Here is a 72,089-nt window from a genome sequence, read left to right as displayed (position 1 = left end):
ACTCATTCCGCTACCCGGACTGAGGGACTTCCAGCAGATGTAGCTCTCCCTTCACACAAGGGGTCTCACAATGGACAGTCGATGCAACTATCAGTAGAGTCGCTCCCAACAGCCTCGTTCGCAGACTCAGCGATGCTGGTTTCCTCGATGGACTCGTACGTCTCATACACTCAAATCTCACCAACAGGAGCTTCAACACTGACGTTTAGGGCAAATAGTCAATACGACAGAGTATACGAGTTGGAGTACACCAAGGTAGCATCCTAGGCCTCTCTTGTTTAGCCTCTACATTAACTACACCCAAAATACACAAAACACGACGGTTGCCATATATCGAACATCAGCTCACTACTATAGACAGCACTCGGAACCGCCGAGCCTTGCTTGAGGGAAGCGGCGTGAAGTACAAAGCAGTTCTGCTCACCTGTTGAGCAAAACAACTCCACAAACACCAACACCGCAGAAAAATAACACTACACACACGCCCAATACGTTTCCGTGAGAAAGTGAGGTTCCTAGGTGCCTGGCTGGACCAGAAACTAACCTGGGGTCTCGAGGTCTAGTACATGACACTGATTAGACCTCTGATGGCATACGCAGCTTCAGTCTGGGGTTACGCAGCTCCAAAACGCCTGCGCCGCCTTCTGGTCATACAGAATAAGGTGCTACATATCATAAGCAGTGCTTCGCGACACACATGCACAGCGCACCTTCAAACTGAATACCACCTCGAAAGTCTTTCGGAGGTATTCAAAAAACTCGCCACACGACTGTACAACCTTTTCATCCTAAATTTGGCGAACTATGATCACAACCATAGATGGAAACATAATCGCCCAAAGACATTCTTTACTAGGGACGCTTAACCACCTGTGCCAGGTCGAAGGTATACAAACAACGCATATGTGGGTGAACCCCTGCAAAGTTGGCTGGAACTACAATCTGTACGAACACACTCGCCCAACCGGCAGCAGCAAGGAAGTCACTCTGCGCACTCAACACAGAGCCCATACAGCCTTCGTACTGTCCGATCGATTTATGACCAATCCACCACTCATATGACAACCATGGCATGTTACAGGAACGCAGTCGCTGCAGTTGGCCCAACGGACATCGTCGTTGCCCAGCTTCAACAGTATCTCTCATCGATTCGGATGACACACTTTATGACGAACTTAAGTTATGACATTGGTACAAAGCATTGCATCATAACCTCACCCTTGCATCATCTCCTGCAACGAGCAAGCAAATCTGCTACTGCTCTCACTGCCCGCCAAGACTCCCGCAGAGCTCTTTCCCCTCTGCAACTGCTTTGCACTTTTTCCCTCCGCCCTTAATGTCTGAAGTAGCCCTGGAGGGAACTAACGCCATGAATACTGCAGGGCTGCCCGTAAATTCGTAAGAGTACGAGGGGGTGGAGATCTCTTCAGAACAGCACGTTGCAAGGCATACCAGATATGCTCAGGAATCATCATGTCTGAGGAGTCTGGTGGCCAGCGGAAGCGTTTAAACTCATAAGCGTGTTCCTGGAGCCACTCTGTAGCAATTCTGGACGTGTGGAGTGTCGCATTGGTTCAAAAATGGCTCTGAGCACTATGCGACTTAACTTCTCAGGTCATCAGTCGCCTAGAACTTAGAACTAATTAAACCTAACTAACCTAAGGACATCACACACATCCATGCCCGAGGCAGGATTCGAGTGTCGCATTGTCCTGCTGCAATTGCGCAAGTCAGTTGGGATGCACAACGGACATGAATGGATGCAGGTGATCAGACAGGAGGCTAACTGTACTATGTCACCTGTCAGAGTCGTGTCTAGGCGTATCAGGGGCCTCATATCGCTCCAACTGCACATGCCCCACACCATTACTGAGCCTCCACCAGCTTGAACAGTCCCCTGCTGACATTCTGGGTCCATAGATTCATGAGGTTTCTCCATACCTGTACACGTCCGCCCCTCGATATAATTTGAAACGAGACTCGCCCCATCGGGAACCATGTTTCCAGTCATCAACAGTTCAATGTCGGTGTTGACGGCACCAGGCGAGGTGTAAAGGTTTTTATCGTGCAGTCATCAATGATACACGCATGGGCCTTCGGCTCCGAAAGCCCGTATCTATGATGTTTTGTTGAATGGCTCTCACTCCGATACCAGGTGATGGCCCAGCATTGAAATCTGCTGCAATTTGCGGAAGGGTTGCACTTTTGTCATGTTGAACGATTCTCTTCAGTTGTCGTTGATCCCGTTCTTGCAGGATCTTTTTTCCGGTCACAGCGCTGTCGGAGATTTAATGTTTAACCAGATTCCTGCTATTCACGACACACTCGAGAAATGGTCGTACGAGAAACCCCCACTTCATTGCTACCTCGGAGGTGCTGTGTCCCATCGCTCGGGCACCGACTATTCGTTCAAACTCACTTAAATCTAGATAGCCTGCCATTTTAGCAGCAGTAACCGATCTAACAACTGCGCCAGACACTTGTTGACTTATATAGATGTTGCCGACCGCAGTGCCATCTTCGCCCTGTTTGCATATCCTTGTATGTGAATACGCATGCCTACATCAGTTTCTTTGGTACTTCAGTATATATTTGATGAATACTACATCACAACCAGGTATCTGCAATAACTGGAGGTGACCTGACTTATGGTGCGGAATTTGGCGGACCCCAATTGGTTCAATTCAAAATCGTGCGTTTTCGAGCGACCTGGGCATCAGCCCGCTAAAGTCGCTCTTGGCCGCGACCTGATAGAGAAAGTATGTGCCCTAGGTGCCCCGTGGGATCGGATGTGTACAACTGAGGCTCAGTAAAAATTTCATTGAAGTGAGGTAGCACACATGGATGAGTATATAGAAGAGTTGGTCATATGTAAAATCGGTAAGCGGATCTAAATCCCCTATTCAGTCACTCGTTGACCACGATGGCACCGAAACAGAGGACGACCGAAGAAAGGCAGAAATACTGAATTCAGTGTTCCGAAACTGTTTCACTGCGGAAAATCGTAACACGGTCCCTGACTTCAGCCGTCGCACGGACGCCAAAATGGAAAATATTGAAATAAACGATATCGGAATTGAAAAACAACTGCTATCACGTAGTAGCGGAAAAGCATCCGGACCAGACGAGATACCCTTAAGATTCTACAGTGATTATGCTAAAGAACTTGCCCCCTTTCTATCAGCAATTTATCGTAGATCGCTGGAAGAACGTAAAGTACCTAGCGACTGGAAGAAAGCGCAGGTCGTTCCCATTTTCAAGAAGGGTCATAAATCAGATGCGAATAATTATAGGCCTATTTCGCTTACGTCGATCTGTTGTAGAATAATGGAACATGTTTTGTGTTCTCGTATTATGACGTTCTTAGATAATACAAATCTCCTTCATCATAACCAACATGGATTCCGCAAACAGAGATCATGTGAAACTCAGCTCGCCCTATTTGCCCAAGAAATTCACATTGCCGTAGACACTGGCGAGCAGATTGATGCCGTATTCCTGGACTTCAGGAAGGCATTTGATACGGTTCCGCACTTACGTTTAGTGAAAAAAATACGAGCTTACGGAATATCGGACCAGGTTTGTGATTGGATTCAGGATTTCCTAGAAGAAAGAACACAACATGTCATTCTTAACGGTTCAAAATCTGCAGATGTAGAGGTAATTTCGGGAGTACCGCAAGGAAGCGTGATAGGACCTTTATTGTTTACAATATACATAAATGACTTAGTTGACAACATCGGTAGCTCCGTGAGGCTATTTGCGGATGACACGGTTGTCTACAAGAAAGTAGCAACATCAGAAGACTCGTACGTACTCCAGGAAGACCTGCAGAGGATTAATGCATGGTGCGACAGCTGTCAGCTTTCCCTAAACGTAGATAAATGTAATATAATGCGCATACATAGGGGCAGAAATCCATTCCAGTACGATTATGCCATAGGTGGTAAATCATTGGAAGCGGTAACGACCGTAAAATACTTAGGAGTTACTATCCGGAGCGATCTGAAGTGGAATGATCACATAAAACAAATAGTGGGAAAAGCAGGCGCCAGGTTGAGATTCATAGGAAGAATTCTAAGAAAATGTGACTCATCGACGAAAGAAGTAGCTTACAAAACGCTTGTTCGTCCGATTCTTGAGTATTGCTCATCAGTATGGGACCCTTACCAGGTTGGATTAATAGAAGAGATAGACATGATCCAGCGAAAAGCAGCGCGATTCGTCATGGGGACATTTAGTCAGCGCGAGAGCGTTACGGAGATGCTGAACAAGCTCCAGTGGCGGACACTTCAAGAAAGGCGTTACGCAATACGGAGAGGTTTATTATCGAAATTACGAGAGAGCACATTCCGGGAAGAGATGGGCAACATATTACTACCGCCCACATATATCTCGCGTAATGATCACAACGAAAAGATCCGAGAAATTAGAGCAAATACGGAGACTTACAAGCAGTCGTTCTTCCCACGCACAATTCGTGAATGGAACAGGGAAGGGGGAATCAGATAGTGGTACAATAAGTACCCTCCGCCACACACCGTAAGGTGGCTCGCGGAGTATAGATGTAGATGTAGATGTAGATGTAGATGTAGGCAGCATACTGCTGTTTATTTACCTTGAAAAGTATCAGGCGATTCAACATTCTTTTTTCATTTAATTTTAGGATGATTCAGGATCTAGAGGGTGATAATAGGGTGGAACCCAAGAGCAATGTTGTTATTAACATATGTCGGATCACAGTGACTGTTCATACTGAGCTCTTTCTAGTTTCATTTCCTTCAACGTGATACTAGGCTTTCATGCTTTCTGATGATTTCTGTGTCTGTCGGAAGGCACAGCACACCGGATTTGGGATAGGCAGGGCTGTGAATGTTTCGAAAAGAGAGGTTTTATTTCCGTAAGCCCAGGCTGAAGACTCAAGTGTTAGTCTTGACTGAAGTCTGAATTCTGGTACCAGCTGAGGGGGATGGCTGACCACTGTGTTTTACGACCAGGCCTTGGCCATTGACTGAATTGAGGAAGGGAGGTGATTGCAGCAGCTGAAGAGCGAGGCTTTCTCATGTTGAGGAGAGAGCCTTGTGTAGACAAGCATTTTACGGTTTTCAAAAGAGAAGTTGCTGAGGGTAATGGCCCAGCTTCATGGACACATTCCAATTCCAGAGAACCTCTGGTACAAGACTAGCTGCTGGGTGTGAAGGCAGGCAGCTGGTAAATTTGTAAGTGACGTCACGGAGACAGAATTGCAGCAGTAGTTTTTTAGATGTAGAAGGGCGTTGTATAGCGATGCACTGTACAGACTGGCAGGAAGAAACAGCTGGACGTAAGTACTATGTGTTGGTGGTTAGACGTCATGGAGAGTTGATCAGCGTCCGTGGCCATATGCTCTAGTGAGCGCAACTATAAAGTTTGTTTGAAGGCAAGGAGCTGTGTGCATTTTGAGCATATCAGTCACGTACATTGGAGATGGACAGATGTATGCATCTTCGCAGTCGTGTGGGGCCCAGAGCCGCTGTGACAGCGACACGACTCTCGGCCTCCACAGCAGAACCATTCGCTCAACGGTGGCATCCTGCACGGCTGTCGGTGATTAATTAACGTGAGCATAAATAGGGGAACTGGCGTGATAGGCCATTTTCTTGCTCCACGCTTGCGTAAATAAACAAAATCAACTGTCTCAGGCTCAGCACTGCTGTGGTGAATGTATGAGTTTTTCAGTTACTGTCTGGTCAACACTCTCTGTTTTTCGTTTGGGGCTTACAAGATTTGAGAGTAAATTTCAGACTCCCATTAACATCATAAGGGTATTTTCTTGCTGGTTCAAGTAACACTGCAAAGCAACATATCCATTAAGATAGATTTTGTATAAAGAATTTGAGAAACATTTCACATTCCATTCACAAACTCTGCGGGTAATAATGTTTTTATTGAATAACTTACTATGTTAAGCAAGAGCTGTTTGTGTTCAGCACCTACCATTCGTATTAAATAATTCATACTTGCAAACTTCCACTGTAGGATCTCTAGCTAGGGCCTCAAATAATGCTCGTTATCCATTAAAATTGTGCACACCAATTTGTACCTTAGATATTAAAGGCGTGTCTGACTGTTAATTAGTTTTCTGGGTCAAGGTAAAGTTACACACACGCGGAGTTCAGAACCTCTCTTATTATCTGTGGGATATTTTTGTCAGTATGTGCTAATAAATTCATCTAAATTAAATGTACATGAATGTTTACTGTGCCTCATGTCGTCATAACTTGTATTTTAGTTCTGCCATTCGATAATATATGATTAGGGAACTTGCTTCATTGCTTTTGAAACATCCCCTTAGAAAAAATTTATAAATGACAGTGCTGGAAAACCTCTACGTTATTTGATTTTCAAACAGCTGAGCAGAACTGAACATACTCAGACATTTCTCTCTTTACTTATTCTGATCAACACTAAACTGACACGCAATATTTCTGGCGCAACGCAATCTGACTTTCAATAATCCCTACAAAAGAATGGCCCTGACTAACAATATACCTTTCATGAATCACTTACCTCACAAAAATCTTCGTTACTCGAACTACTGCAATACAGCGAGCGCCAATACTGCCAGCTAAATAAAAGATTATAACTACTGAAGGCGCTAACTACTGATAGGCATTGTTAGCAAATGAAAGATTTTGATAGAGAACAAACAATGTATTTGCTTTAATAGTGTTCAAAAGCCATTATATATATATATATATATATATATATATATATATATATATATATATATATATCAGTTCATGACATCCAGTCTTACAAATTTCGTTTTTCTGACGGACACACGTCCAGATCTTCCGCTCTCAAAACTCCGCCATCTCTCTTCCCACATCCATCACTGCTGGCGGCTGACCTCCAACTGCACGACGCTACACACTGTTCACATCCAACTGCCCCACATTACAATAGCAAATATTCCAACAATGCAAACCAGCCACAGACTGTACACAGCAAAGTCAGTGATTTTCATGCAGAGCGCTACGTGACGTTACCAACATAGAAACCTAAACAAGCCTACTTACACTTTGACGTAGACATGAACATCAGGTGTAAAGCATAGTAGGCATTGTATTATACAATACTTAATTTCTCTTTTCATATTCCAGGGGTACCACTTGAGTTGCAACAGGGCTTTACTTAAATTGTAATGTAAGAAGCTGTGAAACACTGTGGAAATGAAATGCAGGTGCTAACATAATGAAGTGGCTGGTACTGTCAACACCAATCTCTGACTGCGGAATCCATGTTGATTAATCTATAGGAGATTTTCGTTCTCAAAATAAAAAAAGTCACACATAAAGAAGAGAGAGACACACGTAATACTGAGATGCATAACGGGATGCGTGAGAGTAAACGACCGGAGCGATCTAAGGTAGGATGACTGCAAAAAAAAAAAAAAAAAAAAAAAAAAAAAAAAAAAAAAAAAAAAAAGTCCTTGTACATAAAGATGATTGAGAGCTGCCATTCATTGGAAACACCATAAGGAAATCAAATTCGTCCGAGAAGAAGTGGCGCATAAAACAGTCGAGCGACCGTTTATCGAGTACTACTGGTTAGTTCAAATGGCTCTGATCACTATGGGACTTAACATCTGAGGTCATCAGTCCCCTAGAACTTAGAACTACTTAAACCTAACTAACCTAAGGACATGACACACATCCATGCCCGAGGCAGGATTCGAACCTGCGACCGTAGGGGTCGCGCGGTTCCGGACTGAAGCGCCTAGAACCGCTTGGCCACCGCGGCCGGCTACTGGTTAGTCTGGGCCTTAAAGAAATAAGAACACAGAAGAGATACGATATAATCCATAATGAAGAGCGGCGCAAGTGCAAGAGAGTTGCGGATACGTTCAATAAACTGAATTCCAGATCCTATATGCTATACGTTGTGCATCAGGATAAATTTAATTTTATAATTCCCAGAGAGTACGCCATAAGAAACATCTGCCAACATATTACTTCCCCACAAATACGGAGAAATTAATCCTTACATGATCCTTACAGGCGCTCGATACAGTCCATGGACTGTGCGGCTGGTCCTGGCGGAGGTTCCAGTCCTTCCTCAGGCATGGGTGTGTGTGTTTGTCCTTAGAATAATTTTGGTTAAGTAGTGTGCAAGCTTAGGGACTGATAACTCTAGCAGTTAAGTCCCATAAGATTCCACACAGATCTGGAAATTTTGAACAATTGGAAATACTTATTTCGTGTTATCACAAAATGAGCCTTTGTAATGTGGTGATTAAACCAGGTGTCTTTATGTCCCAGAACGCGTCGCCCAAAACACTTGCCAACTGTTAAATAATTTGAAGGAGAAAGAAAGAAAAATAATTCGAAAAAATTTGGGTCAAAGGTATGGAAATGAGATTTGTAAATTGTGAAGCAACAAGGTGTGTGAAAGACTGAGAATATAATAAATACAATGAGAAAATGGAGGACTACACTTTATGGCCACTTAAGACGAGTGGATAACAAGAGGCCGACAAAAAATAATTCAACTTCTTTGACGAAAGTCCTTAAACCCAAATTTCATGATTTATAGAAGTGAAGGAAGATCTTTGGTAGTTGGAAATAACAGACGGACGTAGATATGAATTTAGAGAATAATAATAATAATAAATGTAACTGTTATATCCTAGCCAGTAATGCCACCCGAGCCCGCTGCCAAAAGGTTGGCAACATCAAAGTCCGGACGCCGTCCGCATAAGCAGCGCCAGCGAGACAGCAAATCGCCGCAAGTCTGCGCGCGCCACCGCTGGCTTCTGGCTTCTTAAGCGCTGGAGTCGCGAGCGCTAGGACAGTTCTGTATTCGCCGCTCAGTTGTATACTCGCCACCGAATTGTGTACTTGCTAGTCAGTTGTGTGTTCATCGCAGCAGAGTTGTTGTTTGTCGTCAGCCGACGCTGACCTAGCCGCTCCGACTCGAACTAGACAGATTCTGTAGACACGGAGTTCTCTACTGAGTATCTGTATCTTCGTAAATAAAGATAAGTACCGACTTTTATTTAATCAGAGTGTTTGGGTTTTCATCTTTCTGTTCACTGTTCCAGCGGACCGGTCGGCCCGCTATTAAAAGTGTGGCGGTGACTTCGTAAGCCGTTTCTACAGCGAATTGTTTGTCGCTACGAACACCGCCACAAAAGTAACATCATGGAAGCATATTCCATAGCGTCAAGCATCGCTACTACATCATCTTTTTTTTCCAGCCATGAATTTAAAAATGATTCGAATGGCTCTAAGCAGTATGGGACGTAACATGTGAGGTCATCAGTCCCCTAGACTTAGAACTACTTAAACCTAACTAACCCAACGACGTCACACACATCCATGCCCGAGGCAGGATTCGAACCTGCGACCGTAGCAGCAGCACGGTTCCGGAATTGAAGCGCCTAGAACCGCTCGGTCAAAACGGCCGGCGGTCATGAATTTATCTATCAAGGATAATACAAAAGCATTTCATCTGTCCGTGGATACATTTTCTGTTACCGCTTTCTGTGCGTGTATTTCTTAATAATAACACACAGTACGTCCAACTTATAAACAGCCTAACTTCGTCAGTGCGGGGTCTGTACCATGCACTCAACTCCGCTTTATGGAGTAGGAAGTCGATTCGTTGCCGAACTCTTCCGCCGGGCTTCCCTGCGCCCGCACTCTACGTGTTTGTCGGCGCCGGGAAGAGCAGTGGTAAACAAGGAGTGCAGGCGCAACGCCGCGGCGTCGGCGGCGGCAGTGTCAGGTCTCACAGCGGGGTGTCCTCCGTCGCTGACGCTGCTCGTGTGTCGTGACTGACGTAAGGCCGGTCGCTCGCATTCCTCGCCCTGATACTCGCCGCCGCTGATAAGATAGCGGCCTCGCCACTGCGAGCACGCCAGGCCCTAACTGCGCCATCGCTGCTACACAACTGCTGTCATCTGCTAGATTTTAGGACTGCTGCGGGTGTTTTTTCTTCTCATAAAGGGTGTTATACTAAAGCAGTTCCGTATTTTGAGAGGCGTTATTTGGGGCAAAACATGACAAAAATGCCTAGCAACTATGGGCTTTAAAAGGCATATCTAAAGAACTATGAGCACTCGTTCATCTTCGATAGCGTCAAACACATTTCTACTGCGAGCTCTTTGCTATTATGAACGACCTACGTAATGCAATAAACAAATGAGAAAATATCAATCTTGCACTGTAGAACAGAGGAGCAATCTGCTTGCTGCTACATGCGCCTCGCGGAGTGGCCGCGCGGTTTGAGGCGCCAGGTCACGGATTGCACGGCCCCTCCCGCCAGTGATTCGAGCCCTCCCTCGGGCATGGGTGTGTTTTTTGTTCTTAGCATAACTTAGTTTCAGTAGAATGTAAATCTAGGGACCGATGACCTCATCAGTTTGATCCTTGGAATAACACTACTACATACGACCTCCACATGTTGGCCATTGGTAAAGGAGGTGCTCAATATTGTCCTGTCCATTCGTAGCAAGGCATGCTTCTGTCCGACGTCTTAGGCAATCTGAAAACCCCAGGTCATGGATTAGCTGGCAGCCATTGATGACACGTTCCTGTAGTGTTTCTACACTACCGTGTACCACTTAAGGATGAAAGTAACTGTCGCATGATGTGTCAATGCCAGGTTACATAGCTCAATGAAACTTGGAACATACATAGAAGGAACTACTACAGTATAATACTGAAAGATATAAGGAACGATACGAACAGAAATGGGTCGGCCGCTATCGCCGAGTGGTTCTACGTGCTTCAGTCCTGAACCGCGCTGCTGCTACGGTCGCAGGTTCGAATCCTGCCTCGGGCAGGGATGTCTGTGATATCCTTAGGTTAGTTGCGTTTAAGTAGTTCTAGATCAAGGGGACTGATGACCTCAGATGTTAAGTCCCATAGTGCTCAGAGCCATTTCAACCATTTGAACAGAGACTACCCATGGTCTCCTGGACACTACAGAAGACGGAGCATGGTTCTTAACACAAGGGATGCTCTGCAGTGTGCTCACAAGCTGAGCACAAGGTTGGTAAACAGTTATTGTGGTAGGGCTTCCCATTTCTCCACCAGCGCGGTTGGGAGGTGGTCTTTAGAGCATGTCGACATGCTGAAATACGTCTCGCCAAAGCATCCCACACATGCTCGGTGGTATAAGTCGGGGGGAGGGGCAGGGTAGTCCTTTCGCCGAATATCCTCGCATTACACGAGTTCTTCCACCTCCGCACACTGATGCAGTCGTCCATAAAAATGAAGTTAGGCTCGAATGCGCCCCTGAAAAGAGCGCGTGGGGAAGGAGTACAGTGTTACAAATATCTTAAACGATGAGTGCGCCGCGGTCAAAGATTTGAAGGTCAGTACGCCCATGCAATGTAATTCCTCCCACCATAAGCCCTGGACCACCAACACGGTCATGATCGACAATGCTCGGCGCACTCTCATATCACGAAAGATGAGAACACTTAATTCACCCAGGATCGCGTGGCACACGTTAGAGAAACGTACTGCAGCATGTCCACATGCATCAATCACCATGCAGCAGTTCTCGGTTGCGCTGGTGAACAAATGGAGCGCTCTGCCACAAGGACTACTTACCAGGCTTGTAGCCAGCATGTGAGCACGCTTCAGAGATGCCTTGTCACCATACATCATCATACAACCTATTAAGAACCATGTCCAGCATGTTGTAATATCCAGGGGACCGTTGTAAATCGCAATGACTTCGGTGCAACTACACTACTGGCCATTAAAATTGCTACACCAAGAAGAAACGCAGATGTTAAACGGGTATTCATTGGACAAATATATTATACTAGAACTGACATGTGATTACATTTTCACGCAATTGGGTGCATAGATCCTGAGAAATCAGTACCCAGAACAACCACCTCTGGCCGTAATAACGGCCTTGATACGCCTGGGCATTGAGTGAAACAGAGCTTGGATGGCGTGTACAGGTACAGCTCCCCATGCAGCTTCAACACGATACCACAGTTCATCAAGAGTAGTGGCTGGCGTATTGTGCCGAGCCAGCTGCTCGGCCACCGTTGACCAGACGTTTTCAGGGCAGCAGTCGAACGTTTTCTGTATCCAGAAAGGCCCGTACAGGACCTGCAACATGCGGTCGTGCATTATCCTGCTGAAATGTAGGGTTTCGCAGGGATCAAATGAAGGGCAGAGCCACGGGTCGTAACACATCTGAAATGTAACGTCCACTGTTCAAAGTGCCGTCAATGCGAACAAGAGGTGACCGAGACGTGTAACAAATGGCACCCCGTACCATCACGCCGGGTGATACGCCAGTATGGCGATGACGAATACACGCTTCCAATGCGCGTTCACCGCGATGTCGCCAAATACGGATGCGACCATCAAGATGCTGTAAACAGAACCTGGATTCATCTGAAAAAATGACGTTTTGCCATTCGTGTACCCAGGTTCGTTGTTGAGTACACCATCGCATGCGCTCCTCTCTGTGATGCAGCGTCAAGGGTAACTGCAGCCATGGTCTCCGAGCTGATAGTCCATGCTGCTGCAAATGTCGTCGAACTGTTCGTGCTGGTGGTTGTTGTCTTGCAAACGTCCCCATCTGTTGACTCGGGGATCGAGACGTGGCTGCACGATCCGTTACAGCCATGCGGATAAGATGCCTGCCATCTCGACTGCTAGTGATACGGGGCTGTTGGGATCTAGCACGGCGCTCCGTATTACCCTCCTGAACCCACCGATTCCATGTTCTGGTAGCAGTCATTGGATCTCGACCAACGCGAGCAGCAATGTCGCGATACGATAAACCGCAATCGCGATAGGTTACAATCCGACCTTAATCAAAGTCGGAAACGTGTTGGTACGCATTTCTCCTCCTTACACGAGGCATCACAACAACGTTTCACGGGGCAACGACGGTCAGCTGCTCTTTGTGTATGAGAAATCGGTTGGAAACTTTCCTGATATCATCACGTATTAGCTGTCGCCACCGATGGCAACCTTGTGTGAATGCTCTGAAAAGCTGAACATTTGCATGTCGCAGCATCTTCTTCCTGTTGGTTAAATTGCGCCTCTGTAGCACGTCATCTTCGTCGTGTAGCAATTTTAATGGCCAGTAGTGTATTATCTTTGAATGAAAGTGTCATTTCTCTTCGTCTCATAACGAATGTAGTTCAGTTACTAGAAAAATTTGGAGTAGGAATTAAAGTTTACGCAACAGAAATAAAAACTTTGAGGTTTGTTGATGACATTGTAATTCCATCAGAGACGGTCAAGGACTGGGAAGAGCAGTTGAACGGGATGGACATTGTCTTGAAAGGAGGATATGAGATAAACAACAGCAAAAGCGAAACAACGGTAACGGAATGTAGTCGAATTAACTCAAGTGATGCCGAGGGAATTAGATTAGAAAATGCAACAAAGTAGTAGATGAGTTTTGCTACTTGGACACCAAAATGACTAATGATGGCCAAAGTAGAGAGGTTACAAAATGCAGACTGGCAATGGCAAGAAAAGCATTTCTGAAGAAGAGAAAATTATTAACATCGAATATAGATCCAAGTGTTATGAAGTTTTTTCTGAAAGAATTTGTACGCTGTAGCCATGTATGGACGTGAAAACAGTTTAGACAAAAAGAGAACAGGAGCTTTAAGAAATGTGGTGTTGCAGAAGAATGTTGAAGGTTAGATGTGTAGATCACGAAACTAATGATGATGGTGTTTGGTTTGTTGGGCGCTCAACTGCGCGTTTACCAACGCCAGTACAAATTCCCAACCTTTCGTCAGTCCAATCTCGCCACTTTCATGAATGATGATGAAATGATGAGGACAACACAAACATCCAGTTATCTCGAGACAGGTGAAAAATCCCTGACCTCGCCGGGAATCGAACCCGGGAAGCGAGAACACGACCGCGAGACCACGACGAATCTAACGAAGATGTACTGAATAGAAGTCGGGAGACAAGAAATTTGTGGTACAACTTGGCCAGAAGAAGCGATCATTTGACACGACACATTCTGAAACATCCATGGATCACCAGTTCAATACTGGAAGGAAGTTTCGGGGGATTAAAAACTGCAGAGGCAGGGCAAGGAATGAATACAGTAAAGCAGATTCAGAAGGATGTAAGTTGCAGTAGCTATTCAGAGTAGATGAGCCTTGCACAGGATAGAGTAGCGTGGAGACTTGTATCAAATCAGTCTTTAAAGACAGTGAAGATCACAACAACAACAACAACCTACTGTACTAGACTAAAAAATTTCGTTCTATATCTGTTCCAAGTTACATCGAGCCATGTTACTTGGCAGTGACACATCATCCGAAAGTAGTTTCGTCTTTAGGTTTTGCACTCGAGTGTTCATCGTTAGTGGGGCTTGCACATACCGAAGTTTTCTGATGCCCCCATAATCAAAAATCGAAAGGATTAAGATCGGGAGAACGAACTGGTCAAAGTACTGAACACTGTTAGCTGCAACAGGAAGAAGATGTGTTTTGTTGATGTTAAACATTTTAGCGATTTTGAGCGAGGTAAACTCACACTGCAGTGTTCTTCATCGGCACGCCGATGTAGAAGAGTGCACAGAATCAGATAAGCGAAAAATTCATGCAACACGAACGTTTGTTTATGTATAAAAGCCGACTCCGGTATTTTCGTTTGTGTGAGACCTCGTGTAGAAGATACATGTGCTGATTTGCAGTTCTAGATTTGCATATTTTACTGTTCACTTTGCTTTCATTGACTGGATACCCATCTGTGTTGGGATATATTGTGAAATTTAGAGCATTCACGAGTGTTGGGATAAACTATTACTGTTATCGTCAATTGTAGACTTAAACTCTTATAAAATTTTTAAGAACAGTAGGCCTATATCTACGTCCGAAAGAATCGTTCTCTAACTTGACTGTACAATTACGTGAAAAGTAAATTATTTTGAGAATTTGTAGACGCCTAAAAACTATATTTTCGCAAGTTATCAGTACGAGTGTTTTGGATACGTAACTTACTTCGTAGCAAATCTGCGTTTGTGGTTCCCAGTTATGCCAAATAACACATCACCCCGGAATTTCTTTGTATATCAACGCAAATAAACGTGTATTTTTGAGAATTTTCGCAAGCTATCACTGTCCTCTGACTAATTTATGTGCAATTTGTAAGAGACTGGCATTTATAATTTAGTTACTAACGTATTGTGTTACATCCAGTTTTCCCTTAAAGAGGGGTAGTCCTATTTATTGCCAACTCTGTTTCCGAGACTGCTAACAACAACAATTAACTTCAACTCGTTTTAGGAATATAGTAATTTTTACCATTGGTTTTTGTGTTGTCTTAATAGAAATCTCATTTTGGGTATTTGCTTCAATTCTTATAATGAATTAGCAACTTTTTCGATCAACAGATCAAAAGACAATCAGCGGTTTTAATTTAAAGTTATTTGTTCACTACCTCGTAATAAAAACATTGCTCCAGCCAAAACGTAGCCCAAATACGAATGCTGTTCTCGTACACGGGATGAGTTGGTTGACATTCGTAAGCAGCTGGAACTTCCCCTGACTACTGTCAAACGACTGGCAACTGCTGCAAATCCGTGTGTTGGAAGAGCTCCCGACAGTTGTGTACCTGTGATACCATACCAGAGGTACCTCAGGTACAGTATTCACCCGTGAATCCTGTCTCCTCTGCAGAAAGTGCAGGATCTGTCATTACTCGTCCACTTGACCGAAAGTGGCGTGTCAGTGGAAGATCTAGACGTTCTGTACACGGTGGTCAGGGACCATGGAGGTCTCAGGGTGTCGTACCGATCCCCCTAACCAACAAGTATGAAGTGCTGTCTTTCACTAAAACTGAAACTCTGCTAGTGGGTCGCACTTCGTCCGGTTTTTGGGATACCTGTTTTGCCTTATGTCAGGAAGGGGCAAGAGAGTAGGAGTCTGTTAATCGTCGGCAGTTCAAACGTATAGTGAGTGATGGAAGCACTTAGGGAAATGGCAGCAAGGTACAGGAAAGGGTGAAAGGTCTCTGTTAGATTCCTTTCATGTTAATTTCTTAAATCTGTTGTCATTTACGGCATAAATTCCTCTTCTACATTTACTGTGATGTTTCTGACTATCTTGGAGGAGACTGAGCAGTGGAACGTGTTACTTTTACACATAAACAAGAATGATCTGTCACACTACTACACTTTAAACACAGTTTATATGTAATTCATGTCACACAGTCTCATACGGAACCTACATCCGCTTTCTTTTATATACTGTATATGATAAGATACTGTCTGCTAGAGAACAGTAGGATCAACATCGGAACATGTAGCTGGGCTTTCTAAAACCAGAGAGGTTTCTATTCTTAGTATGGTCCCGTCCGTCCCTTGTCATGTTGGTACAGGAGGCTGCCTCTCTCGTCACTTCCGTTGGTATCTGTTAATCACCCCCGGTAGGGACCCAGGCAGTCGGTCGGCGGCGAGCGTCTGAAGTGGTAAGATCTCCGGCTAAGCGCGTCTCTGCTAAGTCCGTAGGACAATGGATTTCTTCAGTTCAGCCTAACTGAAAATTTAATCACCTTTATTTCAGGTTTAGATCTAAAATATCTTAAATTGCAACGCAGTGTAATTCGAGTGTGAAGTTCAGAATATCTTCCAGTAGTTGCTTTGTCACTACTTTGTGAGTAAAGTGGAACCACGTGTGGATGATCCGTAACTCTAAGATCATCAATCTTAAATGCGAATGTGCGTGAGATTATAACGTCTCGTCTTGACAATATTTTTTCAATATAGCAACTTTTCTTTGTGTTCAACCCACGTCGGGTGTACTTTGTGAGGCCAGTACCACGTGCTTATACAATTGTTTGACCCATCAGGTCAGAGAAGGCAGAGAAGGTTGAGAAGTGCACCCTTGTACAAGAAGTTTCAAGGAAGCTCACAATTTGCAGCATTGCCCCCAGAACTGATCGTGGCCATTTGGTTCTTAGTCGAGTGGAAAGACTGAACCAGAGACTTCGAAAGTTCTGAGACAAGCTAGGCTGCGACTTCCTGGACTTGTGCCTTAAGGCTGAGAACTGCAGGGTCTCTCTAAGTGGGTCAGGTGTGCATTACACATCGGAGGCTGCTACTTAGACAGTTCGAGGTTTTTCTTTTGTAAATTGCGTTTCGGTGTAATTTATTTTAATTATCAAAATTATTGTGGAGTTACACTTTTTGTGTAATCGAAGTTGACCACGTGAAGCATGTGGTGTAAGCATCAAAGTAGCCCTCAGCTATTCTTTTCGGGAAGATTTCACAGAGAGTTGGAATGAATTTAGTATACCAGTGTGTGGTAATTTCATGACGGACAGGATTGTGCTACGAACGTAACTTCTTTGGGTGAAAATTAAATCGGATGGTTGTGGTTAATTTCCTCTTGCATATGTTTCAACGTTCTTCGTGTGTTATTTTATGAATGCAGTGTTGTATGCAGTCTCCCAATCTTGGTTCCATATTTTCCGTAAGATTACAAACTCACATTTTCACAATCCTAAATAAGGCACCAGTATAGTTATGTATCAAGTTTAATATGCTGAAATTTTAACGGAACAATGATCAATGTTAAAATAAATGTCCAAATATAAACTGATTTATTTCTTTATATTTAAATTGTCTTATATATATATATATCACCAGTTATCGTAAGGTGAGTACTAAAAGATTATAATTAATGTTAGTCTGGTTGGGAATTTGGTACGCTAGACTGGATACCTGGTGAAACAGTTGCCCTGTAATGCAAGTTTAACTTCCCCTGATAGCTCACAGCTTTTAACTCGCTTTTATTGTCTTGAATATCAGCACCGCTTTCAGAACAAATTAATGCATCAACATTACAAGGGCACCAGGTGGACTCAGTGTGTATGCCAGGGGGCCTCATTCAGCATGTAGAAGTGGGTATTCCAGCAGCCATTGAGGGAACAGGGTGCAACCAACTGCAGATCGTGGTGCAAGTTCGAACAAATATGCCCGTCGTCTGGGCTCTGAGGTCATACTTGGGTCATTCCAGCAACTGGCAGAGAAGGTTGAGAAGTGCACCCTTGTACAAGAAGTTTCAAGGAAGCTCACAATTTGCAGCATTGCCCCCAGAACTGATCGTGGCCATTTGGTTCTTAGTCGAGTGGAAAGACTGAACCAGAGACTTCGAAAGTTCTGAGACAAGCTAGGCTGCGACTTCCTGGACTTGTGCCTTAAGGCTGAGAACTGCAGGGTCTCTCTAAGTGGGTCAGGTGTGCATTACACATCGGAGGCTGCTACTTAGACAGCTGAATTTGTGTTTTTTAGATTAGGCGACTCTCCATCCAATCCAGATAAAGACAGCTATAGGAAACACCTAAGTATCAGTGTAAGATCGAGAGAAATGCCTGCCATTGATGACGATGTTAAAATCCTGATGCTAAACTGTCGAAACATTCGCAATAAAGTGCCAGAATTTGAAGCTCTCATAAAAACATTGAAGTTAACATAATACTTGGCACAGAAGACTGGTTGAAACCTGAAATTGATAGAGGTAAGATTTTTGGACAAATCCAAGTCCTCCGTTTGCCCTTTCTAAACCGATTCCACGTGGTCGTTCCATTCCATATCGCTTATTAATAATGTAAAATACTTGTAAGATGTAACCTGCTCAGTTGTTCACACTAATCTCGTAATCGGAGGCTAATGGGTTTACTCTCTGTGTTATAGGGATTTTCTTGCATTCATTTCCATTTATAGAGAGCTGTCACTCATGACACCTGACTCATGACTCATGACGCATGGAATGATCATATAAAATTAGTTGTTGGTAAGGCGGGTGCCAGGTTGAGATTCCTTGGAAGAGTCCTTAGAAAATGCAGTCCATCAACAAAGGAGGTGGCTTACAAAACACTCGTTCAACATATACTTGAGTATTGCCCGTCAGTGTGGGATCCGTACCAGGTCGGGTTGACAGAGGAGATAGAGAAGATCCGTCACAGGGCGTTTCGTCACAGGGTTATTTGGTAAGCGTGATAGCGTTACGGAGATGTTTAGCAAACTCAAGTGGCAGACTCTGCAAGAGAGGGGCTCTGCAGCGCGGTGTAGCTTGCTGTCCAGATTTCGAGAGGGTGCGTTTCTGGATGAGGTATCGAATATATTGCTTCCCCCTACTTATACCTCCCGAGGAAATCACGAATGTAAAATTAGAGAGGTTCGAGCGTGCACGGAAGCTTTCCGGCAGTCGTTCTTCCCGCGAACCATACGCAACTGGAACAGAAAAGGGAGGCAATGACAGTGGCACGTAAAGTGCCCTCCGCCACACACCGTTGGGTGGCTTGCGGAGTATAAATGTAGATGTAGATGTCATTGCACTCGCCGTATGTACTATGTGGTGTGGAGTCACAAGCACCTTTATTTTCGGTCCTTTGTTCTTTGAAGAGAATACAGGCAGAGGGCCAGTAAGGCGTACCGCGACGTCTGCACATTGTCGAGACCTGCTTGTGCAGGACGTGATTCCTGTTCTGGAAGAGCGCAGCCGTGTGGAAACCAATATTTTCTTGCACGATGGGACAACACCTCACGTCGCTCGCGTAGTGAAAGATCTGCTTATGTAACCCTCCGCGAACACCCCCAGAGGTTTTCCAGATTCATGGTCTAAAAGATGACCTGGTTTGAATCCCTGTGACGTTTGGCTCTGAGTATGTCTAAAAGAATGGTCTAACTAGGGACACGTTCTGTCTTTAGCTGACCTGAAAACCAGTATACAGAAATACATTGACCACAAGAGAAACGCACCATCACACTCCCCTCAGATTTAGTAGCAGAATGGCCCCGTGGATAGGTTCTCAAAAACTGAACACAGATCAAGCACGAAAACAAGAAGGTGTGCTGAACTGTGAAAAAAGCAAAATAGAAAAAAGGAACGACCCAAACTTAAGATGTGCAGCACCGAGCGAATTGCAACACAAGCGGGGTCGTGGTTGTTAGGCTGCCAAGCGTGAGTCTGTGTTCAAACTTTCCTCGCGCCGCATTTTTTTTTTTTCTCCACAAACGTTTGTACTGTCCATCCACTCATTGACGTGTCTGCTCTCGTTCTGTAGTGTTGGCAACTATCATACTATACATTAGTTACAGAACATGAATCACATGATAAGAATACATTACCGTCGCAACTAAATTTGATGAATACTGAGAGAAGGCAAGATGCCGGATAGACCTGTCACAAAAATGAAAACAACAAATAAACATGTGTGATCTGTGTTACAACAAAGGAATTCGAGAGTCAAAACTTCCAAAACGGAAGGCAAAAGTCTTAACATGTGGTACAGGTGTTGGACAAATAGGAGGTACGTACGTCTGGAAGTCCCTTGGTTACACCTCGCTGTTGCAGACGGACGTTACACCACTACACAGACACAAATCTGAATACAACGAACAGACACTTCAATGACCGGACGAAAAGTTCATAATTTTGTTAAAAAAATATGGGGCAAGAGCGAGATTTGAACGCGAATCTTTCCCTTTGCATTTCAATATCGGAACCACTGAACCAAGACGCCGGAGATACTCAATTTCGGTCGATGTTGTACATTTTGAACTTAGACCGATCTCTGTTTCTATTTTGCTTCTTTTTTCGTGGTTCCATACACCTTCTTCCGGTTTTTATGCTTGACCTATGTTCAGTTTTTGACGGACTGTCACTGGGCCATCTTACCACTAAGTCTGGGGGGTATGCTAAGGTGAGTTTCCCTTGTCAGATTCCACAGGAACTGCTGCGAGCAACTTTTGATCACATCGTTTAATGGATACAGCATCTCGTCGACGTCTCCAGTACTCGTACTGAACAAATTGCGTAAGCGGCAGTAAATAACAAAATCCACATTATTCTTTACTCACTTGTTTGACCTTTTCTGCCTACTGCTCATTTATAATCCATTACATATGGAAACAGTACTACACGCCTTTCTTCCAATCACAGCGCTAGATTTGCACCTGGCAGCCAAAATTGGAACTAATTTTTTTCCAGTGTAAATAGCTTTTTCATTAACCCACTAGAATATCTACTAATTTTCGCTGCCGTATGTTAGTTACAGCTCACACAGGACCTCTGTGAGTGGATGCACTTTACATGTAGCCAGCCAGTACAATAGACAAGGAAAATCAACACGTATTAACATTAATACCCGAAATATTATTCTATGAGGGGAGAAGTTTCAGCTAAGCTGCTTGAAAACTTGGATGACTAAATAAAGGATGGGTGTTGTTTCCCATGTGTTTAAGTGAAACTGTGGACACAGGAAAGTACTTAACGGTTCCCAAGTTAAACACGACTGTGCTGTACCTTCCGGAAAGAAATGTAATGTCCTGTGAAGTGGAAAATCCCGTAACATACAATGACGCATCACAAGCATGCTAGTCAGTAACCATCTCATCTTATCACTGAACGAAGTCGCTTCAGTATGCTGATTTCATTATCACAGGACCAAGCTCCTATACGAAGCATATCGGCTCATCCTGATGATAGCAATCCAAAGAAGAGAATTCAGTCAAGAGCGCCTCTTTGCGGACATTGAGCCTTGCGAATTGATTCTGTTGCTAAGCTATTCTATTGGCCGACCCACGTCAGAGTTCAGACGACATGCTAACGCCCAAGGAGACAGATAAATGACAACAGTCTTTTTGAGACATGTGCCTGTTGACGCACTCGTGAATATCCGACGTGAAGGGCGCCTAGCAACACACGCCTTTCACTCTTAAAAGTCATTCGCGTTCTAGAGCTACGGAGCGCATTAATCAGCGTTGTTATCAGCCACTTGACATTCGCTGCTGGATACACCTTTCCGTGCACTTACGTCTTCTCGTAAACGCACGCATGATCACCTTTATGTTTTCTAAAGTGACCTACCCACCTGCCCTTATATCGCCATGTCGGTCGTATTTCTTGCAATCCACTGAACAACTTCCTTTCTCCAAGCGCCATCCATTCGCTTGGCTACACTTCTATTTCAGCTTCATTACAGACATAATAATCTTCCACTCTGCTTCGTTTCCTGATATGTTTGTTCTCATATTTCTCGTAGTCGACGCCTGCCTGTCGAATGTCATCGTCATCTTGAACAGTTTCCAGCCCCAGGCAGAGTCTAATTGGAATATTACTTCATCATCTAGTCATGTTTTCCCACTGCTTTTCTGTGTCTACTCTGCTCCAGTCCTCGGTCCTTTTTTCAACTCACTCCTCCACATCTTTCAGCCATCTACCCATTAGTCTTTCTCTTGGTCGTTTCCTTCGCATCTCCATTTCATGTATCTTCTTCGGAATCCTCTTGTTTTACATGTATTTTAACTGCTCATACCACCTTAGCCTTCGTGTTTCTATCCTATGAAAGATTGTCTTTCATCATTTCTCTTACTTACCCTTTAACTCCTCATCCTATCTCGCCTTTTACTCCTATCCTACTTCTGAGGAACTTATTTTCATGTACCTGTAATCTACCTACATCTCTTTTCTTCATTACCCAGGATTCAGATGGATAAGTCAGTATTGGGATGTTATGGCTTCTATATATTACTTCTTTGCTTTTTTGTTGGACATCTATGTTACTATCCAGGCTCCTAACACTTCGCAGGAATGCATGTGTCTCTCTGCCACGTTCACTGATCTTCTCATTTCTTCCTATTACCTCCACTTCTCAAGTACTTTACATTTCGCACCTTCTACAATTGATCACCACCGATTCACATTCCGCTCGGGGTTCTATCTTTCTTTCTAGTTGTAACCAGGATCTCACATTTATTTACATTAAATTTCATTCCATACTGTCTCACAGTTTCTTCCCAAGCACTCAGCTGTTCCTGAACCTCCTCCCCCTTGTTTCCCCAGATCATCTGCGAACACCATTGTTTTCGTCTTATCTTCTCCATTCTTTTCTGTCACCTTCGTCATTATCACATACAAGACTATAACCAAGAGAAGGGGAGGCAGGCAAGACCACAAAGCAGCGGATGGCCTGCAGCGGTAAAGTAAAGTGAGGACTTCGAGTATCCCCTGTAGGAATTCCGAAAAGTGGCTGCTAATGGGTTTCTGGTCAGCCTGTGATAGGCCTAGCTAGCTAACAGTGAAACAACAAACAGCGTCTAGCCAGTGAACTAGCCTCAGGAAGGATGGCTATAAAAGACTGTGTAGTGGTAATACACAGTGATTACACACCGTCTTTTCCGTACATATGGAAAGCTTAGTACGTAACATGCTAGTTATCAGTTGCATTCGAAAGCAAGGGTCATTTTGTTATCAAAGCCATTAATTAAAAAGTCGCTTTTCAAGTTACTCTCTATGCGGATTCTCACATTAGACTCGTATTCGTGAGGATGATGGTCCGGCCTTCCTAAATTAGGTTTTAAATCTTTTCAGGTAAGTACCAGGATGGTTCCATTGAAAGGGCACGGCCGACTTCCTTCCCCATCCTTCCCTAATCCAATGGACCGAAGAACTCGCTGTTTGGTTCCCTCCCCCAAACCAATAAACCAACAAACAAACAATCTACGCGGGTTCTCAGTCGCTAAGCTATTGCAAAAAGATTGCTAACGCTGTTTGTAGACTGTTAAGCATACTACAGTCTTTAGATGGAAAAGTGGAAGTATGTGTGCTGGCTTTAACTTCCCGCCCCATCTGAAATTGAAGTTAAATTGTTATGACTGAATAATATGTAGTTAGTTGAATGGAAACTTCTGGGCGAGAGAAGTGGCTTCCGCAATATCTTTACACAACTGTCTCCCACACTTCCAATAGAAATTTTGTTACTATTTTCAATTCTTATGTCTATAAAACAAAGTGACTAGAAGCTACTGTTCATAATCATACTCCGTCTGACTCTCGTCATCGAAGTTAGAACCTGGAATAATATCTCTCTGGCTCTGCAGAATTCCGGCGATCGTTGTTAGTTAAAAAACCAAGGAGTTGAACTACCTTTTCGATTCATGAAATTATATTTTCCCATTAATGCTTTTCCTAGCCGCATTCTAGTATACATCCTCCTCCTGTAGAAGATGAAATGTTATCACAATTAACCAAATTTCACTCCGAATTCAAGATGGAAGCTTACAGAAATGACGCTAATTACAGTTCTAGTGGGATCCTACTCTCCTCAATTGTTAATCCGAAGTGGTCAGACCATTGTACAAGTGATGTTCCACATTATATCCACTGAGTCTTTATATCACGAGTCAGAAATAATCTCTCTCTCGTATACATAAGTAGTTATAAATTACTTGCTCTGTTACGCATAAATATTTGTGTTACATGCTTAAACGTCAGAGAAAGTCTGATACTACAAAGCACCACTTTAGAGGCATGGTGAGCTGAAGAGTGGGAAGCTCACGTGGCAGCGTTGGGGTTAGCGTGCCATGCTCAAGGCTAGATATTTACATTCAACCTCTGTTTCCCGCTTCTCTGTGGACGACTTGGTGCTTCCTGCTTCTCGGCGGTGGTCGAAGCTGGCTTATGGGACTGTGTATTGAATGGAGGTTACTTTCCGGTGGACAGTCTCATGCTGAAAAACATGAAGATTGTATCAAGGCTCATGCAGTTCGGCGTAATACACAGTTTGCAAGTCTTTTAGGTTTATAGACGTACCTCCAGTCGTGTCCTAACTTAACTCCCGTCAATGAACGAGAGAAATCTTGTTTCATGCTCTCGAAACAGTACCGGTTTTCAGTTGCTCATCTGTGAGGTAATCAAACGGGATTCGTTTCATTTGTGCCGATTTAACATTACTTAAAACATTCTAGTATTCATGGAGTTTTCTTTTGTTCCGATTCTCCCTTATGTAAACCTTGTAAACCACATGGTTGGTCATTGGACAGGTGTCAATAAGTTGGTCGTCACTGCTTACTTAATTGCTTCTTGATAATCAGAAATTCTACCAAAGCATCTTTCCTCCTCCGCTCATTTATGATTTGAATATGAACAATTCAATGCATTCTGTTTTCAGTGGAATTATTTTTCAAAGCGAAAGCAACTGCCATCAGCAGAAATATTTGGAATTTTTTGCATGCGTGCCTGCAAGATAAGTAACCATCACTGGGACTTCAACACTTCATGCTGTTCCATATGTGCTGTTGTGGATTGATTTTAGGCTTTCAGTGTGATGTCATACCTTCTCATAGCACTTGACCTGCACTAAGGGAGATCACATTTAGACTTCTAAATAATACTAGGATACCAGGTGTAATCGCTTTTCTTTCCTTTTGCGCAGTGGAAGCATTCTGTGCTCTTCAATATTTCAACTAAACCGTAGCTAGATAGCTTTAGTAATTATAAAAAAGCACATTTCAAGGGCATTTTACTGAACTCACATAATTCATGCGCTCGTTTCAGTTCACCTCAAAGATAAGTGTAGAAGACTTTTAGTTAAATTGTGGCAGAATAAAGATGCACAAATGTGGTGCTATCCACTGACTGTTTACAAAAGTCAATGTGTTGATCAGTAATCGTTTGACTCTGGGTGAAAGTAAAATATTGGCTTGGAAAAATGATGCTCTAGTCAGTTGCGCCGGCCGGTGTGGCCGTGCGGTTTTAGGCGCTTCAGTCTGGAACCGCGTGACCGCTACGGTCGCAGTTTCGAATCCTGCCTCGGGCATGGATGTGTGTGATGTCCTTAGGTTAGTTAGGTTTAAGTAGTTCTAAGTTCTGGGGGACTGATGACCTCAGCAGTCAAGTCCCATAGTGCCCAGAACCATTTGAGCCTAGTCAGTTGCAAAGTGCGTGCTGTAAGTCGACGTTTGTGTGCGAAAGGATCTACAACTGCTCAGAATTATCGCGAGTTGTGCGAATTTTACGGGCCTCCAGTAAATGCTGAAGGAAAGTTAGAGACGGATGTCGAATAGGAATGTTGCAAATCGGATGTATTCATTAACAGTAACGAAGTGCTTCATTGGAAGACATGACAGCAACATGTCTTGCTATCATATCTTCGAATGAAGCGCTAGTGAAACGATTAAATCCACGACATCTGGGTATTTATGGCACTATATGACATTTTCGTTTGTTTGGAGAGATGTGTATGGGGCCTGAAGATGGCATCGTGAAATGCTGTAAATGGTAGCCTTCAAAATAAAATAACATATTAAGTTACACGTCTGTTGGAGAATTTCATTGACACTGACAATTAACAAGAACGTCCACAAAGGATTTTGCTTTGGTCATTAATAAAAACTGTTGCCATTGCTAGTTCCTTAATTTTATTACAACGTTTCGACTTTTTTGTAAGAAGGATGGTCTCCCTTAATCTCATTTTAATCGTCCTGGTGCGAAGATGCGAAGCTGACAGCTGTCTCGACACATGCCATTTTGGCGCTGACATGCAAACAAAAAACGACTACTCGTGACAGTCGAGACTCGTAGTACGGTGGTGATACGCCAGGGGCGCTGCAGCAAACCTATTCGCCACGAATAGTCAACTGAGACAGTGAACTGGCGACTGCACGGGGCCGAGCTGAGCCGCCAGCCGGGAGACGGGCGGTCGGTCCCGCCCACGCCGGCACGCGGCTGCTGGCGGCTGCCGTCCCCCTTCATTGCTCAGTCTGCCGGCTCCTCCTCCGTAAGGACAACGACACGCGCCGCCGCGCCGGAGGAAGCTGATAACTCGCTTCCTGCCTCCCTAATAGTGCCCGCTGCCCGCTGCACGCTGCCCGCCGCTGCACTCGTCTTTGCAGATCCAGTAGACCTCATCCACTAGCGTTGCACTTTCCATAACATACGGAGGCTGCCTACAATTCTGCAGCCTACTTTCTTTTTTAGAATTCCGTACATCAGTCAGTAAAAATGGAAACCCTTATAACTACTTGTTGTCGTCTAGCTGTTTGTCTATCTGCATGACTATTAGAAACTATTTTCTTTTTCTGGGACTGGAAGACTTATTAAGTTGAAATTTGTTAAATATTAAGATTCCTTTAAAGTCAGTACCGCCATTGGACTGTTTTTTATTTGCAGTGTTACATATACACGATCATTATTTCGGCTTTACATTATCAAGTGTTTTAATGTTATACAGTGCCTAAGATGGCATACTGTCGTATTTAAAATACACTATTATACACATTGAATGAAATTTTCACTCTACAGCGGAGTGTGCGCTGATATGAAACTTCCTGACACATTAAAACTGTGTGCCGCACCGAGGAGGCGAGGTACTGGCAGAAGTAAAGCTGTGAGTACGGGGCGTGAGTCGTGCTTGGGTAGCTCAGTTGGCACCCGGCACGGTAGCTCAGTGTGTTCCGTCAGAGAGCCGGTTGGCCTCTGTAATAAAAAAACTGAGTGGAAGGATCATCAAACGAACTTGAACGGATGTCATCGTGACGTCCGCAACGACCAAAACTAACGATCAACAAAAAAAAAAAAAAAGTTGGTAGAACACTTGCCCGCGAAAGGCAATGGTTCCGAGTTCGAGTCTCGGTCCGGCACGCAGTTTTAATCGGCCAGGAGGTTTTATTATACACATTGTCTGTCAATATTTCTGGTAAAAGCCTACTACACAGTTTTAATCGGCCAGGAGGTTTTATTATACACATTGTCTGTCAATATTTCTGGTAAAAGCCTCCTGCTTTGTTTTATTACTGATACTCAGTGATACTCAGTGATAAAACAAAGCAGTAGGCTTTTACCAGAAATATTAACAGACAATGTGTATAATAGTGTATTTTAAATACGACAGTATGCCATTTTAGGCAATGTATAACATTAAAACACTTGATAATGTAAAGCCGAAATAATGATCGTGTAAATGTAACACTGCAAATAAAAAACAGTCCAATGGCGGTACTGACTTTAAAGAAATATATTATGACTGTGGCCCCACATTACGAAAAAAATATTAAAGTCTACGGCCCCTTTGTGATTTTAATCAAAGCAATGAAAAGAGGTGGGCACATATGTCAGTTTGATATTCGCAAGCTTAATAACCAAGATCTACAGGATACTTCTCGTTGACCTAGAATCATGAAATTTGGCAATAAGAAAGGTTTCACACTACAAAAAAAAGGAAAAATCCGAAAACTGTTAATTTGTAATCAAATCCCACGAAAAAAATAAAATTTTTGTCATTTCTTATCTGCCTGTCTGTCTACCCCCTTTTTCTCAGCCCGGGGACCGGGGGTCTATGTTGTCCTCATTATTACGTCATCGTCATTTGTGACAGTTGCTAGATTGGACTGTGAAAAAATTGGACTGTGTAACAACTGGGACTTTGTACGGGCGCAGATGACTGCGCATTTGAGCGCCCCACAAAACCACCATCATCATCACCAGATTCTCACTGTCGTTTCCATTTCACGACCGATCATAGCTTAATAAAGGTATATAATATTAAGTATTTATTAATGTTTTGCAATTTATTAATTGACTGTTCCTTGGACTGGGCTTCATGATTCAAACATTTTGTTGGTACACAATACAACAGCGCAAGAGCAGACGCCAAGACTAGCAGTTGACCCATTAAATTAGTATATACACTCTTGGAAATGGAAAAAAGAACACATTGACACCGGTGTGTCAGACCCACCATACTTGCTCCGGACACTGCGAGAGGGCTGTACAAGCAATGATCACACGCACGGCACAGCGGACACACCAGGAACCGCGGTGTTGGCCGTCGAATGGCGCTAGCTGCGCAGCATTTGTGCACCGCCGCCGTCAGTGTCAGCCAGTTTGCCGTGGCATACGGAGCTCCATCGCAGTCTTTAACACTGGTAGCATGCCGCGACAGCGTGGACGTGAACCGTATGTGCAGTTGACTGAGCGAGGGCGTATAGTGGGCATGCGGGAGGCCGGGTGGACGTACCGCCGAATTGCTCAACACGTGGGGCGTGAGGTCTCCACAGTACATCGATGTTGTCGCCAGTGGTCGGCGGAAGGTGCACGTGCCCGTCGACCTGGGACCGGACCGCAGCGATGCACGGATGCACGCCAAGACCGTAGGATCCTACGCAGTGCCGTAGGGGACCGCACCGCCACTTCCCAGCAAATTAGGGACACTGTTGCTCCAGGGGTATCGGCGAGGACCATTCGCAACCGTCTCCATGAAGCTGGGCTACGGTCCCGCACACCGTTAGGCCGTCTTCCGCTCACGCCCCAACATCGTGCAGCCCGCCTCCAGTGGTGTCGCGACAGGCGTGAATGGAGGGACGAATGGAGACGTGTCGTCTTCAGCGATGAGAGTCGCTTCTGCCTTGGTGCCAATGATGGTCGTATGCGTGTTTGGCGCCGTGCAGGTGAGCGCCACAATCAGGACTGCATACGACCGAGGCACACAGGGCCAACACCCGGCATCATGGTGTGGGGAGCGATCTCCTACACTGGCCGTACACCACTGGTGATCGTCGAGGGGACACTGAATAGTGCACGGTACATCCAAACAGTCATCGAACCCATCGTTCTACCATTCCTAGACCGGCAAGGGAACTTGCTGTTCCAACAGGACAATGCACGTCCGCATGTATCCCGTGCCACCCAACGTGCTCTAGAAGGTGTAAGTCAACTACCCTGGCCAGCAAGATCTCCGGATCTGTCCCCCATTGAGCATGTTTGGGACTGGATGAAGCGTCGTCTCACGCGGTCTTCACGTCCAGCACGAACGCTGGTCCAACTGAGGCGCCAGGTGGAAATGGCATGGCAAGCCGTTCCACAGGACAACATCCAGCATCTCTACGATCGTCTCCATGGGAGAATAGCAGCCTGCATTGCTGCGAAAGGTGGATATACACTGTACTAGTGCCGACTTTGTGCATGCTCTGTTGCCTGTGTCTATGTGCCTGTGGTTCTGTCAGTGTGATCATGTGATGTATCTGACCCCAGGAATGTGTCAATAAAGTTTCCCCTTCCTGGGACAATGAATTCACGGTGTTCTTATTTCAATTTCCAGGAGTGTAGTTGTGTTATTGCCCGTCTGGTCGTTGGACAGTAAAAAATTAGTTATATGACGATTAGTTTCACTACGCAATTTTGTTACCACAAAGCATCCCCGTACGTAACAACATCACAAAAGAAGAACTAGTTTCCAAGTCTCTCATTCATATTTTAAGGAGAAGTATGCGCACTTGCGAGGTATAAGCTCCAGCAAACGATCCCGTGCGAAAATTTGGGTCATAACTCTAATAGTATGAAGTTTTTACCTTCCGAAAATACAGGTTTTAAACTTTGCGCACTGGTTGCCTGTCATTCGCTCCACCCCACTGCGTCGCCTTAAATGCCCTAGCGCGTACTGTACAGTGGAGCGAGTATGAAGTCTGTGAAATACTGCTTTGGTATTAATAATACACTTTGTTCATTGTGTCAAAGTGTATGGCTTCTAACCTTTACTTTGTGGCAGAGATTTCTTTGCTTTGATAATTTTATTGTTGCGATTCACATATGCAGTTTGAGTAAATGAAATGAATGAGTGTCTCATTAAAGGTGTAGCGTATAGCTATTTAATTATTAATATCGCTATTATGCATTATTTTGTTTGGATTTTAAAGCTGATACTGTTAAAGTTAAATACATTTGCAGGAGATGTGATGTTCTTCAGCATGATTGCCATCGTTAATCAGTAAATTTCATTTTATAATAATTCTTCATTTATAGGTAATTTTCAAACTAGAACAACCACAATAGTTCGCAGTAGGTGTATCTACTGAAGTCGATTAAAGACACACAACCGGTTTCGCAACCTTTAAGTTGCATCTCCTGGTGTATATCTTATAGAACAGTTCATAAATTAATATTTCGATAATAGGGAAATTAAAGTATCTGAGATACACTCCTGGAAATGGAAAAAAGAACACATTGACACCGGTGTGTCAGACCCACCATACTTGCTCCGGACACTGCGAGAGGGCTGTACAAGCAATGATCACACGCACGGCACAGCGGACACACCAGGAACCGCGGTGTTGGCCGTCGAATGGCGCTAGCTGCGCAGCATTTGTGCACCGCCGCCGTCAGTGTCAGCCAGTTTGCCGTGGCATACGGAGCTCCATCGCAGTCTTTAACACTGGTAGCATGCCGCGACAGCGTGGACGTGAACCGTATGTGCAGTTGACTGAGCGAGGGCGTATAGTGGGCATGCGGGAGGCCGGGTGGACGTACCGCCGAATTGCTCAACACGTGGGGCGTGAGGTCTCCACAGTACATCGATGTTGTCGCCAGTGGTCGGCGGAAGGTGCACGTGCCCGTCGACCTGGGACCGGACCGCAGCGACGCACGGATGCACGCCAAGACCGTAGGATCCTACGCAGTGCCGTAGGGGACCGCACCGCCACTTCCCAGCAAATTAGGGACACTGTTGCTCCTGGGGTATCGGCGAGGACCATTCGCAACCGTCTCCATGAAGCTGGGCTACGGTCCCGCACACCGTTAGGCCGTCTTCCGCTCACGCCCCAACATCGTGCAGCCCGCCTCCAGTGGTGTCGCGACAGGCGTGAATGGAGGGACGAATGGAGACGTGTCGTCTTCAGCGATGAGAGTCGCTTCTGCCTTGGTGCCAATGATGGTCGTATGCGTGTTTGGCGCCGTGCAGGTGAGCGCCACAATCAGGACTGCATACGACCGAGGCACACAGGGCCAACACCCGGCATCATGGTGTGGGGAGCGATCTCCTACACTGGCCGTACACCACTGGTGATCGTCGAGGGGACACTGAATAGTGCACGGTACATCCAAACCGTCATCGAACCCATCGTTCTACCATTCCTAGACCGGCAAGGGAACTTGCTGTTCCAACAGGACAATGCACGTCCGCATGTATCCCGTGCCACCCAACGTGCTCTAGAAGGTGTAAGTCAACTACCCTGGCCAGCAAGATCTCCGGATCTGTCCCCCATTGAGCATGTTTGGGACTGGATGAAGCGTCGTCTCACGCGGTCTTCACGTCCAGCACGAACGCTGGTCCAACTGAGGCGCCAGGTGGAAATGGCATGGCAAGCCGTTCCACAGGACAACATCCAGCATCTCTACGATCGTCTCCATGGGAGAATAGCAGCCTGCATTGCTGCGAAAGGTGGATATACACTGTACTAGTGCCGACTTTGTGCATGCTCTGTTGCCTGTGTCTATGTGCCTGTGGTTCTGTCAGTGTGATCATGTGATGTATCTGACCCCAGGAATGTGTCAATAAAGTTTCCCCTTCCTGGGACAATGAATTCACGGTGTTCTTATTTCAATTTCCAGGAGTGTAGTTGTGTTATTGCCCGTCTGGTCGTTGGACAGTAAAAAATTAGTTATATGACGATTAGTTTCACTACGCAATTTTGTTACCACAAAGCATCCCCGTACGTAACAACATCACAAAAGAAGAACTAGTTTCCAAGTCTCTCATTCATATTTTAAGGAGAAGTATGCGCACTTGCGAGGTATAAGCTCCAGCAAACGATCCCGTGCGAAAATTTGGGTCATAACTCTAATAGTATGAAGTTTTTACCTTCCGAAAATACAGGTTTTAAACTTTGCGCACTGGTTGCCTGTCATTCGCTCCACCCCACTGCGTCGCCTTAAATGCCCTAGCGCGTACTGTACAGTGGAGCGAGTATGAAGTCTGTGAAATACTGCTTTGGTATTAATAATACACTTTGTTCATTGTGTCAAAGTGTATGGCTTCTAACCTTTACTTGGTGGCAGAGATTTCTTTGCTTTGATAATTTTATTGTTGCGATTCACATATGCAGTTTGAGTAAATGAAATGAATGAGTGTCTCATTAAAGGTGTAGCGTATAGCTATTTAATTATTAATATCGCTATTATGCATTATTTTGTTTGGATTTTAAAGCTGATACTGTTAAAGTTAAATACATTTGCAGGAGATGTGATGTTCTTCAGCATGATTGCCATCGTTAATCAGTAAATTTCATTTTATAATAATTCTTCATTTATAGGTAATTTTCAAACTAGAACAACCACAATAGTTCGCAGTAGGTGTATCTACTGAAGTCGATTAAAGACACACAACCGGTTTCGCAACCTTTAAGTTGCATCTCCTGGTGTATATCTTATAGAACAGTTCATAAATTAATATTTCGATAATAGGGAAATTAAAGTATCTGAGATACACTCCTGGAAATGGAAAAAAGAACACATTGACACCGGTGTGTCAGACCCACCATACTTGCTCCGGACACTGCGAGAGGGCTGTACAAGCAATGATCACACGCACGGCACAGCGGACACACCAGGAACCGCGGAGTTGGCCGTCGAATGGCGCTAGCTGCGCAGCATTTGTGCACCGCCGCCGTCAGTGTCAGCCAGTTTGCCGTGGCATACGGAGCTCCATCGCAGTCTTTAACACTGGTAGCATGCCGCGACAGCGTGGACGTGAACCGTATGTGCAGTTGACTGAGCGAGGGCGTATAGTGGGCATGCGGGAGGCCGGGTGGACGTACCGCCGAATTGCTCAACACGTGGGGCGTGAGGTCTCCACAGTACATCGATGTTGTCGCCAGTGGTCGGCGGAAGGTGCACGTGCCCGTCGACCTGGGACCGGACCGCAGCGACGCACGGATGCACGCCAAGACCGTAGGATCCTACGCAGTGCCGTAGGGGACCGCACCGCCACTTCCCAGCAAATTAGGGACACTGTTGCTCCTGGGGTATCGGCGAGGACCATTCGCAACCGTCTCCATGAAGCTGGGCTACGGTCCCGCACACCGTTAGGCCGTCTTCCGCTCACGCCCCAACATCGTGCAGCCCGCCTCCAGTGGTGTCGCGACAGGCGTGAATGGAGGGACGAATGGAGACGTGTCGTCTTCAGCGATGAGAGTCGCTTCTGCCTTGGTGCCAATGATGGTCGTATGCGTGTTTGGCGCCGTGCAGGTGAGCGCCACAATCAGGACTGCATACGACCGAGGCACACAGGGCCAACACCCGGCATCATGGTGTGGGGAGCGATCTCCTACACTGGCCGTACACCACTGGTGATCGTCGAGGGGACACTGAATAGTGCACGGTACATCCAAACCGTCATCGAACCCATCGTTCTACCATTCCTAGACCGGCAAGGGAACTTGCTGTTCCAACAGGACAATGCACGTCCGCATGTATCCCGTGCCACCCAACGTGCTCTAGAAGGTGTAAGTCAACTACCCTGGCCAGCAAGATCTCCGGATCTGTCCCCCATTGAGCATGTTTGGGACTGGATGAAGCGTCGTCTCACGCGGTCTGCACGTCCAGCACGAACGCTGGTCCAACTGAGGCGCCAGGTGGAAATGGCATGGCAAGCCGTTCCACAGGACTACATCCAGCATCTCTACGATCGTCTCCATGGGAGAATAGCAGCCTGCATTGCTGCGAAAGGTGGATATACACTGTACTAATGCCGACATTGTGCATGCTCTGTTGCCTGTGTCTATGTGCCTGTGGTTCTGTCAGTGTGATCATGTGATGTATCTGACCCCAGGAATGTGTCAATAAAGTTTCCCCTTCCTGGGACAATGAATTCACGGTGTTCTTATTTCAATTTCCAGGAGCGTATTTTAAAAGTACTGAGTGAACAGATTTAAATAAGAAAGAAAATATTATGCATCTGGTTAGAAAATTATGTGTGGATCACATACGCCCCACAAAGAACGAGTGTGTCCGTATATAACTAATAGGATCTGTAATTTCATACCAAATTTGGTCATTTGCAGTGCTATGTCATACGGTGCAGGGAGCTATTACAGAATGCCGCAGAGCAACAGTTGGCGTGGCCTTCTTCAATTGGTAAATCCGTCATCAATGATGAATTTCCAATCTATAAAAGTGAAAGAATGGAACTAGAAATCAGGAATTCATTCTTGACTAAAAAAGAGTGATACATGAACTGTATTCGCTGTTGAACAAGAACAACCATCAGCCGTATAATGCAATGACAACAGTGAAAATATGTGGCGGAGTGGGAGTCGAACCCGGATTTCCCTCTTTTCGCTAGCGGTCGTCTTACCACGCAGGCATGCACAAAGAAGCTTTGTGTCGTAATTCGGAATAACACAAACACTGCAACATCGCAAAAAACAGTTGTAAGAGGTCCGAGCAGATGTAATTTCGATGTATTGCTCATGCGCTGCCTGCGATATGCAAGATCTCTGACCAGAGAGCAGTGTTGACTGCAGTAGGAACTGTGTAGCTGTAGCAGTAAGTTGTTGCTAGTCTGGAGTCTGCTCTGGTCTGGTATGGTGTATCGTGTTGGCTGGCCCGGTCGTGGTGCAGCGATGCCGGAGCCTGAGTATTATTGTATAAGGTAAAAAGCAGCCTCGCGCATATGTAGTAATGTTATCTCAAGTCGCATGTAAATGTTTTAAAACTCTCGTAATAATAATCTTCCTCATAAAAAGTAGCTTTTAGCAACCATTCATTTCAATTTAAAGAATTTACTAATTTCTCCCATCCATGATCACCCCGATTATTGCAATAGAAAAATCAGTTGCTCCCTTTCATAAATGACAGATAGGTCGGCCAGCATTGCACAGAGCTGTGCCGGAAAAATTTATTGTAAGAGCAGTTATATCCGGCGACTTCATTGAGGTAAGAATTTTTCCTTTTTTTATTCAGAATGATCTTTCAGGGCCATGACGCAGCACTGCTGTCGTCCAAAATTTACCAGGTTAAATTCACAATGAATTATTGAAAAGTCATAAGAGAGCGACAATTTAATTGAGACGTTAGTTACAGTGTTTTATTACCAGGTTACTGAATTTATTTTTTTATTGAGACGTTACACTGAATGTGATCGACATAATTATAATTTTTACTGTTGAGAGGTTTAGGAATTTTTCTGTTGTGAGGTTACGCTAAATGTGAATGAATTTTGAGCTTAGATTAAATCAGAAAGAATTTTGTGGGTAGATTAAATGTAAACGAATTTTGTGTGGAGGTTAATGTGAAAAGAATTTTGTGTGGAGGTAACAAATGAGAAAAAATTTTGTGGCGTGGTTACACTGTGAAAGAATTTTGTTTTGAGGTTACACTAAATTAGAATCATATTCATATTATTTATTATATTTTGTCGGGAGGTTACACTTGGCGACAACCGGCCAGGATCGTATTTCTTTGTGAATCTCTGAGAAGTAGTTATATATCTGCTCTTATTTACTTAAATGTAGTTTGCATCTGGCGCAACGCATTTACTAATTTGTCACTTTTTCTTTCACAGATCATCGGCAATTTATTGCTCTTTGTTGTAATTGTGTTTGTTCCATTTCGCTTTGTCTTTGTTTCATTTTGTGCTTAATTTTGATTTGTGAAAAATGCCGCGAGAAACTGTTAACAGTACATCGCGATGTGCAATGAGTGAAATAGCCGACTCGAATAGTTTGACCGATAACAATTGCGACACACAGTGTAATAATGATAATCGTCTAATTACAGATAATCAGTGCCTACCGATCACTAGTAATGATTTTTATCCTAATGATGAACAAACAAATTCAATTATGTCCACAGTAAATGTAACAATTGATGACGCGGCACGTTCCGATACAATGAACGCTGCCCAGTTTGACACACCTGGTTTGCAAAATTTGCATAGTGAGCAGATAAATTTTTCTCACGAAGATGAACAATGTAGTCAAAATACGTCAGATTTATTTGATTCCGAGGTAGTGACCAACAGTGCACATCCAATTGGCGAACCTTTTCAAGAATCAGAAAATGACCAAATGGTTACACAAAACGTGACAATTGCAGGTACGCCATTAATCAGCACAGAGAATATAGTAGATAATATTGGCATGGATCAAGCTATGGCATTATTGCTACAACTTCAAGAATCAAACAAACAACTTAGTGAAAATCTCAAACAACAACTTAAGGAAAATAACGAAAATCTCAAACAACAACGTAATGAAAAACTAGACAATAATTCCAAACAGTCGAATGAAAAACAAGACAACAATTACAAACAACTTAATGAAAAACTAGATAACAATTTCAAACAGCTTAGTGAACAGATTACAGCCGTTGCCATGATACTAAGCAACAATTACGTGAGGAAATTAAGGCTTGTGCTAGGAACAGTAGCTTCGACCATAGATACTAATAGACTGGGCAAGCAGTGCAGCGGCTATACATCTGGCGTGGCTGCAACATAGAATCACGTGACTGTTGGCAGAACGTCGGGGGGAGTTCAAGGCAGCATTCTGATTCCTGATTTCACTTCCAGTATTTCTCAGTGGATTTCCTGCTAACTTCACCACATTAAATGTAGCTTATGTAAACACAGCTAGAAATGATAAATTATTGCGTAACCACTGTACAAATTTAGTTTTACAGCCATTACTTCACAATGAACTTTGTGAACTGCTGAAACACTTTCGATGTTCGGCAATATATTCGCCGCGAATATTTCAGTGTTACCAATTATGAGATGCATTCTCTACTAACAATACGCGTTATGCACTGCATAAAGTGTAAATATGGCGTGTGTGTGTTTTAGTGCCTTGGTTGTAGAAAGTGTTATAGACTTCATAAATCGGCATAAACAACGAAACCTGTAACGTAAACACACGTGTTCACATCGAATGTAACGAACTCAATTGTGTCGTTCACCCACAAAACGTAAAGCAGTTTCATTTGAAAGCTCTTTTTTGGTTTAAACAGTTTGTTTCGTAGATGTATCAAATAAGATATCTACAAAATCAGTACCTACTTACATGAATACTTGTTCCACAGATCATGAATACGATACTTCACAATGATGTGTCAGTTTAATGAAAGGTAGACCTATCATTACATGACAATTCTTCCAATCACTTATTTATACCTAAAAAATCGTCTACTGAGTAGGAGCTGTCATTCATAGATTCTTTTAGTTTGATTTTAAATGCTGGTTGGCTATCTGTCAGGCTTTTAATGCTTTTTGGTAAATGACCAAAGATTTTTGTAGCAGCATATTATTTATCCCATACATTACAGCTTATTATCTGGAAAATAACATAGGCCATACAACTACCTTTTTGCAAATGGTATTCAGTATTTGTTTCTGATATTCGTATGTTTTGTAACTGGGAAGTGCAAAATAAAACTAAACCCTGATGAGAAATCAAACCCCTAACTTGTTTTTGCAAATTGTTCTTTAAAATAATACCAGCATAATTCACCCCTTTTTGTACCAAAGTCAGATTTAATCCAGGATAGTAAAAAAGTGACAGTTTTTATTAGACACTGCCGAAATGGCAAGAACTACCAGCATAATTTTAATAACAAGCAAAATTTTAATTATCAGTATCGTCAAAATTATCAGCAACAGGAACCACATTTTGGTAACAATAGAGGTTTTTCCCAACAACAGCAACGCAACCAGCCGGTTAGCATACCTAACCAACGATGTAATGTGCAAGGTCAACCAAGCTTTAATGTTTCGCCGCCTGCAGGTATAGCGTCGGCTCCGCCAAATAGTAACGCACAGCAACAAGGAAATAACTACGTACAGAAAACACATGATTTCAATTCCTATCGGAACGCGCCATATAGCAATGTCTATCATGACAGACGTAAAAGTAATGAGCACAATTTTCAGAGTACGTTTAATAACAGTCGGTCTTACCAGCAGCATAATCAACCACAACAACAGATTATCATGAATGAACCAGACAGTAGGTATCATCCCGAACCTAATGCGTCAGGACGAAATAACAGAACAGTACAAATAGTCGAAATGCCACAGCATCGTCCCGCAAATAACGGCACGTCAGAAAGAATTTGACTAGATACAGTGCAGAATGAATCTTCCAGCAACGTAAGCAATACTTCAGATACACAGAATCTTGTTCACGAAAATGTTATTATTTTTGACGACATCCGAGACACACTTTTGCCTGAAAAACCAGTTATTCAAAAAACCATTTCACACCCCGTCATTGAAGTAAAGATGGGATCATCCAAATTTTCAGCAGTAATCGATTCTGGATCACCTATGTCAGTTATAAATGAGGAAACTTTCAACGAATGTAACAAAGAGAATACCTATCCTACGTTACCATTAGGCAAAACTAAAGTAAAAGGAGCAGTATCTGGTAAAGGAGTAGATGTAAAATTACAGACACACTTATCGTTTTGTATTGCAGGTCATACCTTTCACTCAAATTTTTGGTTTGTTCCCTTATTGACAACAGACGTTATTTTAGGTACGAATTTTCTGGTGCAACACGGCGCAATTATTGACTTTCAAAATTCCTATTTAATGTTAAAGGATGAAAATGTACAACTGGCATTAGATTTCAGCACTCTTTATCCGCAGAAGAACAAACAATTAATCGTACAGAGGTCATTTCTATATCGCGTTACATAAACTGTCATTTGACATTGTTCACAGATACGTACGTACGCAACTATAATTCTCCAGACGAAGGCGACTATAACGTTATACAGATGATTTCTGATAAAATTAAACAGAGCAGTGCAAATACAGACGACGAACGTTCAGAGCTACGCAAAATTCTTTTGCAGCAAGCTCCAGTTTTTGACAACGTCCCTGGTACTATGTCCGGTTTTATGTATGAATTTAAAGTTAAACAACACGACACATTTAAAGCCGAACATTATCCCATTCCTTATATTCACAGAGAACAAGTTAAGAAAGAATTGCAAGCTATGCTTGACCAAGGAATTATTGAACCGGCAGTTAGTCCGTACATAAACCCGCTCCATATTGTTAAGAAAAAGGATGGTTCACTTCGCCTCGTACTTGATTCGCGCCACATCAATGACATAGTTATTAATGAAATAGATCGCCCACAGAGACTAGAAGAACTTCTACAGAAATTTCATGGTACTGCTATTTATCCACGTTAGATTTGAAATCGGGATGTTGGCAATTTCAGCTCCATCCGAACTGCAGAAAGTACACAACTTTTCTCTGTTTTGGTGACTGTTACCAGTTTTGCAAATTACCGTTCGGATAAACTATTTCTTCAGCAGCATTTATTCGCGGTTTGAATACTATACTTCCGACAGAATTAAAAGACAGAATCACAGCTTATGTAGACGACATTCTTATTGCAGAAGCTAACTGGTCTGAACACAATTTGTTTCTTGAACAACTGTTACGAACTTTTCGTGCACAAAGACTCGCAGCTAATCTCAGTAAATCGCACATTGGCAAAACTTCTATAAAATTTCTTGGACATGTAATTTCAGCAGGAGGCATTGCGCCTGACCCGGAAAAACTTCAAGCTTTACGTGACATTATTGTTCCTACGACGAAGAAACAACTACGCAGCTTTTTGGGTTTAATTAACTTTTTTCGTAAATTTATTCATTACTCTGCTTTAGACACCCCTAGATTATGTCAATTGACGGGTAAGAACACTATTTGGTCCTGGGATAGCCAAGCACATCCTGAATTTGTCAATCTGAAACCAGCTTTGTTGAATGCACCACTTTTATCACATCCAGATATTACTAGAAATTTTTCCATTGCCACCGACAGTTTTAACACCGCTTTAGGCGTATACATTTTTCAGGAAATTGAAGAAGACAGTACTACAGTAATTAAAAACATCGCCTTTGCGAGTCGTATTCTGTCACCTGCTGAACGCAATTATTCTGTTACAGAACTTGAAACATTATGTGTTGTATGGGCATTTACGATATTTTGCCGTTTTCTTTATGGAAGACATACGACCGTTTACACAGATCATAGAGCTATCCAGTTTTTCCTTTCAGCAAAATTTGCACATGACAGGTTAAGCAGATGGAAACTTTATTTACGGGAATTTAATTTTACAATTGTTCACATTCCCGGTACACAAAATATTGTAGCAGACGCATTATCCCGTTCTCTCAGCAACAATCAGCTGGACATCGCAACCAACTTCTGCCAAGCAAATTTTAGTGTCATGTATATTCAACAAGTTGCATTTGAAAATTTCATTTCGTCGTCATTACGAGATATAGCACAGGAGCAGAGCAAAGACAACGTATGGAAAGAAATTAAACACCTTTGGCAAGATAGGAATAATGTTACCATTAGAAACCATTACACTGTACGCAATAATATTCTGTTTCGCCACTCTCACCCTGACAGCAACAATTGGTTACTATGCATTCCTGACGAGCTTGTTAACAAATTAATTTGGTATACTCATTTAAGTTACGCACATTATGGAGCCAGAAAATGTTTTCTTATACTGAGACAGAACTGTTATTTTTGCCAACATGGAGAAACGTATACGACGAGTTTTAGCCTCATGTAAAATCTGCCAGAAAGCTAAGTCAAACACGACTTCACATATTCCTTCGTTACATCCCATTGTGCCTGTTAAATTGAGACACATGGCCGCTGTAGACATTTTTGGTCCGATTCCCAGAACTAATAGAGGTTTTTGTTACATCTTTGTCGCTGTTGAACTCACTTCGAAATTTGTAAGCTTCACACCGTTACACAAAGCTACTGCTAAAACTATTTCGAATGCATTTGTAAAACATTTTCTATTTCATGTGGGACATGTATTGAAAGTAATTTCCGACAATGGACCACAGTTTCGATCTGCTGAATGAACACATATGTTACGAACAAGAAACATTTCTCCAATCTATATATCCAAGTATCACGCTTCTTCGAACCCTTGTGAACGACTAATGAACGAAATTGGTAAATTTTGTAGAATATACTGCCATAAAAAAAAACATATTGATTGGGATGCACACACACTCTCATTCCAGGATGTAATTAACTCAATACCAAATGAATCTATTATGCTATCTCCGACTGTTATCCTGAAAAATGTTGAACCACCTAACAAAATTAAAGAATTAGTATCCTTTCCTACATCTCGTCGACTACGACACCATGAAATAATTGACATTGCACTCAACAACATCAAACGTGCCGCAGAACGCCGGAGAAGACAGCAAAAACAGGTTTGTAGACGCCGTGACTTTCACGTTGGACAGAAGATATTAGTACGCACACATTATTTATCCAACAGAGGAAAGAGTAGATGCAGTAAATTTGAGCTTCTATACTGAGGTCCATATCGAATTCGCAGCTTTCCTCACCCCAATGTAGAACACGTCGAAACTCTGAGAACCAGAAAAAGTAAAGGCAATCACCATGTCTCCAATATTAAACCCTTTATCGAATGAGTATACTTTATGATTTACCACACTGGTAATGCCATTTGCAGATATTTATATGAACACGTACTGATGATTATTGTTGTGTCTAGACAAGACAGCCTAGACACAATGAGAGGAAGCCGAAAGGCACGCGCTTAAACTCCCGCAGGCTGGCGTGAGGTCTGAAACAGGATACGTAATGAATGCTATAAAGAAAAGTACGTAGCTTCTGGAATACTTAACTTTAATCCATAATTGTAGAACATCGCTCTTGATGATACATGCTTCATAATATTAATTAGCAATTGAATACGGCGCCTTGCTAGGTCGTAGCAAATGTAGCTGAAGGCTATGCTAACTATCGTCTCGGCAAATGAGAGCGTATTTGTCAGTTAACCATTGCTATGAACGTCGGCTGTACAACTGGGGCGAGTGCCAGGACGTCTCTCTAGACCTGCCGTGTGGTGGCGCTCGGTCTGCGATCACTGACAGTGGCGACACGCGGGTCCGACATATACTACCGGACCGCGGCTGATTTAAAAGCTACCACCTAGCAAGTGTGGTGTCTGGCAGTGACACCACAATTATCATATTTTTTCTTGGCAAGTGCCCAGCAAGGTAAGGTTAGCATGTCGCTTTTCTTGTCGTCACACATCAGACCGTGCACATTTTTCCAGATAAACTTACATATTTTATGACCAATTATTCAATTCTATCTAGTGACATATTAATTTTATCAAATTCTTTCTCCATTGAAGTCTTCAACTCTCGCCTCTATCAACTATACAACATATAAGCTGAACACAAAGAAAATCATTTCTTGTCGTTATATATCAGACAGTGCACATTTTCCATTTTTCGTGTATGTATGATTGTTTTCCTGTTTTGTTTGTATGCACTACGAAATCTTTAAGATATAACGAACACCAGTTGACTTTAACATTTTTCCTTATGATATCTCAATATCTTGACTATTCTACACTTTTGGCTACTGCATTATGAGACTGTGTGTACATTTTTGCACCTGAACACTCTCTATGTTTTTGACATAATACGTTTTCTGTCATGCTATGCTGTATGCTTAATTATATCACTAGAAACCAGTTTTTTTAATGGGTATATGATTTAAGTGCAAGATATTAATCCTTACTCATCATTTTAGAAAGCAATAACGTGTAAAAGAAATAAATTAAACAAACCACAGTGGATTAATATGAAATGGGAATTTGACCTTCGGAATGAACGAAAGAAAATAGAATACCTTGTGATGAAGAGTAAATGGATCAGAATTAACAAGCATTAACAAGAATATACTATACACATCGTATGATAGCAGACTTAACTAATTATTTTTCTTTCAGAATACGAGGCGATTGATGCCGGCTGTCAGAACTACACATCTTAGTTTTAGTGATGAAATATGCGAGAAATAAGAAACTCTATGCTATGAATAGTTGTATGAGTAAATGGTAATATGAGTAATGAATAATGAAGTGTCTATTTTGCAGATGATAATGAATGATGATGAATAGTTATATGAAGAATATGCTAATATGAATAATGAAGTTTTTCTTTGCAGCTGATGATAGTGATGAAGTTATGGTGGTACGAATAATGAAGTTTTTCTTTGCAGATGAGGATAATGATGAAGTTTATATATTTAATGTTAGTTAAGAAATGCTATGTAGTTATTTAAGTATTTGTTGCAGTTCGTTTTGACAGTATGTCTTATGTCACATGACTGAATGTTTTGGAAAGGACAGCTAGAGTACATACATATTGAGTACATGTTTCATTACCTGTTAATTCGAAGTTCACTAATTTTCAGCATAATATGCATTTCTTCTTTCAGCTTAATAATCCATTTTGTATTTTTTCCAGGAGAAGCTATTCATGAAATTAATGTGCTATAAGCAGTTAGTTATTAAAGCTGTTCTAGTACTTGCATTTTTTTACCCATTTGTGTGTGTCATTCATGAATGTGATCACATATACTCTACTTGTTTCATAACCTTGCTACAGTTGACTCATGACGAATGATGTTACTAATCCTTATTTGCAGCAATAAGTCAAAAGCAAATATTTTCATGCCCCAGAAATTAATTATCGATCCCAACGCAATGGATTGCTAGCACACAAAAAAAATGTATTACCAGTCCCAAATAATGCTACTAGTTTAAGAGATATTTATAGTACTAAATATAATGCAGATTTGTCAGATGTATTGAATCCATTATATCTATGTATTATTGAACAACAGACCTTGAGTAATAGTTACAGTGTATTACATTTTAAATATGTTCTATGTCACTTGAATGATGAGTTCTGAGTGATACTGAATGATGTTTTCTAGCCACAGACCTTGAGTAATAATTATAGTGTGTTACATTTTAAATATGTCCTATGTCACTTGAATGATGAGTTCTGAGTTATACTGAATGATGTTTTGTAATAATGCATAAATACTATGCCAATAATTTCTGTAAATAATATATTGTTATACTCTATAAATGCTATGCCAATAATTAACTCTCATTTTTAATGATGACTTCTGAATAATACTGAATAATGTTTTATAAAACTATATGAATACTTTATAACTGGCCAATGAATGCCACTGTTTCTTATAGTTTAAATTTGTCTCATGTCACTTACATGCTATTATATATGAATACCAGTAGCTTGATGCTACACTCATTAACTTCTGTTTTGAATGATGACTTCTGAACAATGCATAAAAATGTTTAGTAACTGGCCAATGAGTGCCAACGATTACTATAACTAGATGAATTATGTTAATGCTATGCCATTAATTAACTCTTGCTTTGAATGATGACTTCTGAACAATGCATAAATATGGTTTGTACCTGGCTAATGAGTGCCAATATTTAGTGTAATCAGATGACTTATGAATAATGTTCTGTAATACTCCATACATATTACAGAAATGTTTAGTAACTAGGCAATGAGTGCCAACAATTACTCGAATCGGTTGATAGACTAGTGTAATTTTCAATGATGACTAGCATAAGACTTAATGTCCTTCACCTTCTGACCTAATTACCAGAAATTACTGCAATATCCGTTTGTCCTGTCTATTCTCATGGAGCACTATATTTGGTTTTTGCACTAATTCTACGTTGGTGTACCTTACAGGAGTGTGGTGTTGACACATCATGCTGTCCACCACCTTGAACGATGGAGATTTTATTATGGTCCCACTGTTTGGTGTACCTAATGTACTACCAAAATGATAACATTGAATATTAATACGACATTTCAGTGTCTTGGCTACACTGATTAATACTTCAGGGAAGAGAACTTCAGATTGTCTCACTTGGTGTTGTGCTTCTGTAGAAAGATATGGACTTTCAGCGCAGCTACGTGCAACCTACTGTGCTACAACCATGATGCAATCCTTCCCTTTCCTTTCCTAGTTTTTATAAAATGGTATATATATATATATATACAAAACATATTAACAAATGACATAAAGTGCACACGCACTGTATATATATATATATATATATCATATTAACAAATGACATAAAGTGCACACGCACTGTATATATATATATATATATACACAGTGCGTGTGCACTTTATGTCATTTGTTAATATGTTTTGTACTCATTGCGTATCCTAGTTCTTGAAGAATGGTAGAGATATACACAGTGCATGTGCACTTTATGTCATTCATCAATATGTTTTGTACTCATTGCATATACATTTTGTCATTGCTTGATATGTTCTGTACTCAGTGCATGTGTACTCTATTTCATTTCATGTTTTGTATTTATATATATATATTTATATACTCTGTGCCTGTAAACTTAGTTAGTTAAGTAGATTTTAGAAAAATTTGTTGCCCATGGCAAGTCCAATTGACTCACCATTGCTGCCAAATGTAAGAGGTCCAAGCAGATGTAATTTCGATGTATTGCTCATGCGCTGCCTGCAATATGCAAGGTCTCTGACCAGAGAGCAGTGTTGACTGCAGTAGGAACTGTGTAGCTGTAGCAGTAAGTTGTTGCTAGTCTGGAGTCTGCTCTGGTCTGGTATGGTGTATCGTGTTGGCTGGCCCGGTCGTGGTGCAGCGATGCCGGAGCCTGAGTATTATTGTATAAGGTAAAAAGCAGCCTCGCGCATATGTAGTAATGTTATCTCAAGTCGCACGTAAATGTTTTAAAACTCTCGTAATAAAATCTTCCTCATAAAAAGTAACTTTTAACAACCATTCATTTCAATTTAAAGAATTTACTAATTTCTCACATCCATGATCATCCCGATTATTGCAATAGAAAAATCAGTTGCTCCCTTTCATAAATGACAGATAGGTCGGCCAGCATTGCACAGAGCTGTGCCGGAAAAATTTATTGTAAGAGCAGTTATATCCGGCGACTTCATTGAGGTAAGAATTTTTCCTTTTTTTATTCAGAATGATCTTTCAGGGCCATGACGCAGCACTGCTGTCGTCCAAAATTTACCAGGTTAAATTCACAATGAATTATTGAAAAGTCATAAGTGAGCGACAATTTAATTGAGACGTTAGTTACATTGTTTTATTACCAGGTTACTGAATTTATTTTTTTATTGGGACGTTACACTGAATGTGAACGACATAATTATAATTTTTACTGTTGAGAGGTTTAGGAATTTTTCTGTTGTGAGGTTACGCTAAATGTGAATGAATTTTGAGCTTAGATTAAATCAGAAAGAATTTTGTGGGTAGATTAAATGTAAACGAATTTTGTGTGGAGGTTAATGTGAAAAGAATTTTGTGTGGAGGTAACAAATGAGAAAAAATTTTGTGGGGAGGTTACACTGTGAAAGAATTTTGTTTTGAGGTTACACTAAATTAGAATCAAATTCATATTATTTATTATATTTTGTGGGGAGGTTACTCAGTGAAGCGGTAACTAAAGTAAAAAAAAGAGATGGGGACAGTTGTGTGAGTCTTTAATCGACTGCCGCATACTTTTGGACTTTTCATTCAGTTTTCTATTGTTAATATTTTAACACTTGTATGTGAACACCTGTGTTATGGCGTATGAATGGTCAATGAATTATGTATAATTCTTCAATTGCTTAGGTGTATTCACATTGATTTGGAGGTTTATAAATAGTGGCAGAATACCAGTACGAGATTATTGTTAAAATAGTATTGAACGTATATGGGCATGAGGTTAATATGTTATGTACTTGTATTAATTTTGTATTTTTCGTGTAACATAACATGTGTTCTCGAACAAGATTTCAAAACGTATTGGGTAGATGTGGCCCCCTTATCTCTCCTGTTCCCACGTCTTCTACATTCAGCGAGTAGGAGAGCTCTGGTTGTCATTAGACAGCTATAGTTGGGTGGAGCGAGTGCGGAAGTTTAAAAGCTGTTCTTTTAGAAGGTCAAAACTGTGTACTGTCATAATAATGACCCAAATTTTGACACGGGGTAGTTTGCTGCCGCTGATGTCTTGCAAGTGAGCTTTTTGCTCCTTAAAATACGAGGTCGAGTTGATGATGCTTCCTTGTCAGAGCAATATCCTCTCAAAAAGAAGTCCAGTTTTTGAAAGTGTTGTAAGGGCTTTTGGTACGTAATTGTCATCTTCTGGGAGTACACTCTTTCATCAAGACGATTTCAACTGTTGAAAGTAATAAGTAACCTCATGAAACCATAATTATTGTCCCTCATTGAAGCGGTCAGCTGCCAACTTGTAAATTTTAACAAAAGTTATGTAAGCGTTACACAATATAAAAAAAAAAGAAACCACTAGAATGAAGAAATAAAATTAATAGGTAGAAACTAAAAACTGGTTACTTCAGGAATTCTGCACGCTACTTCCGTACTTGGTGCCACCAGCGATAAGTGCCTTCGCCCTCTTTTTCGTGGCCTACTCAATGGAGTGAGTGCAGAAGCTCTGGGCTCACTTCCGCCACCACTTACGGGTGACCGAGAGACACACAGACACAGTAACGTCATTAAGACAAGTCCCGTCTCGAGGGCCCTCGGAAGGAAAGCGTGAATCACGCTTCCTGTCTTTCAAAACGAGGCGCGCGACGAGAGGGCAGGTCTAAATATCCGGCGCTGCAGGAAGCTTACGCAAGAGGTCGTCTTCACCACGACAAGGGGCGAGGACACGCATTTCCCGCGCCCAAGCAGTCGCCACTCTTCGGGAATTCTGGAGATTCCAGACGGCGTGGTGTGAAGTCTTCAAACGAAGAATGCTTCATAGCTACGAAATTCTGTGATGGCAAATCCACATCATCATCAGTTAACCCCTTTACTCTGAGACCAATCATATGACGGACCAATGAAAGCGAGATCCCATTACTATTCCCGTCATATGACTGCCCAACGACAGCGTGCCCTCACTAAGAGGCGACACAAAATATTTAATCGATTCACAATTATCAATAGTCAGTCAAAGTTTGTGTTTCTTCCTTATTTTATTTCTTCATTTTCTGATGAGGTGTTTCAAGTAATTGTTATTTTACACCGGTATTTGACTGTATTGTTGTTTATTTAATTACGACCCAGGTTTCGGTCTTCTATGCCATTTTCAAGTGACTTGAGTTTCTCATTAAGATATACTGCAGGACATCAAGCTCAAAATTGGCCATAAATTAAGAAAAATACTCCCTCCCAACGAAATGCCACACGTAAGACCAGCATGTTGCAAGAAAACCTGTTCTTATTAAATATGACGTGCTCACACTATCATTTACTGATATTTTTGCAAAATGGTGGTTTTACATATGGTATTTCGTGGGTAGCGATTATTTTTCTTACTTTATGGCCAATTTTGAGCTTGATGTCCTGCAATATATGCTACTGACAAACTCAGTCACTTTAAAATGCCATAGAAGGCCGAAACCTGGGTCGTTATTAAATAAACGAAAATAAAGTCAAATGGCCGTGTGTTTATTTAAGAATTATCGTATGATTGTTGCTCAGCAAGATCAATAACTGTTTTAAGTAAAGTAATGTAAAAATAGACCATTACTGGAATGATCAATTACTGTCATTCATCTGTCAAATTTTCTTCTGTTGAGAGAGTGTCGATCGATAGTGAAATGAAATAATGAAATTATAGTTCCAACATATTTCACAATAACGTGCTGACCAATACTAATAATCAAGCAGAAATAACAGTAACTTTCACCAATCACATAATACGAAAAAGGATTCTCTCATTGTTAAGCATAACTGGTAGTTACTTTTCAAAACAGAGATACAGTAACATGTACCCACTTACATAGTATATATTTTATATTTCCTGTGGGAAGTATTAGTGTACAGGAATTTACCTCTTCTCCCAGTTATAGATAGCAACTGCAGTAGTCCAGAAATTCCTTAATTACTCGAATTGAAAGAGATAAGTAGATTAATTGACAGCGCGGCACAGCACTGACTACATAAGGGCTACTATAGTGCTGTACACAGTAGCGTATTATTGTTATTATCATTATTAGTACTATTGCCGGTTGGAGTGGCCGAGCGGATCTAGGCGCTTCAGTCTGGAACAGCGCGACCGCTACGGTCGCAGCTTCTAATCCTGCCCCGGGCGTGGATTTGTGTGATGTCCTTAGGTTAGTTAGGTTTAAGTAGTTCTAGGGGACTGATGACCTCAGAAGTTAAGTCCTATAGTGTTCAGAGCCATATTAGTACCGTACTATTAGGGGATGTGGTCAGACACAAAACAATTACAGCCTGAAGTCTTCCAATTTCTGCAGTTCAGGAGTGAAGAATGCGTCAGTCAAGTGATTTAGGAACAGTAAGTACAATGCACACATTTTGACTTGTTTGATTTTAAATGGGGTTGCAGTGTGTAGGTCAAGTTAGTCCAGCAATGGAGGGGAAGTATGTTTTGCAACAAGCGTCTACCCTCACCGTGAATAGCTTTCTTGTCTGAGAAGGAATTGTGGGTAGCACTTGGGATGAACCCCGAATTCCTTCGTCATGAATTCGAACTCCCGCTTACCCCTCCCCCCCTCCCGCAACCCCCCTTCGCTCCCCCTCCCCCCCCCTGCCCCCCCGCACACAAGCTAAATATCATTCATCTTTCAACGTTTTAAAAATAGAAGTGTTCCAAGAGAAGTCTTCTACAGTTTAGTTACGTTCTAAAGTTGGTGATGATGTGGCGGAGGGGAGGGGGGGGGGAAGCAACAGGAGTTGAGGGGGGAGGGGGATACTAACTAATGTCTGCCTGCAGTCGGGGTAACGGTCTAAGAAAGGTTGGGACCCACTGCTGATAAAATTTTGGAATTCACGAGTGACTCCTTCCACTGCCTCCAAGCGATTTTTTGCAGTCACTCTCCGCACTGCTTCACAGTCCCTGCCCGTCAGTGCTCCCTGAGGTCTGCCTGGTATTGGTTTGCGTGTACTTGCCCCTTCGCGTTTCCGCTTCACTATCACATCGTCCACAGTTGAACTGGACAGCTTTACAAGGCTTGAAATGTTCCTGATTGATTTGTTACTCAGGTGACATCCAATGACTAGCCCACGTTTGAAGTCACTGAGCTCTGCTGACAGATCCATTCTGCTGTTACTGCTTGCTCCGTCTCTCGTGACACCTGGTGATCAATTCTGCATTACATAGGGATGTGCGGATACTTTAGACCAGTTAGCGTAGGTAAGTTATTCCGTTCCGGCGTGTCCAGTCTCTCGACGCGCATGCATTCTCTGACGCACGGCTTCCGTGACAGACGATTCCGCACCTCACGAGGGCACACCTTGCCGCTGTCACCGGCGTTAAGGAATTAATCACCTGTAGTTTCCCGGGTGTGGTTTACAACCGCGCTTTCCGTCTCTACGTGTCCAAGCATGCGTCATCTCTTTCGCCTTGATGCCACTCCATTGCTCTTCGTTCTACATTCTGTTTTACTGGAGACAGACTGGCCTCGTGGTCACTTGCCTTCGAGTTCCTTTTGAAGCCATTTCCTCATTGTTTTTCTTTGATCTATCCTCTTTAATCTCCAAATGATTTTGAACCATATGTTCTTGGGTTTTCGCTTAATGGTTGCTTCACTAATGGTTCTTGACTAACATTTTGTTTCTCTTTTTGTTAGGGTTTCGACTTCCGCAACTTAACTTCTGCCTCCTGCAGTCTACTTCTCTGGTTACACCTACATCTACGTCTACACTCCGCAACCCACCTTTCGGTGTGTGGAGAAGGGTACTTTGTGCACCAGTGTCACTAACCCCCTTTGCTTGTTCCATTCGCGTATAGTTGGCGAGAAGAACGACTGCCGATAAAACTCTACGGAAACTCGAATCTCTCTAATTTTGTTTCCCTGGCATTTTCGCGAGATGTACGTAGCAGGAATCAATTTATTGGTTGACTCTGCCTTGAACGGGCGCTCTCGGGACTTTAACAATAGAACAAGTGGTGACGTAGGAAGTCTCTCTTGCAGCGTCTGCCACCGGATTTGGCTGAGCATCTCCGCGACGCTTTCGCGCATTCTAAATGAATCTGTGACGAAATGCGCCACTCTTCTTTGGATCTTCTCTATTTCTTCTATTGATCCTATCTAGTGTGAATTCCAGAACGACGAACATTATTCAAATATCGGTCGAGCGACAGTTTTGTAAGCTACCTCTTTTGTGGGTGGACTGCAGTGGCTGAGGATTCTTCTAATGAATCTCGGTCTCGCATCTACCCTATCTGCCACTAGTTTTATGTGGTCGTTCCACTTTAAATCGTTCCACTCGTATACTCCTAGCTACTTTATGGAAGTAACTGCTGCCGGTGATTGCTCTGCAAACGTGTACTAATACAATACTAGGTGTTCCTCCCTGCTTAGGCGCGATACGTTGCATTTGTTTCTGTTCAGGGTGAACTTACACGAAAAGTCCTTACAAAATACGAGCACCATACCTCTCACTGTTCTCAACAAAAAAGCCAGACACATAATATCGGTTTTTTCTACAACCATAGCGATTTTTCAAAAATTTGTGATATAATGATGATGGAATTTTCGTCCATTCTTCTTTGTAGCTTTGTTACGGCGTTTTATGGGCAATTCATATGGCATTCGACTGAAGTCCAATTTATTCCGGAGGGAGACCAAGAGATGAATACACTAAGCAGATTCAGAAGGATGTAGGTTGCAGTAGGTACTGGGAGATGAAAAAGCTTGCACAGGATAGAGTGGCATGGAGAGCTGCATCAAACCAGTCTCAGGACTGAAGACCACAACAACAACATGTTATGTGTGATACAATTCGCGTTAAGAAACTGGCTTGACCAGCAGAATCACCTTATTTTCCCCCAAACAACTACCGATGAAGTATGAAGAGCAATTTTTAAGAACATTTCTCGTGGAGCAAAACAATGTCTAGCAAAAATACATAAAACTTGGATAGAAAACAGTCTTTACTGCAGTAAAATATTTATCTGCAATGGTGACTGTTTCGGTCAGAATGTGACCAACTTCAGTCCATTCATACCAAGATGCCAGGCGGTTGGGTGAACGGAGCAGGTGTCGTGGCTCCACGAACGTCGATTGACCGAAACCGGTTACCACTGTAAATAAATATTTTGTTGCTGTTGTGGCTGTTTTTTAAGCACTTTTAAAATGTGGAAATTTTTTTGTTCTTTGTGCAGAGGACCAACATCATTCTCGATCTAGCCTCAAGGTCAAGTGAAGAAGAAGCAACGAAATGAAACGCAATACAGTTGAAAATTTCGTACGAGAAAGTTTCGTGCCTTTTGAGTCGAGAATTTTTAACAGACGAACTAATACACACATACAAAGTAAAAGAAATAAAAACAACCAAATATCCCTAACACAATTTGCTGAAACAAACCTGTTTAAGAAACACACATTAGAATTATCTTGTGAAGTGATAGTAATATCTGTTCTCGTCTGCAAGATAAACAGCGTGATACAGAAAAAAGGTCAATTGTCAAACGTTGTCAGAGTAGCTGAACTAAACTTTTTCCCACATATTTCATTTTGTGAGCGATTGGGTTTGCTGTTTCGAGATTAAACTAAGAAAAACAGATCAAGACCAGACCTGCTCCTTCAAATATCACAGTCTCTAGTACATCCTCAAGTATATATCTTTAGGGAGTTAAATAAATTAACACGTGGATACCATATTATGGACTTCACACAAATTCCTTCCACTGTTCTACAGACCATAAAAAGCGATTCAGACAGCCTATAAATGGTTCTTCACTATGGTGGTCTCCGTAACTCAAAAGCAACAGAAGTTACCAGCAATAACTGACAACATCAGATTCCTTCAGTGGTCGGTGTTTATTAGACAGGTCGCCAGAGCTACCGTAGCGATGGCTGCGTGATGTGTCTCCCTGATGTTTGCACGTGACTATAACTCTGCTGTACGCAGACCTGTGTGCAGATAACTTCTGTGACATTTTACCCAAAAAGTTCGGTTCTTACAGTCGTGGTACGTTTAGGTTGACTCAGCTCTCTCCATTCGTTACGGCAGAAAATGGGCATATGATGTGCTGGCGCCCCACCCCCGCGCGCGCACGCATACACACACACACACACACACACACACACACACACAAACACTCCCAGACGCAATGCCCGACATCATACAGAATGTGTTCCTACTTGCTGTGGGAATCTGGTCGAGATGGTGAATTCATTAGCACACAGAACCCCTCTTGGCAAATTGATGGAGGTATGACACGTGTAATGACTGGAAACTGCACTGTACATTTTCAAAGAAGGGACACATTATAAATATTTTATAGCTGCTGCTTTAGAGGCAGTATCAATACGATTTAAAAATCGAAGTTTAGTTTTAATTCTATTCTAAAATTAAATGTTACGTAACCACTTTGTATAAAAACACATAGTGGTACAGTAATAGATCTCTTTACACAGAAGCTCTTAATCATTGATATCTATTAAATGGTGATAATTTCAGCGGTCGTTATGGTTTAACACATGCACTTAACTTCATGGTGGTCATAAACCAATAATGACGTCGTCGTGAATACAGAAAGCATTAATACTCTCTTTAATGCACCATTTTCCTTTCGCACTCTCAAATAATAAATCTAAAACATTTTTATCTTCATTTTTTTTCTTCACTTCAGAGCTCATCTGTGTCATACGAGAAGTACGTGTGTAGTTCAATTTACTGTGTTACATTCTTTGACAGAGCACATAACTGAAACCAACATCAGGAGAGTGGTTTTGTGCATAACTGATATCATTAAATAAAGCTGCCAACTGGTGCCTCTCAGACTGCGCGAAGACACACAAAAGAATGAAAACAGTATTAATGCTGATTTTTAAAGACTAGTCCTTTAGTAGCCTCGGCATATACGTACATAAGCTTATGATACAGTTGCCATAAGAAACAATAAACCTGAACACTGAGACGTCGACGTGCTATTTAAGTCTAATGACGGTATTACAAAAAACTGTAGGAGGCCTGAAGAAACCTTTATTGACAATTTGTGTTCTCCGATTTGCTTTTCGCGAAAGGGAATTATTTACGTAGCATTTACGACTTTCTTTGTGACATTGGGAGGGATGCCGGAGGTTTGTTGTTACTCACTGTGATGCCTTATTCTGTATTTCTTTCCTACGGTATTACTTTTTCTTTGTGATGGAGGAGCAGCAGGAGTGAAATTAGCGATAAACTTAACATCAACATTGAACGTCACACGTAGCAGACGAAGCGACAGAATTCTGCTACATTGGAATCGAAATAATGTACGATTGACGAGTGTATAAGAAACTGAATAGGCCAAGGAAGGAGGACATCCCTCCTGAGACAAGTCTACCAGTAGGTCTGTCGAACACAGGATTCAATTGGAGGATGAAATTTCCGAACATGTATGTTTGGAGCACAGCGTTATATGGAAGTGAATCGTAGGCTAGGGACAAACAGGAAAATAAGAAAATCGAAGCGTCTGAGATGTTGCTGCAGAAGGATGTTTTGAAACTGGATGGATGACGCGATATGATAAGTTCTCCGCAGAATCGGAGATAAAAACAAATAACTTCCGTGGTGCTAGAGGAACCCGTATAGGGCAAAATGTGCAGGAGATCACACAGAGATTGACCTATACGTATCTCATAAATACATCGAATGTCCTCAGTTGAGGCGATGAGGGAAAGAAAGACAGCAAGACGTGTCGGATGGCGTAAAAGCGGGACCTAAATCTCATGGTGTGTGTATGCACGTAATAATTTATGAATGAAATACGTACCATTTTTGAATAAGTATGTAAGATCACGTGTTACAAGCTTACAAGACAAAAAAGACTATGAGAAAAAAATGAAGGAAGGAAGGAAGATCGGCTCACGCAAAATATTTAACTTCTACTGTATGTTGATAAGTATTTTTTTGGGACCAACTAATTGCAACTCAATAAGGCACAATTTTTTGTCATGAGCATTTCGCCTTTGTCTTTGCAAGGCACTTTCAGTGGCCTTGAATATGTACATGTTTTGGTTTATGCTATTTACTTTACAAGTACTACCTGTTACGCTACATGTTATAAACAGGTCTGGAACTTTTGTATTTCTATGATGCACCAAGTATTTAAAGTTCTTCCCACAGATTTCGTGGACGTTGATCCATATGCTATGTTCCTGTTTCTTTGTTGTAACAGGTGTCCTTCTGTTAATTGCCATTTGAAATTTCGTGTTGTACACATCGTAGCATTAGGGATTGGACATACGTTTTGATATGTTTTGGACATGTGAGATCACGCCCATCTACAAGAAGGACAGTAGAAGTGATTCACGAAACTACCACCCAAACTACTGTCCAGTATCCTTGACATCGATTTGTTGTAGAATCTATATTCTGAGCTAAAACGTAATTAGGTATTTTGAACAGAGGAACAGAGTGATCTCCTCAATGGCAACCAACTCGCACATTTCCCCCATAACATACTGAAATCCCTAGACCAAGGCAGTCAAATGCTGGATTTATTTATTTCCGAAAAGCATTTGACTCAGTGCCACACCTATGCGTATTGTCAAAAGTACGATCATATGGGGGTATCAAGCGAAATTTGTGACTGGATTGAGGACTTTTTGGTATAGAGAACGCAGCATGTTATCTTGAGTGGAGAGTCACCGTCAGATGTAGCAGTAATTTCGGGTGCGCCCCAGGGAAGTGTATTGGAACACTTGCTGTTCGTGTTGTATATTAATAACGTTACAGACAATATTTATATTAAAATCAGGCTTTCTGCAGATGAGGCAATCACCAATAATGAAGCACTATCTAAAACAAGATGCAGAAATGATAAGTTTCCAAAGTGGTGCAAAGATTGGCAACTTGCTCTAAATATCCAGAAACGTAAAATTGTGCACTTCACAAAAAACTTAGTATCCTATGACTATAACGTCAGTTAGTCGCTGTTGAAATCTGCCAACTCGTACAAATACCTGGGTGTAACATTTTGTAGGGATATGAAATGGATGATCACACAGGTCCAGTCGTGAGTAAAGCAGATGCTAGACTTCTTTTTATTGGTAGAATACCGGAAAAATCTACAAAGGAGACTGTTTACAAATCACTTGTGCGACCTGTTCTAGACTATTGCTCAAGTATGTGGGGCCCCTACCACATGGGACTAACAGAGGATATTGAATGTATAAGAGAAGGGCAGCACGAATGGTCAAAGGTTTGTTTAATCCGTGGGAGAGTGTCACAGAGATACTGAAGGGACTGAACTGGAAGAATCTTGAAGACAGACCTGAACTACCCCGAGACAGCCTGTTAACAAAGCGTTTTTAAGTGATTACTGTAGGAATATACCACAAGCCCTTACGTATTGCTCACAGAGGGACAGTGAGGACAAGATCAGAATAATTACTGCACGCACAGAGGCATTGAAACCTTCATTCTTCCCACGCTCCATATGTGAATGGAACTGCAAGAAACCCTGATAAGAGCTACAATGGGACGTACCCTCTACCATGCACCTCACGTCGCAAAGTATAGATGTAGATATGTTGTGGACGGTGTTGCCCATTGTTGGCCGTCATTACCAACTATTGAATGTGATTTCGTGTTGCTTCTGATCTCTCTCTCTCTCTCTCTTTCTCTCTCTCTGTGTGTGTGTGTGGTGTGTGAAATGTATATTGTACTTCTTTCAACGTGGCCGTCTTCATAAATGGAATGTTTTATATCTTATCATTTCATTCATTACGTTTATTAGAGAGTCTGGTTTGATGTGTGTCTGCTCGTTTATCACATATTTGTTCTCAGCAATGATTTTCTGGACGTGGTAGTCTTCCTGCGTTTGTACAAGGCATTTGTTGTTCATTCTGATTATTTTCATATCTTGTTCCATGTATGTAGGATGGTGACTGTGATGTTTAAAGTTCTCTGCAATGTGGAGTGGTTTCTTTCATACTTCCACACATAATGTGTTACTTGTGTAGTGTTTTAAAATTCTTCCATGTAATGCCTATGTATATTGCGTCACAACATTGACATTCAAGTCTGTGTATACCTGATCCCTGGAATTTGTCCCCCTCGGTCGTTTGTTGTCTTAAGTTTGACTGGAGAGTCTGCACAGTTTTATATGCTATTTGGAAGCCTTGTTACGTTTGTAGAAGTCACCCCATGTGTTAATTTCTGTACCATATGCTTCTTTTCTGTGCGTTGTCATTGTATCTGTGAGCATGCCTGCATTGTGCATAGGTTGGATTTGTTGTGTTCGTTAGTATTTATGTTTGTGATTTTTTGATTGAGACTCTGTACTTCATGTGTGTCATACACATTGCTCCTATCTACTTGTATGCGTGTACTTATTTCTTTTGTGTAATTTATCTTGTTGAGCGGAATCCTGTTTATTCTAATTTATTCCATAAAACACTTTTTATAGTGCCACGAGCTTCTAGCTTCAGGGATAATCAGATGTGAAATTTATTGTTGTGTGCAAAGCTGTTGTTTCTCTGAAAATGTTCAACGTATATTTTCCCTTTTCTTTGATTACTTTTATGACCAGAAAATTGTGGTCCACAACCCCACGACGACTACCGCAGTCCACGTCATCCCTCCGCCGTCCCACACCGAACTCAGGGTTATCGTGCGGTTCGGCCCCCGGTGGACCCCCATCCCCCCCGGGAAAGTCTCACACTAGACGAGTGTAACCCCTATGTTTCCGTAGTAGAGTAATGGTGCTGTATGCGTCACGTGGAGAATTTATTTGTGCAGCAATCACCGACATAGTGTAGCTGAGGCGGAATAAGGGCAACCAGCCCGCATTCGCCGAGTTAGATGGACCAGTCCAGAAAGCCGTGCGTTCGCCCGCACGGCTAACTAGGCGAGCTATCAAAAACCTTACTTCACAGAGGCATGTCTAGAAAGGAAATAAAATATACAACAAAGAGTTTCAGTTCCAAGTACTTTTATTCGCAAGATGTTTTTAAGCCAAATTGAGTAACAAAAATTGACAAAATAGAATCTAGAACATGGAAATAAGATTTCTCAGGCACGTAGCAGGATACAAAGGCAATATCGAAGGCGAAATACAGAAATAAGAGCAGAATTGGGATTAACATCTCTGAATGGAAACGTAGAAGACTACAGAAGTAAATGGAAAGAGCAAATCAGTAGCAAGGAACACCAAAACCACTATACAAATAGAAACCAACAGAACAAAGCAACATAAGGAAACCCAAGACCTGAGATAGCGCTTTGTGTAATTCCTGTAAGTAGTTGTAACAGGCAAAGAGTAATATGTGTAGGAGATGATGAAGATGATGACGGTGATAGTGATGATAGTGATAAAGATAAAGCATGTCTTTTTCTTTGGTTTTATGGTAAGTTTTTTATACGAAACCAGACCCCAAACTATTTAGCCGAATGTAACAGTATATGTGTACTTTTTTCAACTTAGAAACAGTAAGCGTTAGAGCGAGCAGATTCACAAAAAAAATTAAATTCTTGAAGGAAACTCTTGCAGCACTTTCTCGTTCTCCAAAGCTTAGAGCAACCCTCTGACCATATACAGGGTGGTCACAAACAGTCTGAAAAATTTGTAACTGTGTTGCGGGATAGATTGTGTCGATAAATAGTTGTTAAGAAAACATTCGATACGTTGCGCCGTTTGGGAGTGAATTAGCATTGAAATTAGCCAATCAGGCCGGTGCGCGCGCAAATTCAAGTGGCCCACCATATACAATCAATATCAGTTGTTCTCACAGAGCAGATGATAGCACATGAGACTGGTCAGCCTTACCCTCCCAAGCCAAAGTTTGTATCGCTATTTTGTTCGGTTTTAGGTAACCAAAAGAACAGAACACATATGGCGACACCATCTCTCTCAGGCCACTTGAATTTTCGCGCGAAACACCCATATTGACTAACTTCAATGATAATTAACTGGGAAACTGCGCAACGTAACGAATTTTGTCATATCTCAGTACAACTAACCTTGGAACAGCCTTACAAGCTTTTCAGACTGTTTGTGACTGCCTAGTGTAAGTAACCGGTCTTCTGCATTAAGAGCAAGGTACGAAGTTGGGGTAGCATTATGGCTGGACAGTTCCTACATGTTTGTCGTATTGCAGAGTTTGTCTACGCTCGACTAGACCGCGTGAGGCAATACTGACCCTACAACTTACTTCAGAAGCTAGGATGAAGAGAGGCAAACATACTTTTGTAGTATTTGTAGATTTCAATAAAGCTTTTGGCAATATTTACTGGTATACACTCTGATGTTTTGGAGGTTGCAGGGGTAAAATACTGAGAGTGAAAGGTTATTTACAACATATAAAGAAACCATACTGGAGTTTTAAGAATCAGAGAATAAGAAAGGCAAGCAGTAGATGAGAAAATAGCGAGAGATGGTTGATGTGTATCGCCAATATTATTCAATCTCTACATCGAACAAGCAGTAAAGAAAATGAAGAAGAAATTTGGAAAAAGAATTAAAGGTCAGGGTGGAGATACAAAAATTTTGATGATTGCTGCTGACATTGTAATTCAGTCAGAGATAACAGTTGAACGATTGGACTATGTCTTGAAAAAAAAATATACGATGCATACCAACAAAAATAAGACAGGAGTAACGAAAAGTACCCGAATTTAATCGGGCGATGCTGATTAGGAAGTAAGGCACTAAAAGCAGTAGATGAGTCTGCTATTTAGGCAGAAAAATAACTTATGATCGACAAATTAAAAAGGATGTAACACGCAGAGGGGCTATAGAACGACAAGCATTTCTGGAAAAGAAAAATTTGCTAAGATCGAATATTCATTTAATTGTCAGAAAATCTTTTCTGAAGGTATTTTTCTGCCTGGAGTGTAGACTTCTACGGAAAGGAAACGTGGACGATAAACAGTTCAGGCAAGAAGAGGACGGAAGATTTTGAAATGTGGTGCTAAAGAAGTATCCCGAAGAAGATGACGTGGGCAAAATGGCTCTGAGCACTATGGGACTTAACTGCTGAGGTCATCAGTCCCCTAGAACTTAGAACTACTTAAACCTAACTAACCTAAGGACAACACACGCATCCATGCCTGAGGCAGGATTCGAACCTGCGACCGTAGCGGTCGCGCGGCTCCGGACTGTAACACTTAGAACAGCTCGACCACTCCGGCCGGCTGACGTGGGCAGATTAAACAAATAACGAGAAGTTACAGAATGGAACTGCGGGAAAAAGAATTTTGTGGCATAACTTGACTAAATCAAGGCATCGTTTGAAAGGACACTTCCTGAGGCATCAACGAAGTGTCAGTTTAATAATGGAGAGAAGTGTTGTGGGTGAAATGTGTAGGGAGCTGCCCAGACGTGAATACAGAAAACAGGTGCAAATGGATGTATATTGCATTAGCTGTCCAGAGATGCAGAGGCTTATGAAGAATACACCAGTGTGGACAACTGCATCGAAGCAATGTGTAGACTTAAGACCACAGCAGCAACAACAACAACAACAACGACGACGACGACGATGAAACTAAGTTGTATGTCTTCAACACAATTATTTCATTACCTTTTCTGACCTATTTCGTACACTGGCCGTCCTCAAAAGGACATGAAAGACCGACGAGATATTTTGAATGAATCTATTGCATGTGCTTTCGAAGACGGCTAGTGGCCGAAACGCTTAAGACAATATTTGATCAAGACAAATATATAGTTCAATTATATAACTGCAATTATGACCACAGCATCGCTTTTCGCGTTTGCTAAGGAAAATGGATGATCTAAGTTGTTAGATTTAGTACATATAGAGAGACGATAACTGAATTACACGAGAGCAGTAAATGGACTATGGTTCAAAAACAGTGGACTCGCGCAATGAGGCTCGACCATTTTGCCTGTTATCGACCAAGGGTGTCAGACATTCCAAGACATTTGAGAATTTTGTAATTTCAAGTTCGGAGTCAGATAACAAATGACGAAAGAAAACTTTTTCCTTGTGATATAATTACCAATTAATAATTTTCTGATTTTTTTCCTTTATTTGTACTTCGAAGCGTTCCTTATTGCCAAATTTCAAGATTCCATGTCGAGGAGAAGTACCCTATAGACTTTACTGAGTGAGTTTGCGCGTATTAAAATATGTGACATAAATGGCCGTATCTCTTGATTGCGTTGGCTTAGAAGCTCAAAAATTTTACAACACAGAAGGACTATGGACTTTAGTATGTGATGTAAATTAAAACTTGATAGTTTACCTGTTCCTGAGAAAAAGGGGAATAACGGACGGAGGGAAAGACAATCAGATAACAAATGGCAAATTTTTGATGTAATATAACAACAAATTAGCAGTTTTGGATTTTGCCCTTTACTTGTAGTGTGAAGTCTATCTTCTTGTGAAATTTCACGATTGTACACCAACGGGAAGAACACTATAGGTTTTGATGAGGGGGTTTGCGAATAACTAAATTTGTGACATAAATAGCCGTGTCTTTTGATTGTATTGACTTAGAAGCTATCGTTTATTATACCCCAAAGAGACCATGGACCTTAGTATGAGAAAGAAATTTGAACTTGATGTTTCTAGCCGGCCATGGTGGTCGAGCGGTTCTAGGCGCTTCAGTCCGGAACTTCAGATCCACGCGGCTGCTACGGCCGCAGGTTTAAATCCTGCCTCGGGCATGGATGTGTGTGATGTCCTTAGGTTAGGTTTACTTAGTTCTAAGTCTATGGAACTGATGACCTCAGATGTTAAGTCCATAGTGCTTAGAGCCATTTGATTGTATTGATTGATTGAATCGAACGCGGAACCCCGTGATCCAGAGTTAGCAACGCTAGCCACTAGACCACGAGCTGCGGACGAAAACCTGGTGAAGCTTTGCACAGATGTGTTGAGCAATGTCTCTACTATGGCCGTAGATAGCGTCACGTCGCTCTTCTGTTCCGAGCGCACAGAGAAGACGTAAAAATACCTATAAAATAATATATGAGCCTGCTGAGAGATTTCACCCGTGACATAAATGTGATGCACTTCGTTCTTCATTACAATTGTCGGCCGCACGATGCAGGGACAATTAAGACGCTCCTGCAGCGTTTTCGATGGGAAGTGTCTGATGACCCATCACATAACCCGGAATTAGCTCCCTTCGATTTTCATCTCTGTTCACATGAACCGCTGGGTGTGAAGACAACATTTCGGCACAGACAACGAGCTGCAGACCAGTGTGGAAAATTGGTGAAAAGCACAGACGGCTGCCTTCTATGATGAGGGTATTGGAAGGTGGTACAACGCTACGGCAAATGTCTAAGTCAAAATGGCGGCTACGCAGAGAAGTAGCTGGAAGGTGTAGCTAACTGTTACAAACAAAAGAATGTTGGTTTTCGCTGTGGTTTACTGTGCACGACCGATGGTATGTTAATAAACGACTAGCTCTTGAAAAATAATACAGGAACAGGCCATGAGGACAACGCTGGATCCTGAAAGTGGTATAAGATTCAATCTCAGTTTTATTTAGTTCAGCAAACAAGGTATACTGATTGTGGCGTTACAAAGGCTTATATTTACAAAGTGAAACAAATATGATATGAAACAGCAGTGCAGTTAAAGCAACGAGAGGTGTGGCGTTCGCTGTTTTATTCAGTGGTTTGGTATTTAAATAATTTGTAAATGAAAATGATAATCTTATTTTGTTACATTGAGTAATTACTAAATAATTTTTCTCCCGGCTAAATATTTGATCATGTTGCTAAAGAACTCCAAGTTAACGTCGTGTTAAAGTGTTGTCTGTAAGTTGTGTAAGTGTCACTAAATCACAGTTCATAGAACAGATTCTATACAACTATTGATTAAGATGGAAGCAGTTATCTTCAGCAAAATGATCATTAAAACCACCGAATATCAGCCGCGCACAACACTGACGTGTTACCTGAAACAATATTCTTCGCAACTCGTGCATAATTAATTTCGTCTCCAAACATCAGCTAAAGAGTTTGTTATAACAATCGTGCTGTCAGCAGTGTTTTTAAAGAACCAATCTGATTCGAATCGTTTTCATAAAAATGAGTTCAGAACCACCGGTGCACATTTATTTTTACACATTTGTATTACGTTCGGCATTTATGTCTGCAGAGCTGCGTAATTTGAACTTGCCGCAGAGATAATTGTTAAGGTGGCGGCAGACGATTGATAGAGACTTTCTATTGTTAGAGCAAATAAGTAAATATTTGAAATGCGTATTGTGCACTATTTAGACCTCATCAAACAAACATTTGATTTGTTTCTAAGGAAAACACAAACAAAAACGCGATACAAATCGCTATTATCAATGGCTGCGCTCCTTGCAGCGGAAAGAAATAATTAACACAGATAATGCTTACTGAGAGAGGAATTAAAGTTACAAATAATTATTCACTCATATTTATAATAATAATGAACTCTATTCTCAAGTAATAATTAACAAATAATTACAATTTCTTAACAGACCTCAGTTTGATATGCGTCCGCAACCTACAAAAGCCATCCAACAAAAGGTAAAAACAAAGGAAGACAAACGCAGATCATAAAAGGAATTTACAATTATCATTGTCCTTGTATGATACACATCGACATGTCCAATTACATCATAGAATATTATATAAATAATTAATATTTATCATCGTTTTCATTCGTTTTCACTGTTTTTTCATACGTCGAATAGACAATGTTTATAACTGTTAGAGGCATAATTTTCTCTCGTGGAAGTTGCAGAGGGCACACAGGCAACGTAACGTTTAACATGTACCAATGGCATTGTGCAGTGCACCACAACGTTAACCCTAACAAATCCCCCACATTTAAGAGTTTACACAAGTCTGTCTGAATACCAGTTCATCACCAACGATAGTTTAAAAAGCCTACACTAATATACAATTATGTACTCAAAAGATGTAAGTCCAAACAAACTGCACTCAAGCTTATACTTTGAAATTCGTCAGGCTGGTGCCAGACTGTCGTTTCGCTGTATTATTAATTATTCATTGGTCATGTGATATATTTTTTTCATTTTTTGTCGTAACTCTGGGCTTTGATATCGAAGTGGATGACAACAGGTAACTTCAAAGATCAAGCCACCACTTTACGAAGTAAGTTGATTAGGTAGGCGTTCTCAGGGAGCAGTTTAACTCGATCTCAAGGGACCCTCGCCGCCAGGAGGAAGGCATCGCCATAGAGTGGCCAGTCGGGACAACAAGAGGTCACCACATAGGGTGGCAAGAAGTCGCCAGCTGAGGCCATTGTGTATCGACGCCGTCATGAAGTGGTAAGCTGGATTTTTGGGGCAGGGATCACCGAACAATCCTTAGGACTCTGCACTGAAGAGAAAACTGGACTGTGTAACACCTGTGCCTTTTCGTTATGTGACGTCTCATTCAGCCAAAAGTTATCACACAGGGCTCCGTAGCCACAAACCGGACGCTGATTGTAAAATAATAGCGCGAAGGCGCGGAAAGGCGGATAACATCTTACCTGGCTAGAACCAGGACAAAGTTTGTGTTTTGGAATTGAATGTCGGTGCCCTTTGTAAAGAGCCTGTGCGCCATTACTCCGTCGCTAGGCCACGACGTTTGTTGATCTGAGGACGGCAGAATATAGCAGGAAAGACATTGATTAGCCAGTGCTCAAACTAGGGGTTTTAGTGGGAGATAATACGCTATTTTCCAAAAAAAAAAAAAAAAAAAAAAACAGCAGCACAGCTGCTGCTCGGATTGGCTGGCACTGGAACTGTCCGTGTGAGATTGTTATTAAACTGTTAATACGTTGGTTATGAGGCTTTCCATTGGGAGCATGGCTAACAAACTTGATGAGGGGTAGGTGAGTTGTTTTGGTAGGGTTCCTACGGAGAACTGGGGATGATGAGGATTTGTGGATAGATAGATATTGGTTCTTCGAGGAGGAAAGAGAGAGACTTAGCTTTGGACACTACACTGGGAAGCAGTGAGATGGAGGAGAGAGATGTTCGGAGACTGCAGTTTCCAGATTGGGCTCATATCCAACACCTAAAAGACAGGCATGAGTGAAAAGTCAACATGTGCAGTTCACGTCGCAGCAAATAGGGAACGTGGTAAGGTTTTGCAGCAAAAGGAAGGGGAGATGAGAGTGGTCAGAAAGATCAGGCGCGTATTCGTAAATTAATGGGAACTTGTTCCAGGACTGTACTAAGTAACTGGCGGCTCACTAATGACTCAGGCATTCTCGGTTTCGGCATGTGATGTCCTTTACCCCACGGCAGATCGAAGCAATTATGTACTCATTAGAATCGCGTATTTGTTTGGTTGTTCGACAAACTATGAATCAGTAATCTGATCCTCCTTTTAGCCAACACCTTCAGGCTTTGTCGCGTCTTATTACGTCTTTTAATCGTTGTGTGTTATAACTCCTTCCGATTATCCGGAGTTAATGTTTTGCCACTATCAAAATTATGTTTTTGTCCTTAAGTGAACTCAGGCTAATAATAAACCTGGGTTACTTTGGAACAGTCTTTAATATCAATAGCTAGACGAACCCCCTGTACTCTCTTAGCTACACAGATTTTTCTAAAGATCACACCCCATATTTACTTGTTACTATTTCTTTCATTATGTGTCGTCAATCACGTTTTTATTGTGTTTCGATTGGGTGGCAGCTTCTTGATTTCACGTGACTGTTGGGGAACCATATGCACTTCAATAGGGTTCAGTTGATGTAGACTGAAGATTAAAATTGAAGAACCTGAAAAAAGGTGGGAATTTGAGGAGTTGGGACTTGGATAAACTGAAAGAACCAGAGGTTGTACAGAGCTTCAGGGACAGCATTAGGGAACGATTGACAAGAATGGGGGAAAGAAATACAGTAGAAGAAGAATGGGTAGCTTTGAGAGATGAAATAGTGAAGTTAGCAGAGGATCAAGTAGGTAAAAAGACGAGGGCTAATAGAAATCCTTGGGTAACAGAACATATATTGAATTTAATTGATGAAAGGAGAAAATATAAATATGCAGTAAATGAAGCAGGGGAAAAGGAATACAAACTACTCAAAAACGAGATCGACAGGAAGTGAAAAATGGCTAAGCAGGGATGGCTAGAGGACAAATGTAAGGCTGCAGAGGCGCATATCACTAGGGGTAAGATAAATCCTGGCTAAAGGGAAATTAAAGAGACCTTTGGAGAAAAGAGAGCCACTTGCATGAGTATCAAGAGCTCAGATGGAAACCCAGTTCTAAGCAAAGAAGGGAAAGCAGAAAGGTGGATGGAGTATATAGAGGGTCTATACAAGGGCGATATTCTTGAGGACAATATTATAGAAATGGAAGAGAATGTAGATGAAGATGAAATAGGAGATATGATACTGCGTGAAGAGTTTGACAGAGCACTGAAAGACCTAAGTCGAAACAAGGCCCCGGGAGTAGACAACATTCCATTAGAACTACTGACAGCCTTGGGAGAGCCAGGCCTAACAAAACTCTACCATCTAGTGAGCAAGATGTATGAGAAGGGCGAAATACCCTCAGACTTCAAGAATACTATAATAATTCCAATCCCAAAGAAAGCAGGTGTCGACAGATGTCAAAATTACCGAACTATCAGTTTAATAAGTTGCGGCTGCAAAGTACTAACACTAATTCATTACAGACGAATGGGAAAACTAGTAGAAGCCGACCTCGTGGAAGATCAGTTTGGATTCCGTAGAAATGTCGGAACACGTGAGGCAGTACTGACCCTAAGACTTATCTTAGAAAATAAATTAAAGAAAGGCAAACCTACGTTTCTAGCATTTGTAGACTTAGAGAAAGCTTTTGACAATGTTGACTGGAATACTCTCTTTCAAATTCTGAAGGTGACAGGGGTAAAATATAGAGAGCGAAAGGCTATTTACAATTTGTACAGAAACCAGATGGCAGTTATAAGAGACGAGGGGCATGAAAGGGAAGCAGTGGTTGGTGAGGGAGTGAGACAGGGTTGTAGCCTGTCCCCGATGTTATTCAATCTGTATATTGAGCAAGCAGTAAAGGAAACAAAAGAAAAATTCGGAGTAGGAATTAAAATCCATGAAGAAGAAATAAAAAATTTGAGGTTTGTCGATGACATTGTAATTCTGTCAGAGACAGCAAAGGACCTGGAAGAGCACCTGAACGGAATGGCCAGTGTCTTGAAAGGAGGATATAAGATGAACATCAACAGAAGCAAAACGAGGATAATCTAATGTAGTCGAATTAAATCGGGTGATGCTGCGGGAATTAGATTAGGAAATCAGAGGCTTAAAGTAGTAAATGAGTTTGCTATTTGGGGAGCAAAATAAATTATGATGGTCGAAGTAGAGAGGGTTTAAAACGTAGACTGGCAATGGCAAGGAAAGTGTTTCTGAAGAAGAGAAATTTGTTAACATCGAGTATTGATTTAAGTGTCAGGAAGTCGTTTCTGAAAGTATTTGTATGGAGTGTAGCCACGTATGGAAGTGAAATGTGGACGATAAATAGTTTAGACAAGAAGAGAATAGAAGCTTTCGAAATGTGGTGCTACAGAAGAATGCTCATGATTAGATGGGTAGACCACATAATTAATGAGGAGGTATTGAATAGAATTGGAGAGAAGAGAAATTTGTGGCACAACTTGACTAGAAGAAGGGATCGGTTGATAGGGCATATTCTGAGGCATCAAGGGATCACAAATTTAGTATTGAAGGGCAGAGTGGAGGGTAAAAATCGTAGAGGGAGACCAAGAGATGAATACACTAAGCAGATTCTGAAGGATGTAGGTTGCAGTAGGTTCTGGGAGATGAAGAAGCTTGCACAGGATAGAGCAGCATGTAGAGCTGCATCAAACCAGTCTCTGGACTGAAGACCAGAACAACAAACAACGATGTAGACCACAATGGCATGTACTAAAGAGGCCACGAGATTGTTAGGATCTTACAACTTTAATAGACACTCGGCTCATAGGCCGCACAAGCTCTTACCACTTTATCCGACCAGAAACAGCAAAGAAAAGACCACGCTACCTTACCAAATACAGCGACCAAAACACTTCAATAGGTCCTCTGCCTGCTTCCTCCTCAATGATAATGAGGTCAAATGAGTTTCTGCGTGCCTGACTACCACTCCAAACACAAATTTATGCAGGTTTCAAGTATTACAACTATGTACAAAACGGATGTTTCAACAGTATTAACTAAATGCTATTTCCTTTTAGTCAGACGATGTTAAAATACTAACATAACAATACCCATGATATTCTACATTAATCAAAATAGCGATTTCTAGTCAACAGCCTGTCCTTATTTACTCTTCCTGCTTGTGTACTACATTACTCATATATCGTCTTTATAGTTGTTATTGCATAAATTTCGTATTAAATGAACATATCATTAAAAAATCATAATAATCAATTCACACGATGACTGTCTTTTCGTGTAACTGTGGAGAACTACACTCCTGGAAATGGAAAAAAGAACACATTGACACCGGTGTGTCAGACCCACCATACTTGCTCCGGACACTGCGAGAGGGCTGTACAAGCAATGATCACACGCACGGCACAGCGGACACACCAGGAACCGTGGTGTTGGCCGTCGAATGGCGCTAGCTGCGCAGCATTTGTGCACCGCCGCCGTCATTGTTAGCCAGTTTGCCGTGGCATACGGAGCTCCATCGCAGTCTTTAACACTGGTAGCATGCCGCGACAGCGTGGACGTGAACCGTATGTGCAGTTGACGGACTTTGAGCGAGGGCGTATAGTGGGCATGCGGGAGGCCGGGTGGACGTACCGCCGAATTGCTCAACACGTGGGGCGTGAGGTCTCCACAGTACATCGATGTTGTCGCCAGTGGTCGGCGGAAGGTGCACGTGCCCGTCGACCTGGGACCGGACCGCAGCGACGCACGGATGCACGCCAAGACCGTAGGATCCTACGCAGTGCCGTAGGGGACCGCACCGCCACTTCCCAGCAAATTAGGGACACTGTTGCTCCTGGGGTACCGGCGAGGACCATTCGCAACCGTCTCCACGAAGCTGGGCTACGGTCCCGCACACCGTTAGGCCGTCTTCCGCTCACGCCCCAACATCGTGCAGCCCGCCTCCAGTGGTGTCGCGACAGGCGTGAATGGAGGGACGAATGGAGACGTGTCGTCTTCAGCGATGAGAGTCGCTTCTGCCTTGGTGCCAATGATGGTCGTATGCGTGTTTGGCGCCGTGCAGGTGAGCGCCACAATCAGGACTGCATACGACCGAGGCACACAGGGCCAACACCCGGCATCATGGTGTGGGGAGTGATCTCCTACACTGGCCGTACACCACTGGTGATCGTCGAGGGGACACTGAATAGTGCACGGTACATCCAAACCGTCATCGAACCCATCGTTCTACCATTCCTAGACCGGCAAGGGAACTTGCTGTTCCAACAGGACAATGCACGTCCGCATGTATCCCGTGCCACCCAACGTTCTCTAGAAGGTGTAAGTCAACTACCCTGGCCAGCAAGATCTCCGGATCTGTCCCCCATTGAGCATGTTTGGGACTGGATGAAGCGTCGTCTCACGCGGTCTGCACGTCCAGCACGAACGCTGGTCCAACTGAGGCGCCAGGTGGAAATGGCATGGCAAGCCGTTCCACAGGACTACATCCAGCATCTCTACGATCGTCTCCATGGGAGAATAGCAGCCTGTATTGCTGCGAAAGGTGGATATACACTGTACTAGTGCCGACATTGTGCATGCTCTGTTGCCTGTGTCTATGTGCCTGTGGTTCTGTCAGTGTGATCATGTGATGTATCTGACCCCAGGAATGTGTCAATAAAGTTTCCCCTTCCTGGGACAATGAATTCACGGTGTTCTTATTTCAATTTCCAGGAGTGTATTTCTTTTGGCACTCAGCAATCCTACCATACACTTTGTAAAGGGAAACGGATCTTGAAACGAGCTATGAAATGCCAGGACAGTAATTAGGCCACTTACTGGAGTCAAGTAGGCGCTGTTCAGTGACCCTGAAGATGAGTGGACTTCAACTACTTCTACGTCACAAAACTAGGCTGGTCACCAGGGAGAACTGCAGCTCTACCTGCTGCCAACTACGACAGCTGGTGATTCCCTTCATCATCATCATCTTGGACAGTTTCCAGCCATTGGCTGGGTCTGTCGGGAACACAAGCCTCTCCATCGTGTTCTGTCTTTCCACCATTCCCCCTCTTCCACCTTCGTCCAGTTCTCTCCTCTTCTCGTCACACATTCCTTCACTCCCTTCACCCATCTATCTCTTGGTCTTCCTCTGGGCCTCTTCCCCTCCAGTTGCAGATCAAACATCCTCTTTGGAATTCTTCCCTCATCCATTCTCTTCATGTGTCCATACCACTGCAGTCTTTATTTTTCTATCCTGTCCTGTACTGGTTCCTCCTTTAGTCTTTCCCTCACATACACATTTCGCAATCTGTCTCGTCTTGTTACAATCAACCTGCTTCTCTGGAACTTCATTGCCTTCATTCCAGGCATTTCAGTGCGTCACGCTAATTCTGTGCTTCCCGCAAAAACAGCTATCTGTAGCAGTATTTAAGCCCAACCGAATCAGCGCATCAGCATTCAGCCAGCTGGGTAGTGTGTGATAACCAGGCTTTGTCAACCAGAGCCGCCACCATTGCCACTGCCACTGCTTGGCTGTCCCACAGACCTCCCTCCTTCTGCTCATTGGGCAACCAACACTCCACTAGCTGCTCGCCCTTGCTCTTCAGCGACAGTCCAGACTTCCACTGTGGGCAACGCCATCGCCGTGTAGCAGGGACACGGCGATCTTCTGTTTCCTTCGACACTACCAGCAGAGCAAACCTCATCTTCCGGTGCAGTTAGTGTCAGGGGGACTGCTGACGATTAAGATGACGATGGACAACCAGAAGACAGCTGCCAGCACCACAGCTCCTTAGCAGCACCTTTCCGAAGGGGGAAAGGAAGTGGGTGGATAGAAGATAGAGGATTCGACAGAAACTGCAAGTTATACAAGTAGCAGCCTGAACTTTAATTTCACTCATTGCATTCTCTACATCCTTTGGTTTTACCTTTCCCTTTTCCCATAGTGTCTGGGTTAGATACCACTGTAGTGTTCGGTAAGTGACCCAGCGCCAAACCATAAACGTCAATAACATGCTTCCAATGTAGTACACCGAGGCACACTGCCTCATAAACTGAGTCACTTTCTGCAGTGTGTGGGATTTGCTATAAATAGGGCATTACGCCGGCCAGTGCAGAGAACGTGCATGGCTCAGGCATGGAAAACGGTGGCTACCCCGAAAATTTCGGTAATTTCGCAACGATAATCCAGAAGAGGCACTAGGAATTTTGCTGTAAATGGGAACTGTATAAAGTAAATGCTTAAGAATGAGGAAGAACGTTAGGAGTATCGTGTACATTAATAATTAAAGATAGGCATCTTGTAGGATTTAAGGTCATGGCTAAGCCAATAGTATTAGGAAGTGTACTACGGGAGATGCTGACACTAAGAGAGAATAGTTAACGCATACTACTTATTTCGTTAAAGTAGACGTAAGCCGATAAATTAGAATAAGAGTAGAAAGTCGCAACGGTATTGCGTGGTTAGGTTTGACTGATTTCACATCATGTGGCATTGTCTCAAAACAACAAAAGCGTTCAGATACGATACACATGGTAGATGGTCGTTAGATAT

This window comes from Schistocerca piceifrons, chromosome 2, assembly GCF_021461385.2.
Source record: "Schistocerca piceifrons isolate TAMUIC-IGC-003096 chromosome 2, iqSchPice1.1, whole genome shotgun sequence".
Lineage (NCBI taxonomy): Eukaryota > Metazoa > Arthropoda > Insecta > Orthoptera > Acrididae > Schistocerca > Schistocerca piceifrons.
This window is presented reverse-complemented; position numbering follows the sequence as displayed.